The 72,089-nt window shown below is 41.8% G+C and overlaps 3 protein-coding genes across 3 annotated transcripts; 2 read left to right on the forward strand and 1 right to left on the reverse strand.

The window, feature by feature from the left end:
* Positions 1–1,637: 1,637 nt before the first annotated feature.
* GPATCH11 (G-patch domain containing 11) lies at positions 1,638–8,749 on the forward strand. Its single transcript, XM_081997655.1, has 9 exons — positions 1,638–1,705; positions 1,784–2,010; positions 2,887–2,932; positions 3,012–3,128; positions 3,859–3,949; positions 5,102–5,206; positions 5,901–5,982; positions 6,517–6,602; positions 8,655–8,749. The coding sequence occupies exons 1-8, from the start codon at positions 1,659–1,661 to the stop codon at positions 6,570–6,572; spliced, it is 771 nt and encodes a 256-aa protein (XP_081853781.1). The 5' UTR covers positions 1,638–1,658; the 3' UTR covers positions 6,573–6,602; positions 8,655–8,749.
* Positions 8,750–8,890: 141 nt separating this feature from the next.
* EIF2AK2 (eukaryotic translation initiation factor 2 alpha kinase 2) lies at positions 8,891–27,228 on the reverse strand (the record flags this gene model as incomplete). Its single annotated transcript, XM_081998229.1, has 15 exons — positions 8,891–9,010; positions 9,090–9,152; positions 11,058–11,153; positions 11,699–11,824; positions 13,914–14,106; positions 15,797–15,904; positions 17,208–17,327; positions 17,773–17,904; positions 18,078–18,112; positions 18,570–18,654; positions 19,623–19,705; positions 21,416–21,542; positions 23,076–23,245; positions 24,434–24,548; positions 27,125–27,228. The coding sequence occupies 15 exons, from the start codon at positions 27,226–27,228 to the stop codon at positions 8,891–8,893; spliced, it is 1,677 nt and encodes a 558-aa protein (XP_081854355.1).
* Positions 27,229–31,712: 4,484 nt separating this feature from the next.
* NANP (N-acetylneuraminic acid phosphatase) lies at positions 31,713–32,694 on the forward strand (the record flags this gene model as incomplete). The annotated part of the gene is made up of 2 exons (XM_081998296.1): positions 31,713–31,802; positions 31,999–32,694. 2 exons carry the CDS (start codon positions 31,713–31,715, stop codon positions 32,692–32,694), a joined length of 786 nt encoding a protein of 261 aa, XP_081854422.1.
* Positions 32,695–72,089: the final 39,395 nt, after the last annotated feature.

Genomic DNA, 72,089 nt, shown 5'->3' on the forward strand with positions numbered 1-72,089 from the left:
TGCTACAAGAACAATTACACAAACATTCAGCTAACTGAAGGCTCCAGGTCTAACATACAGCTATGCCAGTCAGCAATCCAAAGCTCACCTACATTGACCAAAGGTTTGCTCCAAAACTCAGTGAAAAACGTCTGCCAAGTTCTACTGATTCTGGCAAGGGCTGGCGCTTACCGTGCATGTTACAAGTAATAAACACACCACTATCTCCCACAGGACACAGAGCAAAAGCCTACTACAGTCAACCAGCATCCAGTAAGTTAGGCTGAAGCATTATAGCGATTATAAAACATTCTGATGTACCAGAGTTCCTTTCTATTCTCCATCTATTTCTATAGTCTAAATCAACTATTTAGATCTTCATCATACATGCTCTTCAGTGGACTGAGAAAGCTGAAAAATGGGCAAGTTTCAGAGAAGTGACATCCTCCCGAAGACCTGTATCAGGTGAAAAGGCTTCTGTCTGGGTCCTTCTACCCGTATCGGTTACTTTAATAAGCTGCAGCACCTCTCCCCAGGCATCTTGCCTGGTTCAAGAACGCCGCAAGAAGACATGTTGCAAGACCGCATTACGGAGCTAGCCATGTACCAGCTCCTCAGCAAAGGAACAGTACTGCTCTCCATACACGCTCCCCGCCCCGCAGGCCAAGGCCGCCGCCTCTCGCGGGGCAGCAGCCGGAGGCGGCAGGCAGCGCCGCCGAGCCGAGCCGCGGAGGGGAAGCGCGAACCCACCGGCCTGCTCCGCCGCAGACCCCCGGGCCGGGCCGACACCGTCCGCCCGCCGCCTTTAACGATCACGGCGCGCGCTGCCTCGGGCTCCTACCGTGCGGCGGCTGCGTCCTGCCAGCTCCGGGCTGCGCGAGGCGCGACAGCGCGGCCGCTGCCCCCCGGGGGCGGGGGGGTGGGGGACGCGGTCGCGGACACGCTCCGCCGCACGCGCCCCCTCACCGGCCCCGGCCCGCGTAGCGAGGCGCTCCCCGCCGCGGGGCCATCACCGGCGGCCTTAGCTGCTCCAACCCCGCCCCCCCCCCAGCGCCCTGGCTCGGCTGGCAAGGAAGGAACCGACGTGACGGCGAAGGAGGGGGGAAGACAGGAGCAGCTTAGCCCCCGGCACCGGCCCCGACGCACCTCGGCAACGCAGAGACCGGGGACCGCGCAGCAGGAAGCTGGAGGCGCGCAGGCGCCGGCAGGCGGGGGCGGCCGCGCGCAGGCGCCGCGAGCGGGCTGGGGCCGGGCGGAGCGGAGCCGGGTGAGTTCGTGGGTTCCCTCAGCGCCCGCTCCGCTCCGCCGCGGCTTTGCGGGCGCCTTGGCAGCGAGCGAAGGCCTCCGGGGGTTGAGAGGGGCCGAGGCCGCCCATGGTCGGCGCCAGCGGAACCCGGAAAAGCGCGTTTTGGGCGTGAAGCCTGACGCGGATGCCCCGGGGGGGTGGGCGGCCCGGCCCGGCCCGGCCCGGCCCGGCCCCCCTGGATTCTCGTGTTCCCATGTTTTCGTCCCGTCAGCGTCGTACCCCGTCAGCCTCCGGCCGCGTACTGAGCGCGGCAGACCTGACCGGAGGGTTTTTCTTGCAGGTTCTGCGTTTCAGATAACCCGCAGAGAAATAAAATGCCTGAGAAAGGGTGTTGACAGAGTTTATAGGTCGGAACAGGGCGTGTGTGCTAAACATGGAGGAAGATGAAGAGGAAGACTATATGTCTGATTTATTTATTAAGTAAGTGGATCTTTTTTTCCCCTCTTAGGTACGAGTTTTAAAAAAGTGCTAATATTTGCTGGAATTTTTAACTCTTAGACAGGATGTAAGGCCAGGCTTGCCCATGGTGAGGCGGGTGAAGGAAGCTATTCAGAAAGAAGAAAAGCAAAAACAAGCCAATGAGAAGAACAGACAAAAGAGTATAAAAGAAGAAGAAAAAGAGAGACGTGACTTGGTATTGAAAAGTGCGCTGGGCAATGAAAACAAAGGCTTTGCTTTGCTCCAGAAGATGGGCTACAAGAGCGGACAGGCCCTTGGTAAAAGCGGTAAGCTTGTCACTCTCTGGAGTTGTGTACCTATATTCAGGTGTACCTTTGAATTTTACAGACTGTAGCTGCCACTTCGTTTGTAAACAGGGTCAGTTAAAGCCTCTCTGAGAGCCCTGCGGTTACGGAACTGTGAATGTGTTGTGGCAGAACAAAAGATTAAGCGCAAATCTCCAAAATCTGAAATAAAAATGGTACCCACTATTGAGACATGTGAGGGAAGCAGCAGTACTTACTGCTCAGTAAATGCATTTCCATATATGCACGCCTACAGGACTGCATTAAGGGTGTTTTGATGGTCTTGCAAAGCTACCAGTGTTCCAACAAAAGTCAACCCTCTCTTTGCTGGATTCTGAAGAAGAAATGGTGCACACTGGCCTACCCTTATGAATCTTTAATAGTTGAAGTAAAATCAGTGGAACAAAGCATCAATAACTGCTGTGCCAGTTCAGCATGTCTCTAGGAGACAATCACCAAATGAACTGGCCCAGACAGATTCTTTTTATTCTTCATCTTTGGCAAGTTGTGAGATCCTAGAATAAAAAATGCTACAGGCAGCTGTAACAAAGCAGTCTCCATCACAGATATGTTACACCTGTCAAGTCAACACAATTTTCTTTCAGTTGGGTAGTAGTCTGAAAAAAGTATATAGCAATCCAGCAGACAAGCCAAAAAAGAGTAGTTCCAGTTCAGCTGGGTCATGTGTAATGCAGTAAATGTACATTGATTTGGGATTTTTCATCTTCCAAGCAACAAAATCACAAGAAAATGTATGTATTTAATGACAAAAGCAGCTTGCCTACTTGAATACACTGCACAGATCATAGTTTGAGAAAGATCTGATTTCTTAAATTAACCGATTTTTTTCCTTCACAGGAGAAGGCATTGTTGAACCTATTCCTCTGAACATAAAAACAGGTTTGTGATACTTCCTAATTTACTTATTTGGATATCCAAGCTTCTCAACTGCTTACATTCATCCTTTCAACTTACATAGGCAGAAGTGGGCTTGGTCATGAGGAATTAAAAAAGCGAAAAGCTGAAGAAAAACTGGAAAACTATAGGCAAAAACTCCGTATGAAAACACAAGCAAATGAACAAGCTGCAGATCAGTTCAGGTAAAATGGTGTAACCAATAGTCCAAGCCATGTCTAAACGACGATTCTTTCTATGCTTTAAATTTAGTTATTCTTTTAATGTGTTACTGTTTTTGAATGTTTTGAACAAGAGTAAGTGTTGAAATACAGAGTAATTGTTTCTCAGTTCTAAAGCAAAAGCAGATGAACACTGTAATGCTAAGTGTGCTGCATGATTTATTTTTGTAAATGTTAACAGTGCAAACAGTATACATACTAACTTTTCTTAAGTCATTTGCAGCTTTTTAAATCAGAGAACCATGTCATCTTTTTAAATATAAAATCCACAGATAATCCTGGGCAATGTTGCTATAATGATTTTAAAAATCAGGGGAAATTTGTTTAAGTTTTATTGTTCTTATTCTCTCCTGATTTGCTTGTTACATGTGGAGAAGGAAAGCCTAGGGAAGGCTGTATCTTTTGCAGATGTTTAGTGAACCACTTTCTTGTCATATGAAAACCTGATGAAGAAGCAGTATTCAGTGTAGTGTGATCAATAAAAGCACTGTCTTGAAGGTACAATTCCCAAGAAATATATGTGTCCTCCCACAGAAACAATGTCAGAACGACTTCTTAACTTCAACGTCGTCCTGGCCTGACAGATTTACTAGGGCTAGAATCTTAGATTTTCTATTTTAGAAAAGCAATCAACTATAATGCATCTCACTGTTTATCTACCTGCTTATTTTAACTATCTACTTTTCCTTAACAGAGTAAGATTCAAAAACAAACAAGAAGAACGTAAGATGGAAGGGGACCTCCGAAAAAGCCAGAGGGCCTGCCAGCAACTAGATATGCAAAAAGTGAGACCTCTATTTTTTTGGGTTGGAAGGAAGGCTTATAGGTTAAGAGATACAGGCTACAAAGTAGTGATTCAATTCTTGGAAGTTCTCTAAAGTCGTGGGATAACTAGCCTGAAGTCTTGATGTTTAGCAACACTTCAGTCTGCTTTAAAGTATGTATTTGCACCATTAGGATATTTGAAGGTGTACACCAACCTCATAGTACCTGATGTGAGGACCTGTGTTAATTTGCATCATCAGAGCTCACCTGTTTTTGCTGCTGCATTCTTGTGGTTATTTTTGAGCTCTTTGGATATCTTTCAGTAGCCCATGTCAGGCCATCCTAAATGATGGTGCTGTTTGCCTCAAGTGAGGGAACAACATCATCACAGAATGGAAGGGACTCTGGAGGTCATCTGGTCCAACTGTCCTGCTCAAGCAGGGTCACCTAAAGCTGGCTGCCCAGGACCATGTCCAGACAGCTCTGGAGTATCCCCAAGGATGGGGAATCATCACTGAGGGAATCAGCAGATTCACCATAGAAGCATTTTAACAAAAAATAAACCCAGAACAAAGTACCTTCCACTTTCAAAGGATAACACTGGTAATAGCAGTGAACTACTGTAAATTTTTGCCACTTGAAAACTTCAAGTATTTTTCTTTTCACCATTAACCTGATAGAGGCTAATACCACCCCACGAGTTCTGCTGAGATTGGTTGATACTCCTTAGTCCGCTTCAAACAAAGTCAGCTGAATTAACTTAGATCATCTTTGTTGACTCTTCTTCATTTAACTTTACCTGAGGTGGATGAGGAAGCACTGTGTGATCTCTTGATAAAATAACTTGGGGCAGTATGTCTTCAGCTGATAAAGAAGGGTATCTGTTCACAGCCTTGGTGTGAGATTATGGTGCTGTGTAGCCTTACACGTACTGAACGTAGATGGAGTAGACCTTTATGTTAGCGTGCACTTACTTGTTTTAAAACAAGTGAATAATCCTTCTTGTGGACCGCTGTACTTGGTTTCCCACTACAGCTTTAGTAACTCTTGGTTACACTATACAGGAAAGTTTTAAAACCTAAAATCTCACCTATTAGAAATTATTTTTATCCAGCATTTTAGAGGAAAACCTACAAAGGCAGATAACTCATTTAAATCCTTCATTATTTAAGGATATTGATGTTCCCAAGGAGACTTGGTATTGGCTAGAACCTGAAGAGGAAGACAAAAAGGATGAGGAAGACAAGGAAGATGAATCCACGAGCTCAGACTTAAGTGTAAGCTCTGCAAGTAAATTAATGGCTGGATTCAGAATTAAATTTAATAGTCCCTTAAAAATATGTATGTATGCATGTCATTTTCTAAACTGTAGTGAATGGCCTCTTTGCAATTGTAGAGCAGTGATTGTTGTAGCAGCTACATGATTATTAGGGGTTTAATGTTTTATATTTTTTGCTCATCTTTGGATAAAGTAGCCTAGTAATTAAATTCTAATCATTTTTGTGTCTCAACAAAGATACGCAAGATCACGTATTGGCATGATCAAGGTTATTTGGTTTTGAGTTTTAATCTTGGATGTCTCATCTCATGTCTTAGGCTGAATTTTAGAATCACTAAGTAATTTCTGAAAGTGCTTCACAGATTATCTCAAGATGGACACTGGAAATTCACATTTTTTGAAAACTAGATTACATAGCTGTTGTTAGCCTTATGTGTTTGACTTGCAGAGATTAGGTTTGAAAAATTATACCAAAAATATCACATACTTGAAGTAAGGTAGCTAGGTAATATTTTTAGCGCTCTCTTCAGTGCAGGCTTCTTAGCTGGAAAGAAGGATGAGCAAACAACAGCCATTAACTTTCCAGAGATTGTGAATTCCTGTGTAAACAATCTGTTTTATTAAAGCTAGTAGCTCAAACTGTTTTATGGCACGCGAGCCCCAGATCATTGCATACATGTACATATCTCTAGGTATCAGAAAAGCTACAGATCTTGACTGCCTATTTGAGAGAACACCACTTCTATTGCATTTGGTGTGGAACAACCTATGAAGGTGAGAGCCAAACCTGTCTTGTAAGTGTTTTACTTTACTTATGCAGATAGACTCAAGTAGTACAATAGATACTTTTTCTCTTACTGCAGTCTTTTAAATCTACATAGCAAATTTTCCTTCTAGGCTGATGGTTTTTGCATAAAGCATTTGTAAGTTTTGACTGTAAGCCAATTTGTAAGTGTTTACATGTGTACACACACACAAAAAAACAACCAACCATACTGGCATGTATTTGAATTGGTATTCATATTAATTTTGTTTTGAGAAAACAAAATTCAGGTATTAAAACTAGTACCATAAAAAGCTGCAAAAGCTTGCAGGTGTTTCTGAAACAGAACACTGTCCAGTTTCACTGCACCAAAAACGGTAAAACTTGTGTTCACCGTTTTAAAACAAAGTTTGGAATTACTAACTTGCAAACCTTCTTGAATTCTATTTAATCAGCTTTACATGGATTCTTCAAGTAATTCTAGGAACTTTTTTCCCTCTTCCTCTGAGCTGGAATTACTCGCTTTTTCTCTGCTTATTCTGCAGACTCCAAAGATTTATCTTCAAACTGCCCTGGAGACAGTGCTGCAGATCATGACTAAAGCCTTTCTAAAGGAAGGAGTCCTAGAGAAGTATGTATAATTCATAAAACCTTTTAGAAGGTTCAGAGCTGTGCCATACTGAAGAATTCACTAAGTATGCAGAAGAGTAATTACGTTGATAGGTTAAACTCTCACATTTCTGAAGCATCTTAGGGATTTTCTGCTTGGTGCACAATTTAATAGGTATTAAAACTTCACATTTATAACTGAACTACCATAATTGAGAGGCAGGTTACACCTTCCACAGTCTTTGGTTATGCCCTGCCCAAGTGAACAAGATCAGCTGATAATAAAATTCAGGTTTGAGTAAGGGAATAAATATTGGCTAGTTATTCTGTTGTATAATGTGTTAAACAGGTTTTTTTTCATCTTCACAGAGATGACTAAACATCAGACTTTTTTTTTCCTTACTATCTTAGACCTGGTGGAGAAAAAAATCTTGTGAAACAGTACAGTGATGTTAATTGAACCAATATTCTGTTGTATGTAAAGGTGCATATATTTTGCATAACTAAATAGTATCAGATCATGTTGGTGGTGGCTTTTTTATATGAAAAATACATTTTAATAAACCTTTAATTTTTAGTGAACAGCAGTTGCTATTGTAAACAGTCGCTAATAGAAAGTTAGAAAGTAATAGAAATATTACCAAAAAAGTACCAAAAACTACTGGGACGAGCTCAATATTACTTAACAGTAAGAAGGTAGTGGGTGCTCTATCCAAGAACTGTAAGGGATATTCAGCCAAAGTTTGTTCCATACCAATTTTCATGTTATAAGAGTAGTTTTATGGGTGAAGGGGAAGAGGAACAAGTGGTATTTTGTCTGTGTCGGGATATCATTTCTCCCAGGTCTTGACCAGTGCAAAGAAACACTAATTAATCCAGAATAGTGAAGTACTGTATGTATTTGTGACTCATGATAAGAAAAAAAACCACAACAACTTCAGGCCTTACAAAAGGATGTAAAATCAGATTCTTATTTAGGGACAAATACTTGCAGAAAATCAGCAATAATTTCTGTAAGAATATAAGAATTATTACACATTCATTTATGTTACTCCTTTTAACCAAGCACCCATTTAACATTTCAGAAAAAGCATGCAGTGTTTTATTACACATAGTGCCTACTTTTCTGTTTAGAAATCTCTGCTCATTTGCCTTTATGGAGTTATGTGGGCTCCACAGCAATGAATAGTTTGACAAGATAGAGCTCAAAGACAGACAAGCATCTGAAGGACTAACGTGCCTGTCTTTTCTCCCTGCTCCCCCACCACCACACACACAATTGCTGCAGTCTAGGCAAGTCTGAACTCCTTGAGGTATATAACTAAAGGGTAACAGGCAAACTGCTCTTACCTTCTGTGGGGCTGACAGTAAGGCCATCATTCAGTATTCAGTACGCTTGTTAGGAGTTAGGCATGCCTCAGTATTACAATAAGGGATTAAAACCTAGCAGTATGGGAGAGAATGTTTAAGGTGCTCTCAGCACAGGATTCAAATGATTACTACTGAGGAAACTCTGGAGAATTCTGCTGTCTTAAGAGGACCTGAAGTGTTCCTTTCAGAAAAAAAAAAACTCAAAACCCAAGGTTTTCAAAAGTTTAGAAAAATCTACAGTAGATTTCCTAGAAGCTGAATGCTTAACATTTAAATTCGCAAGGAATTCTTACTTTTAGAAGTAAGTATTTTTAAATTCTAGAGCTGTTCAGCAGCCATGTAGAGATAAGAAAGTTCACCTTAAAAAACCTGAAATTCAGTGAACAATAACCCACACCTATTCCTAGTATCTTTTCTACCAAAATTAGTCTTGGTATTAATGGAAGCATTCTAGTAGTTATTAAAAACATCACTGAACAAATCAGAAAGGTTTGAGTCGCATACCACAAGACAGCACTTCTTCCACAGAAAGCAATAGATAACCTCAACTGATAATGGCTGCAGCAGATGTTAAGAGCCTGCCTACAGGGATTTGACACAGGCCAGTTAGCACCGCATCAATGTAATTTTCTAGGAGACAAGGACTAGGGTCCTGTACTTGTTGTACAGTATAGTTCAGCTCATCCACAGTCTGTGTTTCCAGGTGAAAACCACAAGTGATTCCTCGCAGAAGTACACTGTCCTGGTCTGCAAGCTGATGGGCATGAATGGTGATCTGACCCTTTTGGCTGATGAGCTCCTCAATGGCAGAAAGGCAAAAATACCAAGGAAAAGACATCCTAAGTCTTGCTGTTGCTTCTGACGTTTACTGTTATTTCATCAGTTTCAACAGACAAACTCTGGATTTAAACACAGCCGGAAAGCCTTTTAAAAGGGTATTTACTGACTATGAGTTCTAAGTGAGTTGTTTTTATCAACAGACTTAAAAAACTCAAGTATTTCAGATGCAGAATATCTTCCTGAAGGGTCTCTTGAAAGCATCTTTTTTATTATGGGTGCCTGCAAAAAAATTAAATGTCAATAAATTATTTTTCATGAGTAAATAAACTAACTGAAATGATGTATTAAAATACAATACCTCTGTTAGAAATTGGTCGGTGAAGCTCTTTGAAAGTTTACCTTCTCTAACATCATGCCATACCTGAGATTCATAGAAGAGAACAGTTTCAGTATGTTTTCATTGATTATATTTTGCATCTCACTTTATGACCCATATAATTTATGGAAGTAATTAGGAAAATACAAATCTACAGAAAAGGTAAGGCTTCAAAAAGGAAGTAACTGAGCAGCTTGAAAGGTTTTTTTTTTTCCTATTTAGTTGTACTTTGATTTGGTTTTAGCATCTTCTCATCAACTGTTGTCCCTTTTAAAGCCTAAAAGCTTCACATTCAACAACGTGTTCGTTTCAGCAATCCTCTCATTTCAGAACAATTATCCTTCCTTCCTTAATTTAAAAGTTGTGGGTTTATATCTTCTTGACACATTAAAAATAAAAAATGCAAGATGACTAAATTTCCTACTGTGGATGCTACTATTTGCAAGCCAAGCAGGTGTGCTTCCTCCCTTTTACCTTGCTCAGTACCACACACTTATTTCTATGACAGTGCAGCAAATGCTACATGGAGTTCAAAGCAATGGAGAAGATTTCTCATTAGATGCTTTCAGAAACTATCTCTGGGAAACAACTATTTTTTTTCCAGATTATCTAGCTTTCTGGTTCAACAGAAATGAGCAGTCCACATCATTCATTTTACACTAGTTAAGAGCAAAGTCTGCCTGAAGATGACAGTCATTCTTGCATACTTAGCTATATATCTGGAATCATTAGCTAGTCTTAGGGATGCTACAGCCTGGCTTAGCAAGCCCTTACAACCAGTATCCAGTAAAACAGCTCCCATGAACTTCAAGCTTTCTTCCCCTACGCTTTAGCTGTAGCTTTAGGCCTGTGCCCCTGCCTGCTGGTGATCACCAGCTGAATCGGTTACTTGGCCCATAATCCTCAACTTGGCTTTTCATGGCATTCTTTCAGCAGGGCTTGCCAGCACCACACAACAGTTTATCATGCTCCATTAAGTGAAATTATTTTTTAAGCTGATGGAGCAGCTGAAGACTATCCACATGCCTTCCCCATCTGCCTACAGACACAAGATTTTTATGCTTTAAGGAAACGAGTAAGTGATTGGTCTTGCCCTTTTGACTGTAAACACTGTGGACACATTTGCAGTGTCAGCTCTGAGAAGGAACAAGGTATCTTGGAAAATACTACAAGGTAGCTGAAAATAGCCAAGTTGAGCCTGTGAGTTGAGCAGACCCATGGGTATGGTTTTCCCACACTGGCAAAAGGACCAAGCTAACAGTGTTGCCGAGCTTCTGGGTCCAACCATGTACAGGTATCTTAGGATTACTTCAGATGAGATACTCAGCAGCTATCTGTCTGTCCTACAAATAATACAGGTTTGAGCATATGAGCCATTACACTAATGTGCAAAGTACCAAGAAAAAGCAAGAGAAACATGAAAGATACTTAAGCTCTTTTTGAAAAGGTAACACCAGTTTTCTCTTTGAAGTAAGATCTTTCTCAACGAAAACTACATATTCCAAATCACTTCTGTTTTCATTTTGGAAAACTGCAAGTGTTTTTGCTTGATAGAAACTTTGTTCCTGCTCCACTGTGCAGCAAAGACGAGAAGTGGGTCAGAGACAAAACTCTAAATGAGAAAAACATTCTCTTCAAATACTCTGATCAAACAAAAACATTTATCAGGAGCTTGAAATCTTCTTTGCTAGACATTCTTTAGCATGCTCAGGCTTTAATGTGTATGTATGTCAGTAGGACGTAACTGAAATAAAACCAATAATATTTCTTCAGTTATTACATTTCAACTGAAGTGTGAGGACTTATGGGCCTTACAGAAATTAATGAGGGGAAAATGTAGAGACAGTGCTCTAGATATGCACATTCCTTCTGGCATGCAGTCAGCATGCGATACCAGCAGCAAGGCAGAACAATGACAGACTTTACTTTTTTAATTTAAAGATTACATACCGTAATTTTCTCATGACAAGTGAGTGCCGAAAGAATTTCAAACCAAATTAATCCCAGTGCATAAATATCCACTTCCTTTCCATATCTGTCCCCGAACTACAAAGATTAGAACAAGAACAGTATAGGTATCAAATCCACCTGGACAGCACTTCTTCAGGCAAAATTGAAGTCAGTAGAAATTTCCACCCCAAGGCTACAGGACTGGCCCTACTTGATCTTCTTAAGAGTCGTTAACCCTTTCTCCTACAGACCTATTAAACAGTGACTATGTCACATTGAACACCCCAAAATTAAGACTTCCACAGACCCGTACAGATACGGCAGGCCAGTATCTCTCTCACAAATAATGAGACAAACAGAAGGACTCAAATGCCACAGTTAACAGATGTCCTAAATTCAAACTGAAATACATGGCTGACAGCCTGCTTCTGCAAGAGCATTTCTTCCAGGTTAGCGCAGCAAGATAAAAATCACCACACTTGCAGACAGCTTTCTCTACAATAGAGTCATCTTCATACAGAGTCATATACCAGGGAACTTAAGGCAACTTTGTTTAGCACTGAGATGAGGATTGAGAACATACAATGCTGAGTTTATAATGCAAATTAGTTACAGAGACACTAATATAGCAGGATAATTACCTGTTCTGGTGCCATATACGATTTTGTTCCTCTGTTCTCACTCAGAGTCCCATATGCCACAGAAGTCACAAGACCTAAGTCGCCTATTTTTATTTTATCTTCATGTGATATGAAGATATTCTGAGGCTATATACAGTTTAGGGAAAAAAAAAAAAAACCACAAACCACCATATGACCAAGGTTTATTGTCAAGCATGATCAATCACAGAAAAGCTCCCCATAAGATCTGATAATTGTTCACAGAAGTTAGCATTAAGAAACTGATGGGGTGGGAAACAGAAAAAAGTTCAATTATTTTTTAAAAACACAAACTAAATGCCACAGTAACTGCAACTTTTTTTTTTCCACTAGCTCAGTCACAACTGTATCATGCTTTAATGCTTTTCAAATACATTGTGCCTATAACATTACATATCCAGAAATGGTTTTTGTAGTCTTCAATCCTAGCCCTGGGATTTGATACACTTGGGCATTTAGGCTCACATGGAATTCCACTCAAACCACAGTTTCTCCTAGGCAGAGCAGGATTAGATGTACTAAGGCAATTGCAGAGTTAGGGCTTACTAAAGGCATCTCACAGTATCACTTTTAAGTTTCCATTGAACTTCCCATTTTTAAATTTAACCGAGTCATAAGCAACTAAAAACAGAATTGTATATGCTTGGATGAAGTTCTCCAAAGAGGATAAAGAAACTATATTTCTGAATGTTATTTTAAAAAAAACAAATAGCCTCATGCTATCTTTTATTCAAAGAAGCTCCAGTGGACTGTAAGGCCACTGTCAAGAAAGCCCAGTGCAGTTCTGTTCAAGTTTGACCATGTCCACACCCATTTAATACAGCACAATAATGTAGCACCTGGCTACACTATTTGAAGACTTCATTCATACCAGGCACAAATGGGATTCATCTCAGCTTGAACCTATCCTGCAGCTTTGATTCTGGGACATGGGGATCTCAGATGGCCAAGCACTTAAGTTGACAGCAGATCAAAGCAGGGAGAAAAGTTCCTAAATTCAAATGCAGAGAGACAAGTTAGCAATAGGACTTGGAAGCAGGTTACAGCCAGATGCCATGGATAAGTGACTGGGGCAGCAGGTTCATAGGAACAAGGAAAAGTAGGAGAATGAACTAAGATGAAAAAATAGGGCTGAGGGAGCAAGAAGATACCAAGCACAGAGTGGGCAGAGCTAAGACTTAATGGGCACTTACTAGGCCTTTTTTCCCCAGGTATCTAGGGAAAATAATGAGTGTATATTTGTTGTTCATTCCAGTATTGTAGCCATAAGCCTGATAGAAAAGCTCTAGAAGATATGAACATATCTGTCTGTAAGACAAGATTCTATGAGTGGGCAGTGAACATGATCTGGAACTACACTGTGAATGCAAAAAGCAGAAGATTTCAATCTCTGGCTCAAGAAGTCCATACACTTCAGGTTACTGGAGGTCTTAAGAGGAAGGGAATATGCATCAAGGACAGCATCACTGTATCATCTCTCAACTGTAATATTCTCTAGGTGTTTGGAAATAGCCACTATACGAGGAAAACAGCATCCTAGATCAGCATGTAACGCAACCCTCTACAGCCATTTTTAGGACCACCACCACACTAATGACTTTTTCACAAAGCAAGCAATTTACAGCTCTGTAAGCAACATTGTATCTGGCATATGAAGCCCTGAAGGCTTGCAACTTTGTCATTTATAATCTTTATATTGAAATAAAATCTTGTTATGACAGTGCACTTGTAGAGATGGAAATTCCATCCAAAAAAGTAGCATTCAGAAATTTGTATGCATACATGATGCAGGAGCAACTAGAGCATATGTTATCAAACACAGTGTGTATTAGGATAATTAAACTATCCCTGTACAATATGGCAAGAGCAAACTTCCTAGACTCAACTTTTCACCTTCTTTCTTTTAATTATTTTATCGCCCAAGTAGTTAGTATTTCTTTTTCCACTAGGCAGTCTTGTGACCCAGGAACACATACCCTGAAAATGGCCGTTAACTGATCACTACTGATTTTTTGAACTACTGCATTCTGAGATCCTCCAGTTCACCTTCTGATTTTAGGATGAAGTCCAGCCAGTTGCTGAAAGAAGATTAATCACTAGCACTATCAGAAGAGGCACAGTACTAGAGTACATAATAGACTAAACAAAGACTAGAACAATTTCACTTTCATTTTTTTAAATTACCCGTCCTACTTACTTTGAGGTCCCGATGAATTAACCCTTGAGAATGAATATATTTCACTCCTTCCAGTATTTGTAAAAATTTGTTTTGTGCCATCTCATGATACTTCCGGTCTTGTCTATTCTTTTCAATCCAGTTTTCCAAAGGCCCTTGTTCACATAATTCCATTTGGATGAAAAGACAAAGAATTTCTGTGTCTGACTTCTGCCTGCAAAACAGAATTATATACTGTATTGAAACGGGCAAGATACAACTCCTCGCCAGCCATCAATGATTCTCAGGTCCTCTTCTTGAAAAAAACCTGGGTTTTAATTATCATTATTTTTGGTGTTCACAAAACAAAGCCTACAAGTCCCTTCATTAAAAAAAAAAAAAAAATTATACTATAACAATTTGTACTAAATATAAATAAATAGAACCACAAACCAAAGAATCCCTGCTCAGTTGCTACATACCCCGGAATATTCCTAACATTTTGCTTGCTTGCTTGTTCGTTCACACTGAAAGTTTTCTGAGTGCCCAAATTCTCCTCCCCTCATATCTAGAGGCATGTCCCATACAGGAAGAAACAGCACTGTCCTTGGCTCCCATCTTGCCCTCTAAGAACAGCTGCAAGTCCCTGGCAGGCATTCTCTATTCTGCTCAACACACACAGCATTAGCCCTCCTCTCCTACCCAGAATGATCACAATCTTTCAACCTCTGTCCATTCAGGAAGGTGGTGCGGTGACCATCTTTGACATCACCTGAGTTAGAGACACCCTTCTGAGCTGGAAATGTGGATGAAATATATTCACCCACCTGGCAGCCTCACACTTTCCAGAAGAGTTCCCTCGCCATCAGCCCACAGGACAGGCTGAGGATGGAGGTGGTGAGGGGTAGGACAGTATGAAGAGCAGGAAGCACCACTTTTTCCTACTGGCACTGTGTGATCTGAGTGCCCTGGAAAAAAGCTGCCTGAGACACTGAAGGAGCAAGCATTAAGTGGCTCAGCACTCTCTGTAGCCTTGAGGTCAGGGCACTAAGTGTAATTCCAGGTTGGGACCTCAGCTTTGAGGACTTGTTTTTTTCTTTCTTCTACCCAATAAATCTTCAGTATAAAACACGTAAGTGATACTGAGACTCTAAAACATTAATGGTTGGGGTTTGACACAAGCCTTCTCTTCCCCCCATTTTATTCCTCATTTACTGAGCCCACTGGACAGATATCGTGCCAACCATAATCTTGAACCCATTAATATTTTTATGGCTCTAGGTAAGTGTGGCAACCTGTCTGAAGGGTATGAATTTACAGCTAGTGAAAAAAAAAAACCTTACTACAGAAGCTTTGAAAAGTTAATAACCTAGCTTAGGAGTAAAACTCCCACCACTGTCTTCCCCAAAGTCTTAGTGTTGAAAGGCTACATCTAAGTGAAAGAGCATTTCATTTTGTATTTATGTTCTCAACAACCAAAACTGTTTCAGGCATCACGGTAAAAAAGCTAACTTAAAGAAATAATTAAATCTATGAGAGCTACTGGCAGACAAGTACTTATTCAAAAAAGGAAACTTCAATCAGGAATTGGGCAGCCAACTGCCAGACAATTTTTTAGTTTCTGTTGTTAATTCTAGCTGAGTTCTGTGTTCCTACGCTCCCCTATAGATTCAGCAAGTTCTGTATATTAAAAGATAGCAGAAAGATAAAATTACGTAATGTACCTTCTTCATCAAGGATAAGATATAAATAATTGTATGTAACCTGCTGCTGAAAAGTACTGTGCCTTTTTTCCTAACAGTAAGTATGTGTATGTATTTATATTTGTATAATGACTTATAACCAATCATCAGCCTTTCTTTTTACAACACAAAAATCACTATGGCAAACAAGTTTGTGAGTGAGAACAAATATCTTATAGTTACCTTGAGTCTGGATAAGTTACATGGTCGTACCCCTTCCAGCTACAATAATACCGCACTATGTTTTCATGGTGAAGTCTTGCAAGTTCTTTTACTTCACGCTTTACATTCCTATTGGGGGGGGAACAAACCACACAAAACAAAACCAAATGGCATTTCCCTATAAAAATTAAATACTAAGTTAACTAAAAGACATGATATCAAGTAGCAATATACAGGTAGTTTTACATTCATTTAGAAAAAGAACATAATACTCTTCTTCATATAAGTTCAAAATTGTAGCTACAAGTTCTGTGATTTTTCTTTCATCTACTCAGTTATTCAAAGTGCAAAAATGTTTTAACCATATCAGAAATGAAAGCCCCACTCAAAGCTGAAAAAAAAAGCAGATTGCAATAAGTAATTACATTAGATAGCCAAACACAATGTAGCAAGCACCCATGTTTTCTTTCTATGTTTATGAAGTTTGTTTACATATACAGAAGTCAGTGTAAATACTCAGAGGAACTATTACCAAATGTGGCCTATGCTTGTTGTAACATTGCCTAGTGAGGTAAGCTCAAACACATGGGCAGACCAGCAGTCCTTATTTGAAGATTCTTCAAATAAGATGACTTATTTAACTATAATACAAGTTATTTAAACTATATAAAAAACATAATATAGTTTTAGTATTTAGTATAGTTCTCCGGATTGCAATACAAATGAAAATAACATATATTGGTGAAGAACAAAAGAATTTGAAGGGCAGTTGCACAATGTAAGCAACAAGTATCTCCAACAACTTGCAACTTTTCGAATAGACTACCTGAAAGAAATTCAAGGTTTTTCAGCTGCTGATAAAATACTCCACTAGGTACTGGGTACAGAAAATCACTTTAAAAATAAGATCATCATGCTCTGTTGAGATTTATGAAGGACAAGTAATACTTTGTGAGAATAATGACTATGTTGGTCATATATAAAGCATTTTCCATTACAAACCACAAAATGTATTACTTTTTCTCTCTAATTATAGTTGTTACGCATTACTGATACGTAAATTTTCCATTTAACCTGTGAAAAAGTAATAGCGCTGCTTTCAATATTTTATTAATCGGCAAGTTTTCTTCAAACACATTTTGCAATATTAATAACCAGAGCACTAGTGTGTTCAGGGAAAGTAGAACTTAACAAATCTACTTTTTTACGTCTGCATCTGAAATTGTTCCTATGCATGCAAAAATTAACAAAGCTGCATGCCATCTTCAGCTTCACTTAGAAATAAAGAAAACAGTTTACCAGAAAGAATGGACAATTAATAATGAATATTGCCTAAATGCTCCTAGGATTATAAAAGAGACAAAACAAAGTACTAAAATCTTGATTAAGTTTGTCCTAAAATAAAAACCAGAAGTAAATATACAGTACATACTTTGTGAATTGAACTCGTTTGACTGCATAGGTTCCCTCATCAAGCTTTGCTGTCGCTTTGAAAACATTCCCATAACCACCTTCACCAATAGGCTCGATATCTTTAAAACTCTCAAGAAATCTTAAAAAAAACAAACAAACAAACAAACAAAAAAACCCAACAACTTAAGCATACTTAACATTAAATGTACAAGATCTAAAAATGATCCTGGCAGAGGTAATACATTTTCTACAGGGATCACTCAACACCTATGCAGGTCTAAATCATAGCCTTGAAGATTTAAAAAAACAAGGCAAATGGACCCTTGAAAGCATGTAGGATAATTACCCTCACATCTTCACACAAATGACTTTTGGTTGTAAGCATTATATATCACTGCATGTCAGTTGCTGTACTATATTTGAAATTTCCATTAAAAAATTAATATATCAAATACCAATTTTCTTTGAAAGTTACTTTTACAGCTGTGTTTTCCCACATTCTATGATAAATAAACAAACAAATCTAGACCACTACATACTGTAATTACCATACAGATCTCATGGAAAAAAAAAATGCTTCTTGCCTTTTATTCACAGTGTATGGATTTTCATTCTCCTCACTGGTATTTGTGTCCAAATCTGGCAAACTTTCATCTGAATCTGACATCGTTTTCTCTTCTTTGTTTCTTGCATTATGAAAATTAGCTGCCAATTTTCTTTAACAAGGATAAAAGCAAAACTTATAATGAGCCATTTTTGTAATATGTGACGGGAAAAGAAATGTACCTTCCAACAGCAGAACAGCGGCATTTCTTTGTTAGACACAGAAACACTAAAGTGGTCTGCAATATACTTTACAGTAGATAGCAAGCTAGAAATAAACACGTACCTTCTGGATTTCAGGGCAGAACTTTGTGCGTGTCTCTACATGGAAAGAGAAAAAAAAAAAATCTAACTGAAATATCCTGAATATTTCCCTATACTTATATATAAAATGTGCCTGAGAATCTATCTAGGAATTGTCTATAAATGTGTTCATGCCTCATATAAACAATGTAACAAGAATGAAGCCATATCTTAGCTTAAATTTTTCACATATGCCATGTATGATATCATTCTTCCCACAGAAAAATATGATCTTAGTTTGATCCCCTTTCTTGGAAGTACTGCCCATCTGGTCACCAGTACATAAACTGGGTCCACAGTACAGAAGTAAACGGCTAATGATTAACAGTAAGAAAGTACTGAATATTCTTGGGAAAAATGCACATGTGTTTTCTAGTGATTAGTGGATAAAGGAACAAACTGATGCTACACTCTGACAAGAAGCTTATCCTATTCAGGGTCTAAAATGTAATTATGAGGAAGACCATCTTCATACCTGAGAAGGTGAAGGCTTTTTACACACTGCCATGTCTTTCATTTTTTCTACCAGCTTTGCAGATGAGACTTGAAAGCAATTAGTGCTGTTATTGAAAAATTAATAGACTAGTTTTAGGGCAAAGTAACTCAATCATACATAAAATGATTGCCACAAGAAAAAAAGCAGCATAAAAAATACACAGTTTTTAAAAGCAAAACCTGAAAAAGCATTAATCATCATGACTGATTCAAACTACAAAAGTTTATGCTGGAAAGTTAGTAAAACAATAGCATTCCATAATATACTCCTCTATTTCTATTATATGATATCATATGATATTGCGTGTGTGTGTATATATATATGATAAATGTTCTATTATATCCTTTAATTAAATAGATTAAATCCAGAGGTTTATTGCAATGCAGTGCAGCTGCCTCTAGCATTGTACACATCAGCTTGCTTTACAATTGCACAAAGAACATAAAAGAAGTGTTAGTGGCAATACAGCCATATTCACTGCTGGACACGAAAGGCTTGACCTAGGGTTCCCAAATCACAAATGAAAGTTCATGCATGTCAATTTTCTTTCTCTAAACAAATTTTCCCTTCAGTGGAAAGGAGATTTATGGAGAATAAAAAAGGAAAAAAAAATAGAGAAGAAAGCAGAATGTGGAGCACAGAAAAGTACTGAAATTGAATTCTACTGAATTCACAAGACTATCACAATAGGAAAAATGAGTGTTAAAAATGGCATGAAACAATGTTACTCAGTGAGGTAGGTTAACCCGTTTACATCACAGTATAAATGGTTCTGAAAGAACTACTCATGGCAAAATATAATCATACCAGAAAGCTCTAAAATCATTATAAGCTAACCCGTAAGAACTCACATAAAATTGCACAAGTACAACAAGTTTTGCTCTGAAGTCTAAGAAATATAAGCTCAAATTAAAACGCATTATACTGCAGTAAAGACACTATGACAGATTTTATTTAGAACCAGATCACAGAACCCTCTAAAAGTAGTAAATACATTATGTTATCATATTATTATCAGTGACTCCAACTTACCCCAAGTCAGACAGAGTTGGCACTTGAGAGGAATTACTATGTTCACTAAATGTAGAACTGCCGTTAGATTTTTCACTTCCCATCTGAAAAAAAAGAAAAAATAAGTATGGTTAACAAAAATCACGAAAAAAAAAAAAAACAAACAACACCCTAGTGCAAGAGATGCCATTCAAAGCGGGGGGAGGGAAGATTACAAGGCCCTAAGTGGAAGCTGCGAATGGCACTGAACACTCGAAGCCCTGCAGAAGAAAGGCATCTGCCCAACTCCCACCCAGAAGAGGCAGGGCCCTGTCACAGTGAGCCTTTTCCCACTCGTATCGAGACTATGTAGACACATGTGCAGAAGTGGAGTCTGAGATCTACTAAAAAAAAAAAAATCAGGATAAGAGTAACAGTTATTAAAAGCAAACGTTTTCATTGTTTCTCTATAATATATAGAGAATATATATATATATAAGCCATTTACTTCTGTACATGCAATTGCCTGTGTGGAAAATGAGGTAACTGTAGGCTTTGGTATATGTAATCAGCAGAACTGACAACCTGAGTCTGTACAAAAAGACATTCAATGTCTTCAGCGTGATAACCCTGCAAAACCTGGGTTACTAAATCAGGGTCAACTAAAAAAATTACTCCTAAATACTTCGTAGAGGTTCTTCCCCTTCCCTCTCCAAGTCATAAGAGCATAAATGTAACACTGAAAACAACACCTACAATTGTTACAGACCATAACCAGACAAGATGTAAAAAAACTTGAGGGTTTATGTTTCCATGACAGCCAACAAACAAAGCACTTTTTTATTCAGGAGTACTGGGCCCTTAAGACTTTTTGCTAGTTACATTTTGTTTATTACACAGACACTGCAGGGAATTAATAAAAATTAAAACCACCCCAAATTTAGAGTAATTGCTACAGAGGTTCTGCTTGAGGTAGTAAATTTCAGACTTTCATGAAAATGCAAAGACCCATGAGCTCACCACACAGGAGAATATTAAGGAAGGATCCTAGAGCTATAATAGGCCATTAATTACATGGTCAACTTAAAAACAACAATAAAAGGATCATTTAAAATTTACAGTAAACAGCAAAATAATTTAAAAAAAAGTGCTTAAAGTAAAAAAGATTTCTTTCCCCCCTGTACTGCTTTCCTTCCCTTTAAACTACACTTCATTTAAGTTAGTTCATATGTACTGTTCTGTGCATTTCGGAAGTGGGTTTGGATAACTATTAGAATTGACAATTTTTTGCACGTGTGGAAGTACGATCACCAACATGCCCTCCAGAGGATGGTGTTAGCAACTACTGCACTGGACTCTGCCTTGGAACACTACAGAAGGCAAGTCCTGTTGACTCTCACTCCTGCCTTTCTCACATTTCACAATACATTTTTTGATCTAACAGAAGGCAGTAAGAGATTTATGTTCATAGCCAGTCAGCTCGACTTCTTCACTTCTGTGTGAAGTGTCGAGCTGACAGTGAAGACAACCAGTCCATTATTCAGGATTCAGAAATTTTTAATATATGTACATCCTTGAACGACAACATATCAGACCATATTCTGAAATACACAGAGATATCAACTGTGATTTTTTTTTAATCCAGCAACTGAATATAGAAACTCAACATAAGTTTTACCAACAAAATCGTGTAGCCCAACCAACCCACCAAAATTTGGATTGTTTCACTCAAGGGGAATCCATGGAATATGTTTTTAAATACAGTGAGGAAATATGCTCAAAGATTAAAGATACAAGAATTGAAATCCTATCTTAAGGCTAAATACAGCACATACTGTTAGAACGCCTTCCTTATTTAGCTTCTCATATGCTTGTTTTGCAGCGGCTTGTTTTGCAGCAGCTAGAGAAGTTCCAGTACCAATGCCATACACAAAACCATTAATTGTACAGCTACAAGAAAACCTGTAAAATACAACAAGGAATAAAGTTTTATATCACATATGACAAGTCTTAATTTAATGATTTTGAACACTACAGTCAACAGACATTATAGAATGGAAATCTGAAATAAACATCTTCAGGGCAGTATTTCCAATATACATTTAATCTAATTAATAATGGTAGATCACAGAAGTTGGAAAAGACCTTTAAGATCATCAAGTCCAACCATCAACCCAACACCACCATGCCCACTAAATTATGTCCCAAAATGCCACGTCTACATGTTTTTTGAACACTTCCAGTGACAGTGACTCCACCACCTCCCTGGGCAGCCTGTTCCAATGCCTGACCACACTCTCAGTGAAGAAACTTCTCCTAATATCTAGTCTAAACCTCCCCTGGTGCAACTTGAGGCCATTTCCTCTCGTTCTATCGCTGGTTACTTGGGAGAAGAGACCAACACCCACCTCACCACAACCGCCTTTCAGGTAGTTGTAGAGAGTGATAAGGTCTCCCCTCAGCCTCCTCTTCTCCAGACTAAACAACCCCAGTTCCCTCAGCCGCTCCACATAAGACTTGTGCTCCAGACCTCTCACCAGCTTCGTTGCCCTTCTCTGGACACGCTCCAGCACCTCAACATCCTTCTTGTAGTGAGGGGCTCAAAACTGAACACAGGATTCGAGGTGCGGCCTCACCAGTGCCGAGTACAGGGGCACGATCACTTCCCTACTCCTGCTGGCCACACTATTCCTGATACAGGCCAGGACGCTGTTGGCCTTCTTGGCCACCCAGGGCACACTGCTGGCTCATGTTCAACCAGCTGTCAACCAGCACCCCCAGGTCCTTTTCTGCCGGGCAGCTCTCCAGCCACTCTTCCCCCAGCCTGTAGCGTTGCAAACACTGATTTGATACTAATTTGACATGCCTTCAAGATAACCCATTTTAGAAGAGTGAATATTTAGCACTTTTAAAGGTTGAGCTCCACAAAGCATCAAATCATATGTACCCACAGTCACAAATTATGTGCAGTTTAGGTTTTAAAAGGGCCAGTTTTGCAGGGGAAGAGAGGAGGAGTTTTCCAGCAGATATTATCAACAGAGTTAATACACGTACGTATTCTTTATCATCCCTCAACTGTCATTACCTGGAATGTTTCTACAACTCACTGGCTGCAATACCTACAGCAGGGGACACAAACAGGCTCTCCTTGGCACTTGGTTCCTAGGGGTCTCGAAAATATATGCCAAGAGGTCCACAAAGGTGCCAGAGCTATGACCAAGATAACTGACAATTTGTCAACCTGACTACCATTTTATCATCATGCCATCTCTTCTCCCACCTAAACAAAATCAGTCCTCCTTACCCTCTCCTCCTATGCTGTATCCTCCAACTTCTTAACCACTTTAATGGCCCTCCACTGGATTTTCTCCAGACTACCTCCAATTTTTATTGTATTTCTAAAAATTCATGCAACCCTGCTCAGGGTAACTAATGGTAGTGTTAGTAAGCACAAAGAAGTATTAAAAGCAAGTACGAAGAAAAAGTGCATCTTACATGGGAGCATGGGCGTCTCCAGTACGTTTTTTATTAGGATAATCAACTATTTGCAATGTCTTTTGTGAATAAATGTTTAGTAGGCTGACATAGTCACTGGCTGGTACAAGTAATAAGGTCACTGGACTTGTCATTAATTCTGCAGCCTGTGTATCTGAAGGACTCTCTGGCTGTAAAACAAAAAACAGGTAACTTTATTTAATAAGCTTAAGTTTTTAAGATCAACAGTGTACAGTATCTAGCATAACTGCAAGGTTTGTCAGCATTTCAAAACACTTTTAAGAAATCCCAAGTTTGTATTAACGGAGTCCCTTGTGGCAAAGGACAGCCATACCAACCCAGAATTATTACATTTTAGATCTCCAAAGACAAGTAAATACAGTTTTCCAAGTATTGCACCAAATGTCTTTAACAACCTATCACCATCTCTCCTCGCGCCTCATTTAAGAAAAGACAGGGAACAAGCTGTGAATTGCCTCATTAAAAAGAAAGGGGGAAAAAAAAAAAAAAAGAAAGAATGCTGCCTTCTGAATTTTCTCACAGCCTCACCAGAGCCAAGAAAAGGGCTGGCAGCAGGATGCTGCTGATGCTGCCATTAGCAAGGGCTGCAAATGCTGCTGTGCATGTACAAGAAGGGAACGCAGCATCAATAATAAATATATTATTATATTGCTGCAAACATGCAGCAATTATATTAAAGTAATGATGGTGACACAGTAAAAAGCTTATGGAAACAGGTAAAGAAAGATTTCACTCAAAAGGTGCTAAGAAGCATTCAGAGTTAAGAAGAAAAATAAAGAATGGCTACCACAAAACACATGGCAGAAAATAAAGGAACAAAATTCAAACCTAAACTACATCAAGGAAGGATAAAGAGTGTAGAATCAGCGACACCATAAAGAATAACAAGGAAACAAAGATGAATCAGATCAAGTGAAAGTAAGCAATTTTATGAGCAGAGTGGCAGCAGACACACTGAACAATGACCCGCAAATGTTTTGAAGACATCGAATTACTGAAGAGTTGTCAAGATGAAAAAGGAACTGTCTGCTCTGGATGGACTAAGGCAGCTTAACAAAAAGGCAAATACATTTCCTCATCCTCCTGTAACAGCAGAGGAGGAAACACGCTGGATATTACATACCAACCCTGTAGTAAAACAATAGGGAAAACAGTTCAGTGGTAAAAAGTAGAAAAGCACTGAATAAGGCAGACCAAAGATGACAAATAAATAATTAGAAACTCTTACAAATTAAAGAAAAAGATGATATTTTACTGTCTACTTTTAGAAAGTCATCAACCTTTACTAGCAAAAAAAAAAAAAAAAAGAAAGAAATTAAATACTACAGTTTACTCACCTGGTTCCTAATCATTTCCCAGGTTTTTTTTGCTGCTACTGCTTTTGCTTCCTTCTTATTTTTACCAGTTCCTTTACCATATTCTACATCGTTTATTTTAACCACAACTGTGAACCTGCAATGAAGGAAACTTTTCTAAAACAGTGTTACATTTTGTCTCATGTATACTTAATAACCTTGTCAGATTCAACTTTCTTTTTATTACCTACAAAGCACTGTACGTTAACCGTGGAGGTATTTAAGTGTTCATGTGTTCCTCGTTATGGTTAATTCTTTAGCAGAAATATTTTTTAAGTGTTTCCTTCCTAGTCACAAATGCATGTACTTTATTAGTTCCAACAGTATTTTTAAATGCTTAACTACTTCTTAAAAGCAAAATTATTTAATTTTTTAAAAGCAAAAGAACACGTAAGGTCAACATTGTTACAGGCAAGGTTGTGAAGCCTTAACACCAGGACACATCTCAGCACTGCAAAACTACATGAAGAGGAAAGATTAGCTAATCTTGATTTCATGGATCCAGACATGACATTACACTCACCTTTGATACGCTGCTATACATGCTATTTAGTAAGTGCAAAAAACGCGTCTGGTGCTTCATGAGACATGAATTTAAAGGCAGTCCCGAAAAAACAAACAAAAAAACCCAGTCCTGCCCTTCCACACTCAACCATGGAACCCTTTCCCCTCTGTTGCGCAACTGTGCACGCACCACTTCCCGTACGGCAACTCTGCAAGTCACAACAGGGAACTGATGCAGCTCAGGACTGACTGTACCAGGTCTGGCTGGGATGGAGTTAGCACCATACCAGCTGCTATGAAAAAAACTACATTGTGGGTTTGGGACTAAAACACTGTTGATAACAATGTTTTAGCTGTTGCTGAGCAGTGTTTGCACATAGGAACCAGCATACCAAAAAAAAGCAAGCATGACAGAAACAGCACTCTTTGGGAAAGGGTTTGTTAGCCAACCCATACCTAAGTGCGGAATATTACACACATTCAGCTATGATGTTGCATCCAAAATTTACCATTTTATTTAAGCATCCTGAGGAAATCTGCAGTCTGAGTCTCAATGACCGCTGAAGTTAACTATCCGAGTTGAGGATTATCTGAATGAGTGTTACACGAGTTGGTCCCACACATACAGTCACGCTTATCCACCATGGACTCCAAGGTAACAAGCGCTGCCCAGATTGACAGGTGTAGGCAGGGCTGGCCTGGCTGTCCACACACTGTGTTCCCAGACCGAGAAAGCAAACAGCCACTCAGGACTGAGCCAGCCTGGACTCTCTCAACCTTTTTACACATTCCGCACTGACCCCACCAGACATTGCACTTGGAAGCAGCTACAGCACCAAAACCAGGATAGGATGGGTGGAGATGAGAGGAGGCATCTCTGCATCATGCCTGAAAGAGCTGGAGGAGGCCTTACGAGATGGGACACAGCACAGAATAGTTGGGGAGCCAGCTCAGGACCAGCAGTGGCCAACATGTCCCATTAGCAGGCAGAGCACTGGCAAAGAGCACCACAAGGGCGCCGAAGGAGGCTGACAGCACTCATCGCTCTAGCCAGACACTGTGCATTATACTCCTTGGAACAGCCCAAGTTATCCAGGATTTTCCTAGATACCACTGTCACACCTTACATCACTTACAGATACAGGAGAATGGGTAGAATTATATTAGTGAATGTAGCAGAGCACATAGGAAAAAAAAAAAGAAAAAGGGCATTAAATGGGATAAATGAGTAAATTTTAAATCTGTGTAAATTCTGTTCGTCCCATACTGTGGTCGCACAGCTACATCTACATGCTTCAAAAGCAATACCCATTACTGTGATAAGGGTTACTTTTCTGAATTACATGGGGCACATGGGGAAAAAAATTAAGATAACTGATTAACATTTGAGACCCAGATAATACTTACTTATTCTGGGACTATGGTCAGGTCTAAGAATAAGTCAGCACAAAACAGTGCAGGCTGGCAACATGGAAGACATTAAAAGAAACATACTAATTATCAGCATAACGATTGCCTTCATGCATACTAGCAAAAATTTTAAAAAAATCATGCAAGGAAAAGATCTTGAGTATCTCTGATCTCTGGCAAGGGAAAAAAATAGCAAAAAAAAAAAGCCATATTTGGGTTAAAAAATAAAACATATGCCATCATCTGTAATTATCTCTAAAAGCAAAACACCCTTCTCTTGTAACAGATGTTCAAAATTCAGCTACACATGAAACATGTTGGTACCCAAACAATTAATATACACCCAACCTTTATGGTCAGAAATTAACAAATATCACAAATAATTTCCATGCTTTGTAAAACTAACTAAAAAATCAAAGCACTTAAGCTAGCATAGATCATAAACTGAAATACTTGCTGCAACCCACCCCACCTCCTGAGAGATTTTATGGCAGATGCGTAATATACCATATAGTTACCAGTAACATGGACGTTGCTGTTACTTTCCAAGGAAGGGACATTGACTCTGAAACAAGTTTTCTCCTCCAACTCTACCACATGACATCCTCCTTACCCACTTACCACTCAATTTATGGTTTCAACCAGCTCTCCTGCCACATACACACTTCCAGCAAATTAACTTTTATGATTGAGACCTTTACCCAGTTCACTCATCACACGAAGAGTCCTGATGTTTATTGACACGCATGGTGAACTTACTCAGGATCATGAGATGGGCCAGTCATCTTGACGTCCGCATAAACCAGCGTAAGTTTCTCCTTTTGACAGTAATTGTTAATCTTCTCCATACACTCACGTTCCATGTTGACACAATCTCAAAAACGTTCTGCAAAGCAACACTGAAAGGTATGTCTGTGCTTCCAGGCATAGTGCAGAGACAGCCCCTAGTCCTGGCAGACCTCTGCTGCCATAGAAAAAGAGAAAACTGGTGCCTGTAAAGTTCACAGAAAACTAATTCTAATTTCTAATTCAAGTGGTTGATCTGCAGCTGGTTTTGAAGACTCATTGCCTGGGATAGCAGATTTAAAAAGCAGCACAGAGAATTTAGTGATTAAAGAAGTTGTTTTAGCAGATTTCTTAGCAAGAAAAGGCTGAATCATTCACCGAATCGTGCGGAGGGGGGGGGGGGGGCGGAAGAAATCAGTAACGTCTCTCCAGACAGGATTAGAATCGATTCCTTCAGAAGGGAACCAAGAGGCCTTTTACCTAACGCGTCCTTTCAAAAGGCGATGACGGTCGGGCTCAGAGACACGCACCCAAGACGACGCCGGGTTCGCGGCCGCGGAGCAGCCGGGGTGCGGGCGGCCTACCCCGGCGGGACCGGACGGGTCCCCGGCCCTCCCCGCACCTCCGCCCCCCCTCCCCCCCCGCGTTACCTCCCAGCCGCGGCAGCCGCCCCGGGATCCCCAGGAGCTCCAGCGACACGGCGCGACACGACCCGACACGGCGCGACACGACCCGCCACGGCGCGACACTGCGCAGACACCGCCCCAGTTTCGTTTTCCACAGCACCGCCCGTCCCGGCTAGAAGCGAAACCGAAACGGCGGGAGGCGGGCGTGAGCCCGGCGGCCAGCTCGCCCCCCGGGGAAGCTGCAGGGAGCCAGCGCCGCTTAACCGAGTGCGAACGGGGCCGCAAGGCAAGGCAGCCGCCTCTGGGAGGCGCTTCCCCCGCAGGCAGCAGTAGCCCGCCGGCGCTTTCCCCCCGCCTCGTGGTTGCCGCCGCCTGTGCCAGGCGATACGCGGCAGCTACGGCAAACCCGTACCGATGCCAGAGCGGGTAGTGATGCACCCAGCTCTTCCCAGACGCAGCCAAACACTGCTTTTGGTATCCCTTCTACGGCCATCTCTAAGTTTTTCCCTGAGCCCTTAAACGCCTTCTCTACCCTTCCCATTCTACACCTGCAGAAATTCTTTAATGAGGTCATCAGTAAGCACAAGTCAATCCAAATGAAGCTGTGCCACTAATGTATATTTAAAAAAAAAAATTTAACATACTTTTTTACATGGTGCTTCATCACGTTCCTCCTGTATTGATAAGAGCTGATTTTACAAAGGTGATCTTCCACTTTTTGGAGATCATGCGAAAGTGCACCTATTGAATTAGGAAAGTTAAGGAAAAAGTGTAACTCAAGTGTTTTTCCTCCCAGCCTGCATTGTCTGCGCTCATCAGAGCTGAACCTTGCTAGTCAATCCACTCAGCCTTGCTCAGATCTCTTCAAATCTCTCAGTTCTGTTTTGGTCTCAGACAAGAAGTAAATTTCCCCAACACAAGAGCAATTTCTAATCTCTCATCGTTTAACCCTTCTTTAAACTTAAAAAATGTTCTGGGTATCACTGAACATTAAGGCACTTGGTAAATCTCTTGACTGAGATAAAGAAAAATAAATCAGACACCAAATTGATAATATATTCTGGAGCAGCAGGTAAGAAAATAAGAGCAGGAAAGAAAATAAGTCTCCAAGATTAGTTTTCAGAGGCTGTCTCTAAAGTAGGGAGCAGATGTGTTTCACTGTGCGTGCTCCTGATCACACAGATACATAGACTGTGCTTGGACCGCCACTCCCTGCAAGATCTCTCTCCAGTGGAAACTGGACAGCTGTAGAGGAGAAGCAAAAGAGTTGTAAGCTTCAGGTCTCATCCTTCGGAAACCATGAGGAAATGACTTGGCACCCAGGAAGCGTACCCACACCCCTATGACACTGACACAACCACCAAGGAAACCATTCAGACACCAGTGGGGATGCAGATAAAAACCTCAGAGAGTTGAAAACGCTAAACTTCTAAGTATAATCATCTTGTAGAAAAAAAAGAAAGGACAAACCATGATGAGAGTCACATAACTCACAAATTATTATTTCCATATGTATGGACAAACTAGGTTTGCTTTGAAAGTGCTCAGGACATTCTACCTTGTTAGAAGCCACCTAAAGCAATTCCATAATGCTATGTACTGACTTCACTGAAAGATACCAAAATGGCATTCTTACGTTATCACTTCTAGAATGTGCAATACACCTCATGTTTCAACTTGGCTCCTAGTTCGGTTTCTCATCACTGTTCTTTTCCTGGCTCTGAGCTTCTGTGAGGCATTTCTAGCTCTTTCTGCAGGCTCGCTAGAGGCAACGAGAGAGTAATGCGCATGTATAAAAGCATAAGATTACACACAGATCATGCATGCTGAAATGCTGATAGAAAATGCTGTCATGAGTGGCCTTATTTACTAGCCACAGTGTTCATACAAATACAGCACTACAAATGGCTGTCTGAAGTTAAACAACCTTGCAGTCACTTTTACAAGTATACATGAAAGCACATTTAACAATTGCAGCCCTAATCTGAAGTGAACGTACATTTTCTACACAGTCAGTTGACAAGAAAAACAATAAAAATAAGTTTAAAATATAATTATTAACCACAGTTTAACTGTTTCAATTCTATATCTGAAAGCTTCAAGTAAAGATACATATCTTATAATAATCTTCTAAGACATTTCCATTTATGACCTCTTTGATCAACCGTCAAAGAAAGCACAAAGATTACTTTCATGTAAACATACATTTTCTGAAAGGTACACATTTTATAGGATCCACTGCTCACTGATGGGAACGCAGGGCTGTCTGAAACAGATGTCATCGTCTTAAGCAGAAAAAAATCCTAGAAATTCAGCTGGTTTTAGTCACCCTTCTATGTGATTTCTGAAAAACAGAAATTCGGTAGAGGCATATGAAACCTGCATGCCTAACACTTCTCCCATTTTATCAAATGAAAGTATCACATTTTATTACAAGTCAATTAGAGCAATTTTATTAAAACTCTGCCTATCTCCTTAACTACAGGATCCTAAGCCATGGCTGCTTCTTCTCAGAATCAGTGCCTCTCCTCAAGCACCACCTTCTGTAGTTCTACCTGTCATTCGCCAAGCTCTTTGGCATGACTTTTTTTGTCTTTATGTGTGACCCAACATCTCGTATCAGGCAAGGAGATTGCTATCAAAGGTGCAGTTTTCAGAACTGACAGTGGCCTAAAGCAGGCTTCCAGTTCCTCTAGTAAGATATAGAGTTTCCTCCAGCTTTGTGACTCGTATTTAATTGTCAATGCCTAATCGATGTTAGCAGTATTAACAGAAATCAAATCAACAAAACCTGCTTTCTGGCTGGCAATAAAAAAAAAATATCGTATTCATTAAAACGCGTTATTAAAGAACAACAGGAATACTACTTGAGCAATCAGGCCTGTCGTTAAACTCCACCCTGGGGAAAAATGACCTATTGTGAGGCAGCAGCTAGTACACACAGCTGTAAAACTTGTCCTGCACCGCCTTTCAGGCCCTCATCCCAACGCCTTCCCGACCCATTTCCTCCAGAGAACCTTTGGGATGTCAAATATTCCAAGATCACACCAGCTCCCCAAACACCCCGCTATATGTAGTGGGGTCATCGCCTTTACCACGACGAAACCGTCACTCCGGTGCTGCGTGCGGGACGCTCCGCCCGCTGGGGAGGCTGCGAGGGGACACGCTCCAGGGGGTCACCGCCGAGCCGCTCCCCCGCTCCGTGGGGACGCGCTACCGGTCCCGGGTGGAAACACTGCAGGGAGGGGTGGGTCCTTTCAAGGTAAAGCTGTCCCCTGGCAGCGTTTCAAGAGGCATTTTCAAAGTAGATGCCAGTTCTCGGCTGCCTCACCCAGAAAGCAGTAGGAGGAAACAAATAATTAAAAAAAAAAAACAAACCAAAAACCACAAAACGAAAGGAGCGGCCCCACCGACCGCCACTTTCGGGTCCCCGCGCCTCCACATGCTTCACGCCGCGCTCCCGCTCCCCCCTCGCTCCTCAGATAGGTGCCGCCGGCTCCCTTATCCCTCGCGTACTGTACCGCACCCCGCCCCACGGCCGGCGCGGCAGCAGGCGCGCAGGACACGGCGGCTGGCGGGGCCAGCCCCCATGGGGGCCCGGGGACGCTAGCGGGATCTCCTCACAGCCCCACGCCAGGGCCCTGCGTGAGTCCAAACCCCCCAGTCCCGCCTGCGCGAAACACTCCACAGGCCAGCAGGGGCCGGCGAGCGCCTTTTACAGCAGAGGGGCGGGGCGGCCCCCTCACGGGCGTGACGGAGCGCCGCGCGGCAGGGCGAGGCCCCACCCAGCGGCGGTGAGGGGCGGGGCAGGGTGCTCCAGCCGCCCTCGCCCCGCGGTGACCCGGGGCGGGCGGCTCTAGCGGCGGTTGGGGCGCTCCCCTCCGCCCTCGCGGCTCGGCCGTTAGAGCGGGGCGGCTCTCGCGAGAGGCGGCGCCATGGGGGTGCACGGCGTCAAGGCGGTCTTCTTCGACTTGGACAACACGCTGGTCGACACGGCGGCGGCCGGGCGGCGCGCCATCGAGGAGGTACTGCCCTTATCCCCCACCGCCCTCCGACGCAGGGCCCGGCGGCCGCGGCGCCGCCTGCCCGGCGCTGACGCGCGGCTGGAGGCCCCTCGGGGGGCCGTTAACGGACGCGGCGCGTGGCTGGGAGCGAGAGTGGGCGCGCAGCGCCAGGCTCCGTGCGTGTGGCGCGCTGACGAGGGCCTCGTGTCTGTTAAAGGTGGTAAATGCCCTGCAGTCAAAGCACAACTGCGGCGAGGGAGAAGCCCGTGCCATTTGCGATAAGGTGCAGGCCAAGCTCCTCAAGGAGTGTCACGATCCCGCCACGATGTGCATCACCGACCTGCGGATTTCGCACTGGGAGGAGGCGATCCAAGAAACGATCGGGGGGCAGGCGAACCGAAACCTGGCCGCCGAGTGCTATTTCCTGTGGAAAACGACCCGCCTGCAGCACCTCACCCTGGCCGAGGACACGCGGGGCATGCTCACCGAGCTGCGGAAAAGGGTCCGCTTGCTGCTTTTGACTAACGGCGACAAACAGACGCAGAGGGAGAAGATCGAAGCGTGCGCCTGTCAGCCCTACTTCGATGCCATCGTTGTGGGAGGAGAGCAGAAAGAAGAGAAACCGGCGCCATCCATATTTCATTACTGTTGTGATCTGCTGGGGGTGCAGCCCACAGAGTGTGTTATGGTTGGTGACTCTCTAGATACAGATATTCAAGGAGGCCTGAATGCTGGCTTGAAAGCAACTGTTTGGTTAAACAAAGCAATGACAACCCCAGTAAATATCTCCCCATTACCTCATTATATTATTTCTTCTGTTCTGGATCTTCCAGCAGTTTTACAGAAGATGGAGCACAAAATTAATGCTAAGTTAGGAACTGACCATATGGCTAGTAGTAATGAAGCACACTGATGGTTCCAGCATACAATCAGAAATGTGCTAAGCTGTTAGGTGGCTTACGCTCTTGTTAAAATTTTGACCCTAGGATTCTGAGCTCCTGTATGGTATGCCTTCTTAAACAGCAGGTGTATGAGTAAGAGCAACAGTTGTCAGTGAAAAAGGATAGAAACAAAGAATTAGATTCAAAGATGCAAGTGCAGTTAATTTGAAAAAACTGCCTCTGGAAATTATCTTGACAGACTGTGGCTAAAGTCTATCTGTCTCTGACCTAAGTTGCCAGTCTCTTGTTTTTACAGTAGAAACAAAAATGTGAATGTTTTGATCTTTCACATGCTTTGCTGACTTGTAAGTTTAGCAGAAGCTTCAGCTCAGACCTTGTTTGTAGTGTGTAAAAAGAACATAAAAAAGGGTGTGGCACAATCTAGTAAATCTTCACAGTTGATCTGCAGTTTATCTCAGGAACTGGAGTGAATTTTGCTGTTTCTAAAACCAGAATTTATTATGTACCAGACCATTAGAAAATGTTCTACCTTTGATCTTTTTTCAAGTGTTCAAGTTTTAGAATTATTTTATCAGACTTTGCAGTGACTTTTCTTTTATAGAATCTGTATCTCTTGCCAAAAGTACTTAAATGTACGTTAAAAATTTGCATTTGTATAGGGGACCATTTATCATAGGGACTTGATGGCTAAGTTCTTACTTTATACTATCTTGGTGCTTATGCAGATATGCAGGATATTTTCAGTGGTCTTACTGTACTGTCAAACTCTTTAAAAGCTAATATTATTGTTCTGTCTGATTTTATTGGTGAATTTTGATCAGACTTTCTGGAGAAACTGTTCTTGGTCTTGCTCAGGTGTATGACTACTCAAACTCAACTGCAGGATCAGTGCTTTTTTTGACTTTTAATGGCACTGTTATACAAGCCCTCCTTACTCCATTTTCTGCGTGTATTTCGTGTGATTTACTCGGGAGGAAAGATGACCTAGTTGTTTGTAAATGGTTTTCATGACTCTCTTCCAGGAAATTTGAAAACCATGTCATACGTATTACAGTACTGTGTACAACTTTATAATGTCTATGTGCTGTTTCCGCTAGATGGAAGAGATGACTCTTTAAAATACTAAGATTTCTCTTTCCCAGATCATTGTCTTAATAATTTAATTTTTCTGTATTTCATATTCTTATTGTATAATGGGAAAGTGTTCACGTATTAAATGGAAATGTAAGCACTTCTTGGAAAACCTGCATTTTTCAAAACCTGTTTGCATTGTATACACTGGGCTGACTATCTGACCATGTATGAGCAAGCACATTTTCTGTTTTAGGATATGGCCATGACAAATCTTTTGGGAACAGGGATACTGAGACACTGGCAGAAGAGCATCTGGCATGTGGGCAGCAATAAAAGATCAGCAAAAAGTACAGAAACCTACCAGGAAATGGGTGTGTAGAAGGAATCCTATATACAAGAAAGGTTCCTTTGTTTAACTTGACATGAATTTAAGTTAATGTAGTTAAGTCCTGAATAGGGTAACAGATTCCATTTAGAAGAGGCTGTTACTGATCTGGGTTAAATTATTTGCCAAAGAGTTTAGGTTGCATCAAAATATGTTGCTCCTGTGTTAAGGGGAAAAAAAAGGATTAAAGTTTGAACCCCTTTCAGCCAGTTGTCCCTTAAAATAGGTAAAGCAGTCCAGGTTCTTCACGTTATCTAGCCAAGACCTTTGAGACATTAGGATCAATGAAGAGAACTCAGGCAGGCCCCACCTGTACCTTTGCAGAAATGGGCGTATGCGAACAATGATGCAATTACAGCAGTATACTGAGTTGCCACGTGTAACATGACCCAGTGGGACTGACTTGACACACCGTTATTAGTGAAGAAAGAGGCCTAAGTTTAAGATTTTATTTTTCTTTCGGAAGAGCATGAAAACAGTCACTGTGGTTTAGCTGATGAGCTACACGTTACTAGTAACATTCCTTATAACCAAGGACCAAGAGAAAAATAATAAAGGTCATTGGGCTTATAAGTAATATTGTGTAAAAATAGAAATGTACGCAAAAGGTTAGATGGATCCCTGAAAAGATAATGCATTTGAAGTAATCTCTTTTTAACTGTCTGATACAAAAGCAACAACTTAAAACAGCACCCCAAAGGAGCTGCAGTATAACTTTGCATTGTTTGCACACAGCATCAGGTTAATAGAACTTAGGTCAGAATGAGGTTTCTGATACAGCTCAAGGTTTAAAATAACAAGTGACGATTCACAATTCTTTCTGTGGTCTTGGAGGATATATACACACTTTTAATACAAGTCGAGGCTCATATTCTCTTGCTTCTGCATCGTTCTGAAATGGGATGCCGAGCCTGCTTGTTGTGTAAGAGTCTCTTGTTTTAGAAGAGACTGCTCTTTGTTTTGCATGTGGCCAGTCGTTTCCTTAAACCTATGAATCCGTGAAAAAGCCTCCGTAACTGAACACTCAGGTGATAGTGCGGCCTGTAGAGGCCACACCCAAGTATATGTTTTCCATTGCTGAGTTCTGTCGCGACTGGGATGTGACTACCAGTGTCCAGATAGGGCAGTAGTGTTACGATGCTTCTGCAAAATAAGAAGAAACAACCAAAGGGATTTCTCTGTCCAGGGGTTGTCTTAGAAGCAGTTACCCAGTAAGCTGTGTCAGGTATCTGGAGTATCTCTAAATACTCAAGATGCTTTTCTTGGATGGAGCTCTTACAGAAAACCTACTGAAAAATAATTATATTTAAGGAAATTGAAAAATAAATGTAGTGATGGGATAATTTTCACATCACAAGAAGGAATAGATTAATAAGACAGTCTATATTCAGTTTCCAGTTGAGTTCTGGTTTTGTTTAATGTTATGCTCTATTAGCAAAGCTGTCTAGTTTAACGTATATTGCCAAAACACACTAAATAAAAAGAGAAAAAGAAATTCCATCTATATTTTTAAAAACCTTTTTTTTTTTCAGATAAATACTACCTCCTGAGGTTAATCTACAGTAACTTTGATTTTAGTGAAATGAACTGAAACAATATTTTAATACCAACTGTATTTTAATTCTTGATTTAAAATAACCCATGTACTAGTCTAATAAAAGTATTTTGTTTATAAAACATTTCTTTTAATGCTCTGTGTTACTGTGGATAACTGTGTTTGTGACCAGGTTTACAACAAAGGGAAAGAGTTCTGTTTGTTTTTTGAAATAGCACAGAATCATGCTTCAAAATCTGTGGCCTCATGTTTAGGTGTGGTGACTGTGTGTAGTTTCCATTATTTCAAACAGAGGCTGAAACATATTTATGTATTTATGAAACTTCTTGACCGGACTGTGTATGTTGACCTCCTCACTAATTCCAGTTCACTGCTAGTTGAACCTGACTCGCCAAGCCGAATGCCAGCTCAGGTGTGCCTGCATGTCCTAGTGTCATGGCACTGGCTGCTGCAGCAGCGTAAGAACAGGCTGCAAACCAAGTAAGATAAATAAACATCGTAATCTCACATGCCCAGGGGACCGGCTGCAGCAGGTTGTGGCTGCACAAAGCCATAGCTGAGCTATCGCTGCACGCACCCCTGTGTGACTTAGGGGAGAGCGGAGGTTGCTCACCTTGTACCTCTCTCGGCTGCAGAAAAGCAAGCTGTCCCCTGATGGTTTTCCACTGGGTAATGGAACAAATTGTGCATCTTCTGGGCCTGCGGACATAGATGGAGAGAGGTGGGGAGGTACTTAAAGGTACTCTAGATGAGGGTGGGGTGTTAAACTGAGGCAAGGGGGACTCGGCTTCTAACGCGTGGGCTTGGCTGTGCTGGCGAGCTGCCTGAAGTGTCACAGATCTGCACGCCATGGCTTCTCTTCTTGCTGAGGGAGCTTTGTGGAAGGCATTAAGCTGGACAGTGACAGCCTCAGAAATGAGGACGTTTTCTTAACGCACTTGAAAACTTTAACACAAAGTTAAGAGTCCTTAGAAGGTGGCCAGAATGTTTTATATGGGAGATAAGTACCTTTCATGGGAATACTGAGTTAATGCAAAGAGATAAGATGTTTGGATGGGGTAACAACTAAAGGTTTTCATATTTCCTGAAATACAGACAAAGGACAACTTCCTGTGCACCAGCTAACCTGAACCAGTTCTATTTGTCTTTTACTCTGAAGCTTCTGTTACTTGACAACACCAGTAATAGGGCTTTGAACACAATTGAAGTAGTCTGATCCATCAGAGCAATTTTGCCAGTTCACAGATGTAGTGATTCTTTTTTCAACTTAAGCTCTAAAATGTGGGGATTTTTACTCCTAGGTTATCTTGAGGCCTTTAAACAAAATTTAAAATCCTACCTTAATTCTATACTAACAAAACTCATCATCTGGAAATCATCTGAACGCGTTGAGAAGTACAACAAATAGAAAAGCAATGTATCTCTGCTGCATGTAGCTGTATACTGTTCTTTTGTGCACAGCTTTTACTATCAGCCTTGCAGTGGGATTGTCTCCATTATAACTCGCTTTCTAGATCACGCAGTGCACATACAAGAGACATAACAATACAGAGATGATGTCAGCTGTGTCTAACGCAAAAACTGCAACTTTCTGCCTGTGTTGCAAGGGACCTAGGCACAGAGAATCACATTGCCTGCCCCAATATAGCATATTTTGACCTTTTATTCCATCTACTAAAAAGAAGGTTGCATGAGAGCCACCTGCTGAACAGTCCTCAGATGCCAGAAGAAAGATGCATTTTAAAAAACATGAAATGAAATTATGGTGCTAATACATGAAATTTTAGTCCTTTAGAAGTGCAAGCCATGTTTCTGAAGTCAACACCTAACCAAAGACCAGATGGTAACTTTTGCATAGGGTCTAATTTAACATAGGAGAATGTTGCTGTTTACATCAGTGGAACTTCACAAGTTTAAGTAAGATTTGTATACACATTCCTGTAAGATGATCTGCAAGTGATGACTTCTTTTCCCTTCTCCCTCAGCAAATTTATCTCCGTCATCTATTTGTTTGGTCGCATTTCCATATCTTGCTGAATCACAACGGTATCTAGCATTTGGGACAAAGTTTGCCCAGGATTGCAATAAAAAGTAATGGAAGAGAGCCAGCTTTTGTAGCAAGGTCATGTTAAGTACATACATTTAGTACCAGCTCCTTGGCAGCTGTGTGCTGCAAGCATGTGTTTGGGCTGTGTTTGCTTTAAACGGTCTTTCCTCCAGAGAAACTTCCATTCATATCACACAGACTAGGCAAATTTGTCAATCTGTTAAAAAAAAAAAAAAAAAAGAGGTAAAAATCTGGAGGAAAAAAAAGCACCTCAAAAAATCCTCTGTTAGTCACCTGTAGATACCAAGGTTTATAAGGCAAGTTTCAAATACCAAATCTGAGATACTTTTCTCCAAGTTTCAAAACAAATATTGATGATCAGTTGGCTTAAGAAGTGAATGCTGTGAGGAAAACAAAACACTACTCATTTCAGCAGTTTTCCAGGATCTGTTCAGGCATTTGTCACTGGCTATAAACATTTGATTCTTCTGTCAACTATATTCAAAAATAACTTTGTCACACCAAGAGAATCCAATATCTTTATATTTTGGATGTAACATATTACTAGACAACATAGAAGAAACTACATTTTAATATACATTTTCTTTAATATAGTTAATGTATTAATGCACATTTTTGTTAGGTCATTTTTTGTATTTTGCCCTGGAAATGTTTATTTTGCTACACCATCAATACTGCAAAATTGCAATAAAATACAGGATCATTAAGGTACGGAGATATATCTGAGTATATATGACTGTGGTCATTGAAGAGCTATGCTTAAACCAAGGACTTACTTAGGAAATATTTTTTGTACTTCTCAATGATTCTAGGAAGTCACTTAGAATAGTTATGGCTCGGTTTCCCCATCTGCTCAATGAGCATCCCAGAAATGAAGATGCAAAAGTGAAGTGGAAAGCATTTCAACTTATCTTGCTTTCTAGTCAAAGTCCAGCCTGGCGAGCATCAGATGAGCACATTTTTATTTACTGCTGGTGTTGCTGAGTCTGCTCCATGGTCCTGCATTCAGGTAGGTGTGGGAAGACCATTTTCACGAGGCAGGCAGTGGCCAGCCTAACAGAAAGGTCCAACTGGAAGTGAAATCATTACGTGTCAAAACACATCAACTATTCATATATATATATGTTTTATTTGTTCTTTTGCTGTGCAAGTATTAAGAATCTCAGTAAATTCTTCTCTTTTATTCTTTTAATGAATTAGGCCAGCAAGTATCCTCAAAGTTACTGTGCTGTTTTCATGAGAGCACTAACGTGTTGTAGGTCTGGCTGTTTGATAAAGTCGGGCTTAACTGTTTTCATTTGTGCTACTGGTTGGGTGGTCTTAATGGGCTGTTAATGGTGTGGCCTATTAAATCTCACCGGGGTTAGGATTTATCAGGAAGTCTGCAGTGGATGGACTGACAGCCTTTGTTTTCCAAACTGTTGATGCCTTCCATTGTGTTTTGTTTCAGACATTTAAATGAGAAGGGTCCTGAATGTTCTAAGTCCTTTTTTTCCTTTTAGGAAGAAAATGCATAAATGATACAAACAGCTCGTTTATTTTTCTTTCAGTAAATGTAACTGGGTGAAAATACTTTTTTGCTTCCATCCCTCTCATCTGAAAGTATTTTAAAAGGTACCTAATAACTTGATGTCTAAACTACTTTGATATATTTGTTATCTTTATCCTGTTCCTTTGTGAAAGGATAAAACATGTCTGTTTTAAAAACTGCTACTGCTACAGCGAGAGGTTCACCTTAATGTTGTATTATTATAGTTTTACACTGTAGTTCTGTACTGTATCTCAAAATGAAGACAAGCCCCTACTTTAGAGATATTTTACTTTGATATAGATTTACCTAGTTAACAATTTTTTTTGTTTTATTTTGAGTACTGTGCCCCCTGTTTAACCAAGTTCTGTCCATCCAAGCCACTTCCCGTTTGTTTTTCTCTCATGTCTGTAGAGCAGCAGTGTTTGTGCATATTTGCAGGGTGAGCAGCACGCAACAGATATATGCAAAATGCAGAGAAAAAAAACCTTTGGCTTCTAATAGCCTTTCTGTTAGGATTTGCATTCCCAACATTTTACAGGACTTGGCAGTTTTTAGGTTGACTTAATAGCCTTCTCTGCAGCTGTCACCAGTGAATGATGAGCAAAGAAGATGCTTTTGAATACTGCATAATCATTTTATAATATGCTGCCAGGAAGAATTGTAATTGGCCTGGATTCTCCACTTTAGTGTCACAGTACAACTGCTCAGGTATCAGCAGGTTTGTGCTGGCATAAAACGTTTTAAGGATATTAAAAAATAGACCTCAGTGCTTTTCTATTTCCGTTTTCTATTACGAAGGACCAGTTCTGTATTTGGAGTTGTACGCCCTTGTTCTATAACGGGGTTTGATTAAGAAAACAGCTTTTTTTTCTGTGTCGCTGAGTGCTAAAGCAATGTCCTTAAGGAGTCACAGTGCTGCTAATAAGCTGTCCTTTCCACATTAAAAGATGCAAATGTATTTTAGGATAATTTTGGGTGGCTAATTTATGAGTGAAGAAAGCGAAAATTAAAGTTGAATAATAGGATGATTTCTTGATTACAAGGAGTTAGGCTCTGGAGTAGGGTTGAAAAGAAACTCCTATCATTTGGGTATTTAAAAATATACCCAGTTTATTATACTCACAGTTGCTCACCTAGGTTTCTTAAAATTCATCAGTATTTTCATATAATATAAATTTTAAAAGAAATCAATAACGAGAATAATGCAATTAGTAGTCTGCTGGAGACTTCATTTTCATTTTCAGTGTTTCCTCAGCAGGTGGCATTACAGGTTTGTTAGATGTAGACAGAAGCACAGGTTTCAGGTTGGTTTGTTTTCCTGGTCTCCTTATTTTTGTCTTCATCACTGTTTTAAAAATAAGACATACCTGGTACCCATAAATGAGATAAGGACACTCTTCATTTCAGACTACCCTCCGGACATCATAAATTATGATGAAATCCTATTTTATTAGGCATTGTAAACATCCATGGCAAAATAGCCTTGCTTAGAAGAGGTTTTGATCTAGGCAGGTAAGTATTATCTTCATTTTAAGCATGAGGATCTGTGGCGTATTTTGCAAATGGCACAACAGTCAGTTGGAAAAGAGCATGACTAAGAGGATCAGCAATAGCTGATGTCATAACATCATGGTGCCAAACAAAATCCAGCCTTCTAAGGTACTGGTGCACTGTGCTTGAGCTGAATTTGATTTATATATCATGTAGGTATTGGATTTATTTAAGAAAAAGGAACCTTTTTTCCTGCAGCTGATGCTGCAGTGGCATCTTTATGATTTCAAAATTCTCCTGATGAACTCCTCTTTCTATGATCAGACAATACACTAGCACCCGACTTCTGTGACCTCAGCTAAAGGATTACTCTAAGCTGTTACCTGCTACTACATCGTATTTTTCTCACTCTGGAGTTCTCGGCTGCATCCCCAGAGAGGCAATTCAGGCCACGGTTGTAAAGTCAGCACCCTCGCTCCTATTCGGGCACCCGAAAACCTGGGCTGATTTCCCTTCACAGCCCCGGTGACACTGTGTTTAGCATCAGCCCCCGGCTACAGACTTGAATTTTGGCGCTCGGCGGCGGCGGCGGGTCCCCGCGTGAGGGAGCCTTGAGCACAGGCAGGGATTTCTGCGGCGTTTTGCCGCGGTGCTCAGCAGGCGGCAGCGGAGGATCAGGTTTTGGCAGAACCAGCCCACGGGCTACAGTGGGCCTGTACAGTGCATAGTGTATGTATATACACAGAGTACACCGTATAGCCCTGTACAGCCGCAGTAGCCCATCAAAGGGTATCTCCACCCCAGTAACCGCATTGACCCTAAGAGCATGGAGGAGCTGAGCGATGCCTGCAGTGGGCTTCTGCATTTCCGAAACGTGTACCACAGCGCGTAGGACTCGCCCGGTGTGCTGCAGGCAGCGTGCTCTCGGCACTCGTCGGACGTACGGTGTGTCGGCAGGACGACTGCCCACCCCGCGTGCTGCTGTCGAGCCATCGGCCAGCTCCAGGGCTGCCAGCTCAGCAGCAGCATGGGCTGGATCTGCTGCTACTGCTGCAGTCAGCCAGAGTGGAAAAATGTATAAAAATCCCCCATTTTTGTCCTGACAGAATTTACAAGATGACAAAGAGAACATGCCCAAAGAGATAAAGGGTGCTCTCACTCTGAGGTGCAGAAATAACTGCTGTCTCCGTCTTAGCAGAGAGGGAACAAGACTCAGAAAGCCAGAGTGACTGGCTGAGAGTCACACAGCAAGCCCGGGGTGGAGACAGGGCTCACAACCGATACGTCTGGCCCTGGATGTTGGCCTTGGCCATTGAACATGAGGCAAAGCCTCCTCTGAGGCTCTCCGAGGCCAAGGGCAGCAGCGAGGAGGCAGGGTCTGTCCATGTAATGAGAATGAATGGCGTAGCGTTGGAGTGGTTCAGAATGTTCACTCGCACTCAGCAGCTCATCTCACCCGAGAGCGTGGCTGTGCAGGAGGAGTATTGCTACAGGGAAGCACCTCTGGCAAGTAATTGTGAATTAGGGCACACACTCAAAAAACCCCCATTTCTGCACTGGCTGCCTATCTTCTTCTAAACGAACGTTTTTGGACTCTCAGTAGGCCTAGTGTTAGAGGGGGTCTTTCTCCATGTGAAGTAATATTACCAGGTATCTGCACAGAGAAAATGCCCTTAAACAACCCCCAAGACTTTTCCTTGATGCTTAGGAAGCTGCATTGCCTAAGCACCTGCCTGTTTGACACACACACCAAATGTGTGGAATGCAATGATTTTAAAGGACCTTTGTGCCTTACTCAGGCCAGAAAGCCACAAAATACCAAAACTTTGATGCTAAAAGTCTGGAAGAGTCAGTGTAAATGGTCAATGCAGCTTTGGCCGCTGAGACTGTAACAGGCTGTGTCACAAGACTGATTGGGAATTATGTGCCTCATGCTGTATTTGCTCCCTCCTTTTCCTTTTCCTGCCCATCCAGCTCCTCCTTCTTGTTCCATCCACTTTTCAGGACATGTTTGTTAAGCTCCCTTGGGTGAGCAACCTTATGACAAGTTTCTACAGTGCCTAGCACAAAATAAGCCCAGGAGGTTGGCCAGTGCATCATGCCCAAAGTAATCACAGCTAATAATTTGGCTTAATGAATAAAATCTCTTTGTTATAGGATGAAAAGCAGACCTCCTGAAAGCTTCAGTGCTTTTCCATGCACCAAAGACAGCAAATTTAGAAGGTAAAAAGGCCAAAATTTAACATGCTTGCAGATTTCCACAGGTCATACCAGAGGAATAACTGATATTTGTCCTGTTCTTACTTGCTGCTCTTTGGCTCGCACTCCAGTCGTGCTTTCACTGGGGTGGATAGAGAACTCCGTTAAGAGCAAAGCACATATGACTAAGGTAAGCGGTCAAAAAGTCTGGCCTGCTGCTTGTGAAGTAACTGCTATCACATGTCCTTGGCAAACATTTTAGCTAATGTCTGTTACTTCGCTGTAGCAAAGCGAACCAGGGGTGATGTCCTCTCCTACAGATCAAAGCCAGTGGGAATTCCCTTTGAGCAAAAGTAGCAGCTGTTACCTGCGAGAGGCTGAGGGATCATGTTTACCTGGAATTTCCCAAGACAAACCCCATAGCTGCTGGCAGGTATTTGTCAGCACGCGGCAGTCTGGCGTGCAGAAAACGAACGTGGTATGTAGAGTAGCGAGCGCTTTAACCTGACCACTGCTGGGAGGAAAATGGAGAAATCCTGGGCAGTGACACCCCAGGATCTCTGCAGATGAGCACAAGGTAAGTGGGAATTACGTCAATATCGGGAAACGGGTATACACAAATAACTCAAGTACTTTCTCGGGACACACTACGTGTTAAATCCAGAATTCATTCCCACAGGATGTTGTGACTGCCAAAGTATAAATGGCTTCAGAAAGATTAAATCCATTCGTGGAGGATGCATCCAAAAGAATATGCTGAACAGAATGGTCTGGATGCAGCTTAAACTTCTGGAAGTCTCTACCACACCGATGCCCAGCAGCTAAAACTGCTTACCAGGGAAAGGAGCATCCTAGAAAATGCCTCACTTCCTATCCTCCTCCTCAGTCATCTACCGCTTGCCACCCCTGCAGACAGCACACTAGACCGACATCCTTCTGAGCTGGCTTCAGACAGATATGCTCATACAGTATTTTCCCCTAAAAAATCTCCAGAAAATATCCCTGGAATTAAGGTAAATTATATTCAAATTGCATATAGCTTGCATCTCTCAGTTAGAAAAGATTATGGTATGAGGCTTCTTGCACTTTGCAAACAAATACCTCGGAAAACCAGGCAAAAGGAGCAGGTACGTCAGATACAATCACTGTGCCCACTGGCACCTACCACCTTCATTACGTTCCAGCTTCCAACTGGCACCTGGTGGAAAGTGTTTTCAAATACGCTTTTGGGACCTGCATAGTTCACCCAGCACATGAAATCTTCATAACAGTTACTTAAAATATCCCATGGAACTATGTGTCCCAACGAAAATAGCTGAGGTAAGTCAGACATACAGAAAGAACCCGCGCACCCCTACCTTACTACAAAACTGCAATGCACATCCCTGACTGCGAATAAAATACAGCCCTCTGCTTCTCTGTGTGGGGGTACTTCCTTCAACCAGTACTCACTGAGTTACAAACATCATGACCGCTTTCCTTATGTTCTTTTAAGTGGCATTTGTTATGTTTAGTATACAAGGTACTGCTGGGGATCGGAGCCAGAAATAAGAATTTTTAAAATATTGCTTTAAAATTTTACATTTCTGTAAGTGGATACTAAAATTTTACCTCTCTCAATGTTACATTACTGGATTTTACAGTTTTTGATGTGAAATTTGCCCTGGGAAGAAGCTCTGAGTAAAGCTACGCACTGCACAAGTTTCAGTCTAAAACCATCTCACAACGGAAGGGGAGCCCCTGTGAGCCTACAAAAATTTCAACATGTGCAAGCGCCGTCGGTCTGCTCTCAGGTTTAAAGTTAGATTTGTGCCTTAGTACCCAGCAGAGCCTGGGTGACTTGTATATGTGAAAAGCACACGCAACTGCAGATGCCTCCCTCACTCCGTTCATCAATACAGTTCTGATCATCTTCGTCTATATTTTAAACACTCACATAAACATTTTTGCCCCCCCCATTCTCCTCCAGTACCTCCAAATATTTTTGCACTGAGGTTTTCCAACAGCTTCTTCCTAGACAGGCTAGCCAGCTTTCCTGCGTTGTGTATTTCTTAGGGCTAAATTGTATCAGAAGTCTTCCGTATCAATCCTTCAGAAAATAATGCACAAACCAACAGAAAACGGCACTTATGCATTAGATCTGTCATTATAATACTAGTTGATCATATAGCAAGCGATCCCTCATCTTAACGAACAGCACTAGATATATTTGTATGTAATATATTCAGCATAAACCACAAATAGATAATATCATTTTGATGAATAAACAGAAGAGCTATTCTTTTTAGCATCAAGTATCGGCAAGTGTGTTTCTCCGTCTCTGTTTGGTGTGAGACTACGTGCCAGAAGTTCTCTGGAAATATTTACACTTTCACATATATTCTATTTTTCATTATTTGGGTGCTGTAGCCATCTCAAAATTAGGTTCTGCAGACCCCTGTCAAAGCTTACTAGTCTAATTTCACGTTACTTGAGACACAATGATTCATCATCAATGGCTTAAAAAGCTTTTTGCGCACACACAAAAATCAGTTCCTTGCCACTGCCAGGCTAAACAAACTGTGGCCTCTTTCCAGCAAAAAAGAAAGGAACTCCTTATTTGAACCCAAGATGTTGTTGTAAGTTTATCTTAATGAGGTGGTTACAGTCTTCAGCACTCGTTTTTTAATTATTTGGAGGAATCCTCTCAGACCCAGTGGAATGGCATGGTAGGATATTAATCTGGGCTAGAAAAATCCAATTATCAGAAACAAGCAGGCAGCATTCCTAAACAACATCCATTACATTCTGCAGGATCCCAGTTTTAATTAAAACAAACAAAGCTCTGGTGTTCTGTGTACAAAGAAGGACTCCAAACTTTACAGTCTGGTTCAGGCTCAGCTGCCAGTTCTGTCTTCCTTTGGCTTTATCTATATTCAAAGTCATACCAATTTAACTCCCAAGCAGTTTTTAATCACAGTTAATGAAATAGATGCTAACCGCTGCAGAAATGCACTTAATTTGATTTAAATAAGGTTTATATCAGCCTAGTTAATTGAGTTTATCACCACCTTCAACTGGTATATAGAACACTTAAAACTGAATAAAGAGTGTCTTCAGACTATATGCCTAAATTTAAATTATACAGCCAACCAGCATAATTCTGAAGGTAAATGTTACCTATGTTAGGGAAACCCAGTCTTGGGAGAGGGCTTAGGCAGCCACAGTCGCCATGGAAAGACCCAAAGGGGAACTCCACAAATCACCAGCTTGGGGCTGGGGAACATCGGAGTGTAGTTTGCTCTGAGAGCAGCTCTTTGCGCTGTGAAACCATAGCTGGACAGGAATTTAATGTGCTGTTAATGTACTCAGGATGATATTTCAGTGAGTAACAAATAAATGAGCTGCATTCTGTATTAAAAGGACTGGATAAAACAATAAATGAAAACGATGTGCCATGATAGCATAGCCGCAAAGACTGTTGTTTTCAAAAGCCGAGAGGCATTTCTGTTTTATACACCAGAAATAAAAATGAAGATATGTGCACATTCGGTTATACCTGGTCCTAAGGAGATATGGTGCCTACCCAAAGGAGCAGGAGTTCTAAATAAACAAATTGTGTAAGGCAAAATTCAGTGACTTATAAAAGAATAGTTCTTAAGTGATGAACTGGCCCTACTGGTAACAGGATACCTTTTTCTGGTGAATACGTTCTGCTAAAATAGCAAAATAACTTTTTTATCCCAGATGCAAGCAAAACCCATATTTTGAGGTCTTAAACTAAATGGCTTGATCTCTCACAACATGTTGGTAAAGTATCATCCAACTCAGCTAAACAGATCCAGCCACAAGGAAGCAGAGACCTTTTTAATAAGGATGTCTATTTAAAAATAACTTTAATGCTGTGGGTCATGAAAACCTAATCTGTTTTTTAAGAAAATTATAATCTGATATTATTAACAAGCTTTTTGCCCTTGCCTGTTCAACCACAAAGCAATCCCAAATGTTTTTGCCTGTATTTGGAATTCCCCCTTTATCAGCATCTCTGCGCACTCCTTTAAATAACCCACTGTCATTGCAGCCAAGACATTATTTGTTATTTTAAAGATCCAGCAGATAGGACAAAAATACTACTGTAATACATTAAAACACCAGATAATTGTGGTGAAAGAAGCTGCACAAATGAACAGCAGAGAGGTTTCATTTAGTGAATTCAGTGTGACCAGAGAAAGCCCCACTACTCACAGCAGCTAGCAGTGCTACCTCCCCATATCCCAAGTCACAGCTGAAGCAGCTCCTGTTTTAATTCGGGGCTCTAAATTACCCACATTGCATGTGTTTTCATCTGCTGCTGGGCTTCAGATGAGGACAAAACAGCTAGTTCCATTGGTGACAAAGCCCGAACATTTTTCTCTGGAGACTAGCAACAGAGCATATTAGTTAGCTAACTAATTAGTTAGCTAGCTATATTTATTAGTAGATGCTAAAAGGCATCATTCAGACTCGTCCCTCACCAGGCTGAAAAGAGCACACCGCTTCCTAGATCCCTCACGCGCGCCAAGAGGAGGGGGCCCTGAGCTCTACATCCCAAGATGGGGTGTAGATTTACAGGACTTCTAATTCCTCCACAGGAACTGAAAGCTGCATTTACCATTCCTCTTTCTTGGCAGTGTTAAACTTTACCACTGTAAAGCAGAAGAACAGTCGGCTAAGTCCACTCCCCTGTCCCGACAGCTGTCAATACCAGGTGTTTCAGAGAACGACGTAGGAGCAGGCTCAGCAGTTCCCACCATGCTGGAGAGCGCTGGGTGGCGAGCGCGATGACGTGGGAGGACGCAGACCCCTTATACACACAGACAATTTATTTCAGCTCTCTGTAATACTTATTTTTGTTATGTAAGTACCTGATTTGATTTTGGATTTTACTAATTCCCTCTCTTGATTCTATTCTTAGAGTTCCTTATCAAACTTTACAAAGACGCATTTGAGTATTTCCTGTACATGTGCACTGTGAAAGTAATGATCAAACGAATATTTTTAAACACCTTCATGTCATTATTCTTTTAGGACAAGATGCTGAACTGACATCTAAACCATATTTGGCTGCATGTATCTGTAGTATTTCACCTTGCATACACCTCCTCTTCAAACTCTAAGTATTATTGTCATCTCTGCTTTTATTTCAGATGAAAGGCTCTTAATTTCCCTTACTATTTTCATGATTCTTTTTTTTCCACCTGTCTTATGTTCTAATTGAGATTCTCATTATTGAACTCCCTATTCCCAGTCCTGTTTCTTGATTTTTTCCTAGTTCTATTTTTGAAAAGTCCTGAAAAAAAAGTCTCTGAAATATCTAATTACATGAAAGTGAGGATAATGCAGAGACTATTACACTCCGGTGTGATTTACCTGGCTTGGAGAAGTTAGCATTTTCTGAGAATATACTTTGAAGCGGCTAAGTTTCATGGGAAAATTGAAAGAACTTAATTACATTGGAGTACAATACTATGTTGCCACCCTTACCATCATATTTAATAGCACAAAAAGGTTTAATAGTTTCTGTCTTAGAAATTATTGAAGTATTGCATCACTTTTAGATCTGAGAGATTTTTTTTAATATCTTGTTTATAAAAAAAATGCAATCTCAATTCCAACAGTTTGGAGAAGACTTGAGAATGCTGATTATGTCTGGGAAACATTTTAGAAAATTTGTTTTCCAAAGAAAACTCTGAAGCTGAATTTGATTCAATTATCTTTAAAAAGCAAGAGATGCTGAACCAACATATTTCATTGATTGTGAAGGCAACTGTGCTTTTATTTTCCCTGCCCAGCCAAAGAATTTAGAAATGAGTCATTCACACATTTCTAGTCTCTCTCCTCCAGTCTAGTAAACACTTAATTTAATAAAAACTACATTAAGACAACAAAAAACAAGTGAGTAGTTCCTAGACTATGGACTGAGGATGATTCAGGAAGACATGGAAAGTGGTTCCCACATCGCTCTTTTCGATAAAAGCGTGCTGGTAAAGTGGTTCCTCTCTTTCATTCCCACAATGTTTTTGTGGGGTGACAGTGGCCATTAATCCAAACAATCCCTGGGAATCCCTGAGCCCCCTGAAAATGCCTTTTCCACCAAAAGGAGAAGTTTTCACCCCGACGTTATCACCAGGGTGCTCCTTGCACTCCTGAGGCTGGCATGACTTCCCTGGTAGTGGGAAAGATCGCCATAAAGATGATGAAAGATCACCATGCCCACCTGAAGAGTTGGACTGAGTGGTCTCCTGTGAAGGGGACACCCTGTGTCTGGACCTTTTCATCCTAGGAAGGCAGTACTACTTTTCTGTTGTTGTTGTTATTTCATTCACGCATACCCATGCTTATGTCTGCTGCAGGAGGAAGAGCCCACAGGAGGGGAGCCCATGCAGAAGAGCTGAGGTCTCTCCCCCATCCCCCTGCCCCTCATGGTCACCCTCTCCCCAGGGCCGACACGTCACAGGGAGTCAGTGCCTACTCCTGAGCTTGCACCCAAATTTCAGGGAACCCCAAAACCTTCCCTCCACAAGGGCTTTGTTTTGGAGGCAGGGACGAGGCTTCCTTGGCCACAGGCACTCAGACAATAAGGCTGGCTAATGCGCAGGCTGTATATTTAATTTCCCATGGGAGTGTTGCTGCTGGGGGAGCATTGTACAGGCAGATATGGCAGAGCTATTGCCAAGGCTTATTTCATTTAATTGCGGTGCCTCATTACTGACAAACATCCATTCCAGTCCATGAAAGTTGTAGGATATTTTATAGAGTGCCTCATGGCTCCCATTTATGTTCTCCTGAGTTTGATCTCGCTAGGTATTTGAACTAAATGCCATCAGACACCAACAAATGCTTATTATATATAATAAAGAAGGAAGACCAAGCAGGAGGTGGGAAATTTCTGAAATAGCGCCTTAGCTGAAACATGAACTAATCAGGGAAACAGGAACAGTAATGTGCGCAAAGTATATGTACGTGGACAGATACAAGAATTAAACATAATTTATTTTTACAACTGGCTACATCAAAGCTGGGTTTTGTTGAAACGCTTCGGCTTTGCCAGGCTGCTGCATGCTCACAGCGGTCTTTTTCTTTGTCAAATGCTGCTTCTCACAAAGGGATCGTGCCACTGGGTGAAACTTAAAAATTAAAGGTAGGAGAACTCTTGCAAAGAGCACACTGTCATGGCTCTTATTGCATAGTCCCCAGTAGGGAATGGTAATGACAGACTATCGCTGCCATGCTCGTTACTTCCATACCTTTGAGGTATGGTTACGCAGTTAACAGTGTCATTGTTCAAAAATATTTTGGAGTAAAATGCATACCTGTAATTTTGAACTCACTTTACCTTTCCCTATGGGCCTTGCGAGGCAATGAAAATCCCGAGTTCTGCTTTGCGTGATGGAGGTAAACACAACACACACAGCGGCGTGGTAAAAAAATAAAACCATAGGTATAGCCAACTTGTATCCTACAGGTGAGACAAAAAGGTCTTATGTCAGAAGTACTGTTAGTGGAGACAAAAATAAATATTGGGAGAGGCGTCTTGGATTTACCGAAGTGTCATTAAAAGCAAGAGACTGGAATACAAACAGCAGTGCCATGAGTGTCCCTAGCAAATTGCCTGTGTGTGAGCTAACGAAGTAGCCTGTATGTTTTAATGCCATTAATAGGGGCGGACAGTGGAGCAGTAATTTGGGGAACAGGGTTAAGCTGAACGGGGAGAGGAGAAACCTTTTTGTGCAAGTTGGGATTTCAGGACAGTACTTGGGACGTCACATGCATCTTGCTGAAAGATACGTGTGAACTGGCTCGGCTGTAGAGCGAGGCAGGTTAAACCAGCCGAAGGCTACTGGGCAGGATGTGCCACAGACCCAGCGAGGCTGGAGGAGAGGGGAGGAAGCAGCGCGGGGCCAGAAGCGGGCACTGCCCACAGCCGCGCGCAAGCCCGCGGCACCGAGCTGCGCCCTGCCTGGGTGCACACGCCCGCGGCTGCCGGCGAGGGGACACCGTGGCGCCTGGGAGAGCCCGGGATGCCTAGGAAAGCGAGCGACCGGTCTGGATCAGCTATCAGAGCGGAGGGAAGGAGTAGGACCTCGCTGGTGTTGGCGAGCACAGCTGAAAGCGGGGAGAGGAGGTGACAAGGAAGCCCCCGAGCTACAAAGTCTCCTGGAGCCCTTCTGCTGGAGCTGGTTCTCACCCGTGTGCCCTGCGCTGCCACTCCTTCCGCCTCAGGGCAGGGGAACGGGAAAGCTATTTCCACGTTCGGACATTGGACATTGGACTCGGATGGTAAGACAGAGCCCTGCGTGCTGTGTCACTAGGATGGAGACGTGAGAACAACCTCTGCTTCCAGAGGGTTGTGCTGAATGCGCGGAGAAGCTCTGTGACTCCTGGCACCGCTCTCGCGCAGTTGTTCTGCGGCACATACCTCACGCCCCCGCACCTCTCAGGCTATCTCGCAGTGGGTGTAAAACACCTACTTAGCCGATGGCAACTAGTGTCTTTCTTCTCACGCACCATTTTAATATCCTGACAGCCCACCTTGCGCCAGATCTTCCGGCTCTCTCCACTTACGAGGTGGGCGACCAGACGATGTCAGCTCACCCTTGTGTGTCATCCCACCGAGAGCATGTAACAGGCAGCTGCTTTCCTCCTCGCACACCCTGGGCTCGCTGCCTGCACGAGAGCCAAATATTCCTCCAGCCAGAGGAAGCAACGCCTAATTTTCCATAGGCAATTCTCCTGCAGTGACACGGGACCACCATTAGAGAAGTGCCGTTACAGCACACGTTGACTTCGGGAAGCAGGAGTGACCCACGGGCAAGCCGGCGCTGCAGGACGCGGACGCAGAAGCCGAACCTTCTAAGGGGGACCCGGCATGTGCAGCGGAGAGTGCATAGCACACAGGTAGGTGCCGTCATGCTAGCAGCTACTTCAAAGCTTTCGAAAGATTGAAAATATTCCGCGCTTTGTGCTCCTTATCACCGCTGTCACCATGTTGGCAAAATAGGGCTTTTCACCTCAGGAGGCAGGGTGCTCGGGAAGAATTTACTCGGGGTAAATTCATGGGATGGGCAGGAACTGAGCTAGATTACAACAATGTCTCTGGTGCTGTGCAATTCTGAAAAATGAGTGTCCGGAGAACAGCAGGAGCAGCATCAACAACAGGTATTTAAACACCAAAAGGCAGACCTCACCCACTCCTGTGCGTGCACCGGTGTGCATGACTGTGTAAAACGAACCGCAGCGTTTGGGTTTTGCCTTTAAGGGAAGCCACTGAGGTATTTCAGGGATCATTTCATGTCTGTCTTAGTTTTACAGAGGTGCAGGTATGGCCATGAACCCACCTGAGCAGCCATTTGCCTTCCACTAGCCCCTGGCATGGGGACAGGGCTACTCTCCTCTCCTGTAGCTTTTTAAAGCATCTCTCTAGTCACGCCTCTCCCCCTTCCCTGCTTTCTTCTTGTCTTTTTATCCTGCCTCTGCTCTTCTTTCTTATAACCAACCTGCCTTTCCCTCTCACCCTACCCCATCTTTCCTCTCCCTTTCCTCACGCTGCCTCCTCCCTTCACAGTCTCCTCTCCCACTCTTGCTCCAGATGCCACTGCCAGGCTCAGCCCGAGCTGGGGGTGAAGGATTGGGGTCAGGCTGCCGATGCTGAGCCAGGCCACATGCTGCCATCCTAAGACCGCCGCCATCCCGCTGCCAGCGCCGGTGGCACCAGCTGCTGCGCTGAGGAAACGGCGGCACCGACATCCCACATTGCCCACAGCCACACCTCTCCCGAGCCCGAGGAGGAGAGCAGAAAGCACCTTGTTCTTGCTACCAGCCCGCAGCTGCGTATTTGTCTTTCAAAATAAATAGCAAAGGCTGTCCAAGCCCCAGGGCCCATCACCGGTGGTCCAGGGCATCAGGAGAGGCACTGCTGTGCTCCCGAGCACTTCGCGGTTTGTGGCATTGGTAGATGAATTGTATGTCCGCCACCCCAGGGCACGGGGTGCAGCTGGAGACGGGTACCTTTCCTTTTGTCCTGGGGGACCTGAGGCATGAAGGGCACTGGGAGGAGTCGCTGCTCCTCTCAGGCAGCACCAGGGAGTGAACCTGCCCCGCGCCTGCCGGCAGCATCGCCCTGCAGCCAGCAGGCACCCACCCAGGGTGCCCGGCAGCTCGTGCATCCCTTTCCTGAAAGTCAGAGCTGGGTGTTCGCCTCACCCCTCCCCTGGCGTGCCGGCAAACCTCAGTGTGGGCTCTGCCCTGGGAAACCTGTCGCTCGCAGTCAGCAAAAAGCATTTGGCTACATAAACAAGGCGCCCCGCTCTCCGAGTCATTGGCTCCACCGGCTTTAGGAGCTGAGTAAGCCGTTAGTTTCTCCCAGAAATATCACTTTCCCTTGGTAGCCTTCCAGGGTAATGTTGCCAAAGCCTTCCTGGACAGGTACAGGTAACACCCTTTCTCTTTTATCTTGATTTTAAGTTCCCAGGCCAAGCTGTGAGCCGGGGATGGCTCCCTGGGTGTGATACCACTGTCAGCAGGACCAAAGCTTCCACAGACTCTCTTTCCACCCCCAAAGCCTAGCTCTAATCCTCAGCAAAGAGCTGCAGTCTGATTTACAGCACATTTTCTCATCTCTAAACAGTTGGAACGCCAAGTCCTTCTGCAAATCTCACACCGTTGCAAACCAATGATGCAAATGAAATAACGGTGCTAACTTAGGGCAAACAAGCACCAAGAGCACAAGACCATTTTTTCCTCAAAAGCACTTGTCCTCATCACTGATGGGGCAGGTTTTAAGAATCCTGGTCTTTTTTAAAAAGTCACATATAAAAATATGGGAAAGCACCCACAAAACACATAGTGCTGTGTTAAGATGACACATTCTTAGTGGTCTTAAAATGCTGATATTATTCTCTTAATGAATGCCCCCAAACAATTCTTCAGCTTGTCTTGGCCCTAGATAAGACAGGCACAATGGGAAAACTTGATTCATTTTCTTGTTCCACGTTTGATCAGTATCTGACAATTTGGCTTCCTAAATCCTTTTGCTTCACTCATCACAGTCCTTCCCCTCCCCAGTTCTTCCCATTAACACCTTCTTGTTACAGCTCAGGGCTGACCTTGGCTTTTGAAAGCAAAGGCAGGACTCTTATGATCAGGCCTTTACCAATAGATGAGAAAAGAAATACTGTCAGTCTTCAAACACTCCTTCTAAGGAAACATCACCGTTTCCCAGCAAAAATAGACCACAGTCACATGTGGGCCAAACCACATGGTTTCCACTACGGTCTGTGGGAATTAATTTTCCCAAATATCTTCACTGATCCTGGTTCTGTGATAACCGAATTTCATTTAATTTTCATGGATATGAGGATTTGCCCCAAGTGGCTTGCAAGAACTTGCAAAATAAATTCATTCAGTATAAGAAGGTGGGGCAAATACCTATATTCTAAGTCCAGTTCTTTGCATGAAGTTTCATCCCATATATCAGCCCAAACCTGCCATGAGACTTTGTTACATAAATGACATTTAAGAGCATGAGTGTTAACGGGAAAGTTACAGTTAGCTAGAGTACTGTAGCTGCAGTCAGCCCATTCACTTTCTCACCAAAAGAACCCAAAGCATGCTTTAAACAGACATATCGCTGTTTCCTCATATCACATATTTAATTAGAACAGATAAATTAAATTACTTCCTTTGCCTGTACGACATAAAAAACCCTGTATAATTACAGAAGAGAAGGACATCCTGCAGGGCATTTTGTGGCATTATAACTGTGCTGATTCACCTGATCTTGAGCCAAGCTCCACTTTAATCTTCCAAGTCTTGTTTTAGTTTGAGGAACAGCCAAACACACCCAGTTGGGCAGTATAGATTAGGTTTCCCATTATTCAGTAAAAAAGAGAAATACAGAGTAAGTTACTTTTCTGACATAGGGTTGTTTTTTTCCAATAGTAAACTACTGTGATGCATAAGATCCATAAGGGTTTAATGAAAAAAAAGAGAGGAGGGAAGACCACTAGGCAATTTCTTTTATGCATGTTATTAGTTAACAAGCAAGGAAATTTTATTTGTGTCAGGGACCGCTGTTGCTCTAGTTGCCACAGAGTGTCCCTATAGCCCTCAATACAAAGTAGTCCTGATCTACAGTAGCACAGATAATAATGATACTAGGAATAGGGACAATGATGATGATGATGAGTCTAATAATAACTTTCAACTATGACTGCAAATAGAATCTGAACCTATATTGACCAGCAGACTTGATCCTGGTTTCAAATCTCCATCACCAGCCCAGACACAAGACCCACAGAGACCAAGTCACGGTGTAGCAGGCTTTCTGGTACAACATGAGCTGTGGACTCTTGGTCAGCAGCTGAGATCTTTGGTTTCCATCTGTGCCTGAGCAATGTTCTGTCCCTGGCAGAAACATCCAGCTTTGGTGTGGGGACTCTGAGTGCTGGAGACTTTCTCACCTCCTGCCATTTCAGCAGCTAATTGCGCCCAGTGCTAAACTGGGCTGACTTCAACTTTGCGAAACTAAATCTTGTTCTGCCTTTACCTGTGAGACTAGAGAGCCCCATAGTTTCAGGTATCCTCCCGACTGCGTACACACCCAGACCTGACTGAATTACTTCTTCGCTTTCTCTCCAATTAGTTAAATGGACTGTGCCCATCAGCCTCCCGTTCCCCAAACCACTGCTCTCTCCCCAGCTCTTTGCAGCCAGCCCCAGCCCGAGGGCAGCCACTGATGGGAGGGGGAGCTGCCATGTCTGTCCCCTCCTGTCCCATCCCGCACTCCTGACACTGAAGTGCTCAGCACCACGTAGCCCCCACAGGAGTCTCCTTGGGAACGGGCACCCTTGACATGGACACCCATCGGTACAAGCCTCCTGAGGACCCACAGAAGTGATATAGGCTCCCTGGTCCGGGCTTTCCTGGTACCTGGTTGCTCCTATTGCACCAAGGGAGCCAGAACACACGTCTTTCCTGTGGCCTCCCTGAGCTGTTAATTCCTATTCCCCTAATTTTTGGTGCCATCTGCAACTGCGTCTTCAGTCAACCAGCAGCTTGTGTTTCTTCCACATCGCTGGTGAATTCCAGCCAGCCTTTTCATGTGATTTGTTCCTCATGAAACACATTTTACCAATGTCCCCTGTGGGATGGTAATTCCCCACTAACACTTTGCGATCCCTTCAGGTCTGTTAATTCAGCAGATGACTTCTTGACTACTGTTTTTTAGGCATTGACTGCAACAGGAACAGAGTAAATACACCAGGGCCAAATCCAACTTTGATTTCTTAAGAGCAGACTCCCTTTACCCCAAAACATTTTTTTCCTTTTAACTGGAAATTGCGTCTTGGAATCCAGTCTTTAGCTGGAAATCTTCTTCAGCAGAAAAGAGTGTACACGTGAGTGCTGTGGGGTTGTCAGGTTCCTGCTGTACTTGTGTGGACCAGCCTTGTGGATGTCCTTGTTGTGTGTCCTATGAAGAAGTTTGGGGCGGCCTGGGGGTGGTCAGCCCCCCAGGGCAGAGTAGGCAGGCCCAGGTGCTTTAGAGGTCAGCCACATTGGCCTTTGCATGCAGTCTTTTTATCTATTTTCTATAACTCTTACATCCAGAAACTATCCTGAGTCTTCAAAGGATCAGTCCTATGGTTTTGCTTCTTATTTTAGTAAAGTTCACACCAAAAGAGTATTTTTTTCCCGGTCACATGCAAGTGTCAACCCTAGCAGAAAGGCAGATAGACCTTCTGTGAAATTCAGAAGGAAATCCTGGTTGAACAAACCAATCAGAACTATCAAAAAGAGTAATCAACAAGAAAGTTATTGTATTTATGGATGACATTGCTTTTCCCTGATTAAAGGAAGGGACAGACTAGAAATTACTGGAGTTTATTAAATCTTCTTCTTATCCTGTATATTCAGACTGGTGAACACTGAAGAGAACTGCTGTCTTGATTTATGCCAGGGGACTGGTTAGCTTCCAGTCTCACTCCCAGGACCAAGATGAGCACTGACTTTCTAGTCAATGTAGTCACTTCTACTCTCTAGCATTTTAGAGGTCCAATGAAGAAAGTGAAATACAGCTCCCCTGGGAAATGGAGGTGAACGACATGCACCATATCCTGCGATTTCAGGATTGGCAAGTAGTGAAGGCTCCCTTAGCTTCTGCCCAGCACCTCCTCAGTGAAGTCTGGCTAACGACATAATTATACTATAGCACAGGCATAGAGGATGCAGTGTACAAAGAATGAATACATAGCAAACATGAGAGTATTTGGTGATAATGCCATAGCTGGCAGACAAAGAAAGACAACAAGAAGCCATAACCAAACCAGAAGCCTCTCAGTCCTGGGAGCAAATGAACAGTCAACAGTGAATGAATAATCACTTGGTTATGTAAAACCCACATTTCTGCAAGTTTCATACCTGAAGACCCACAGTCAATATCCTCATTTCCTCACAAGTCACCAATGACAAGAACAACTTTTTCCTCTGCCCATGACCTTAGTTTGAGATACATAGTTGCAACCATTTCAGTGTTCCTAAACCTGTAATGAATCAAAAGCCAACATCACAGACAGGAATACATCCTGTAACGCCTGCTTGTTGAAGAGATAAAGAAACCACTTTCTTTGCCAGTATCCCATGCATGTCGGAACTTAGTAATAATGCGTTTTGATCTACCAGCCTGCTATGCTGACATACTGAAACAAAAAGTGCCTCCCCTCAGCCAAACCACATATCTTGGCAGTCTACATCCTGAAAGACAACAAAGACGTAGTCTAAAAACTTGGCAACTCTCCTGGCACGCTACACCTTAGGCTTAGCAAGTCAGTCACGCTATGCTGGCTCTGGTTTTACCATAATGCAATAACACAATGGGAAATTCCAGAGTTTTGGTCCTCAGTACATCATCTCTGCTGGCCTTCAGAAGCAAGGTAACTCCTTGAGCTAGGAAGTCATGCTCTTTCCTGTAATCCCCTCCTGGTGAATGAGAGGTGTTAAATGGAGAAAAATACTTAGTGTTTACTGTAACTCCCTTTCTCTTCTTTGCCTGTTTGCTATGGTAGGTGTTTTCTAAGACCTGAATGAATCATGAACACCATGAACACAACACTTGCACACCTCTTTTTAAACATTAACCAAAAAATTAAGATACTGGATACCAGATTCAGCCGGTGGCCCTGGAGGCAGATTAACAGAGGTCTCTACCCTTGGTGAAAAGACGCTGCACTAGCATGCTTCTAGTGAAATACTAGGCAGGAGGAGAGAAAAGAAGAGAAAATGGGGAAAACTTTGGGGTTTTAGGAGGGGCTTGCACAATTTCCAAATAGGAGGCAGTCATCAAATATTATTTCTTAGGGATGGACTGTGATACCCAAATTTAAAAGTCATTGTGCTAATTATATAGAAGGGGAACTAGTCACCTCTGGGGTTAGCTTTATTAATTCTAACACGATGCTGAAAGCACCAGAGCTGTGTTGATCTGTGCCACTTCAGGATCTGGCCTTATTCTGCAGGACAATGCCTGTGAAAACATTAAATCAGCTTTTGAAGGCTTGAGGAAACATAAAGAATCTACTGCAAAACTCTTATAACACAGTGAATCTCACTTCTCTGGGCTAAAGCTAGTGCATAAACAGTGTACTGGGGCAAAGTATGGTGCCGGTTAATACTAGCAGATGCAAAAATCAGTTGTTTCACTGGAGATGAAAAAAAAAAAAAAATAAAATTTCAAGGCAGATCAAGGAACCATCAGAAAGCAAACCTGATGTCTACACCAGGCACAACAGCAGAAAAGTCCTGAAGAGCACAGTTAATAGGCACATAGATAAATACAGTATATTGATGAAAAGCTGTAGGGTTTCTGCAAAGTGTAGTCATATGTCACAAATCTACTAGAGTTATCTGAAGGCAACAAGCATGAAAACAAACCAGATCTCACTGATATTGTCTAACTGGATTTCTAAAAGGCATTTGAAGCTGGTCATTCATGGGAGGGTCTTAAAAAAAATTAAACTGATCCAGAAAATGAGAGAAAGAGAGACTTCTCAAATGGATAGTGTCTGTTAAAAGTTAAGGAATAACAGTGGGAATAACGTGGTGGTTATAAAGATATTTGTCTTCTCTTCTCACAGTGTTTTCTCCCACACTCAGACTATAGGCAAATCTTCCTTCTTTAACCTGAAAATTGGGATCAGTCATCCACTGTTTTTTTAATTTATTTTTCCCTTTGAAAAACAAGATTTTTTTCATAACTTGAGCAGATAGTACTGTAGATGTTTTCCCTTCTCAGTGACACTTCAGAGGGAAACACTGGCACCTCTGAAAATGGGAGGCAGTGAGAGAGTTCATTCTGTTGGCAGAAGATCAAACTACTGCCTGTCTTTGGCAAGGACTTGGCAAACAGTAAAGCAGTGATCCTACCCTCAATACCAGCAAGAGTTGTCGAACAAGCGACTATACAATCAGTTTGTGAATACTTAGAAGACATCAACAAGACTAAAAGCCATTAGCATGGGTATCTGAAGAACAGAATCTCTGGCTTGGTGGATAAATTGGAAGCATTAGATACAGATACTTCTTGACTTCAGTAAGGTAGCATCACATGATACTCACAAAAGCAAGTTAATGTACATTGGTATAAACATAATGCACCCAGCTGGTTGAAAAAACACTTTGAAGGAGCACTTCTTAACAGTTTGGTGTCTACTTTTATGTGTGTTCCTGCAAGGGCCTTTCCTAAGCAGAGTTGTAATCAATATTCCAGTGAACAGTTTGTCCTCGTTTCTGCTAAACCACGACAAGCTTAAAGGACAGAGAAGAGTGAGCTAAAAGGTGACACATCATGCTGGAAGGTTTTTAAAGCATTTTGGAGAATAGGACTAAAATTCAAACTAAACACGAGGAATCAGAAAGAGTAAAACCCAAACAAGGATGACAGTCACTAACGGCAGTGCACAGTGCAATACTTGGGAAAGAAAAAATCGAACACACAAGTAAGTACTTAGTCAAAATGAGAGGTTGGGATTGAGGCTGATTCTAAACTGAATATGAAGCAATAATTTAAAGCTGTTAATTCATCTCAGCTGTACTAATCGCAGCATCATACATATCTCACAGGAGATAATGATAACTTTCTTCTTTTTGCTAGAAGAGACCTCAGATGGCACATTGTGTTTGGTTGTAGAAGATGTGGAGAAACTGGAGAGACACAGTCTGGATTACAAGACACTGAAGTATTGATTATGAGAGAAGACTGGTCTTGCTTACCCTAAACGCAGGCAGGTTTGGGGAGGGCGATGAGATAGTAATCTTCTGATGGATTGCTCTAAAAGTTATTTGAGAGAGGATTGTGATGAATTCCTCTCCACAACCACTCAGAGAAAATAAGAAGAAATTATCTTAATTTGCAGCAAAGAAGATTTAATTTGGATGTTGGAAAAAAACCCAACATTTTTGATTGGAGTACTGAGCTAGCAGAATAGACTCATTAGGGATGTTGGAAGTATTCAGAAACCCACTGGAAAAACTCTTTCAGGGAATGCCTACATGCAGTTCATCCTCTCTCAGTGAAAGGACTTGACATAGACCTTCTCTAAGGGCTCTTCCAAACATCGTCTTCTGAGTCTGCAATTTCATTTTAAAGTAGTGGATCCTTGTTTCTGAAGTTACATGTATTTGTTCACCTCTTTTTATTCACACTGAGATTGAGTCAACTTTATATACAGAAATAGCTGACCCATACGTTGCATGAGTCACTAATTTTTATATGACATATTTGCTGTTCTCAGGTCAGACAAATGACATACAGACCTTACATGCTTTACCAATATTTTTTCTACCATCCACCAGTAAATGAGGAAATGAGTATGAAAGGTGATGATTCCACAGTACCTGGTGTCCATGCAGTGATACTGCCTACAGGCTATAACTGACAATCCACCAAATGAGTACAGCCCGTGTGAATCAGATCTGTTACGAGGCATTTAGTACATTTGCAGTTCCATGTACCCCCATAAAATCACATCTTGGTTGCCAAGAAAATGTCTCTAAGCTCTAAAGACTTTTTTTTCCAACTATGTGGGGGGAAACAATAGTCTGACAAAAATTAATTCATACATGTGAAGTTCTGCTCAATATTTTGTGACAACTGGTAAGAAACCTCTTGATATACTGTGTGGCATCTGTATAGAACAGAATATGCTGCATACAAATAGGAAACAGATGTCTTCTAAGTGAAAGGATAAATTCTAAATCTAGTCATTACATATTGACTTTTTCTCTTCCCCCACAGAAATATGTTCTTTAGGTTTTAATTTTCTTTTGTAAACTGTACTATTTTCATTACTGATCGCTACAGAATATTTTATGAAAGTCAGAGGTTTGGTTTTTGTTTCCCAAAGTACATGTAAAGTTCGTGTTCAGTGAAAATATAACCTTACTGTATTAAAAAACCTTCTGAAGATAGCACATTTTCCTGCCCTAATGACCATCCCTACACAGGCTGTATGTCAGCTACTACCATCAATATTTATCCACACAACACAGACTTTGTTTTTCTTCACAGGCCAGGCTTCAGAGAAGAGACACAGAGGCAGTACCTGTAGTATCTGTCTGTCCTGTGTTAGGTCTCATGACAAGGACAACACCAGCTCATTCATAGATGGGACCCCTAAACTTTGGCGACAGTTAGGTGCCATCCAGAGAATACAGTACTGCCTTTACATGGTATATACGCTAATGGAAAGAATCAAAAAACTCCGAAGATTAAAGAAAAACGTTTTAAAGTGTCTATCAGACACAAATAGACATGAGTGTCAGAATAAGAGGATGCTGAAACAAAAGAAGGGCATAAAACTAGGGTAATAATAAAAGTACCAGTAATGTATGGTAAGTTCATTTCGTTCATTTCTTGCCTGGTAGTCCTAGGGCAGGAATCTGTCACCAAAGAGAAGTATTAATAATGTCAGTCAGGCATGGCCTAATACCTCTTTGTCTGATTTAATGTGCTATAGGAGACAGAGACAGCTGGAATCCCTTGCAATTCTCAGCTGAGCACTAAGGAAACCTATCTGGTTTTCATCCAGATGTGTTCAGATGTGAAATTTATGAGTTTAAGTGGAACACATCTGAAACTCAATGTTTTTTTCATGATATAAAGGCTTCAGACTAATTTTGGCTAGACTTGCCGTTTGGAGATTTTGTATTAATCCCAGTCTGTAAACCAGAGCAACATTAGTGGGTGTGAACCTGGAAGAACCATCCAAGCAGAAAATAGTTTTCATGAAAACCCAAACCATCGCATTTTGAGCAGCTCTGATTTATTTAAACAATATCTGGCTTAAGAGATTAGGCAGGTGGCTAAAAACCTGCTGGTTTTATGCCCCCTTGTCTGCAGCCACTTTCCAAAGGAGAGGAATTATGTCTGAATTTCAGTTTCATCATGCACCCTCCAACACACAGGCTACCAGCCAATTCAGCAGGTGGGCAAATAGACCCTTGCCCATTAAGTCTACAGAGATGTGCCATTCATGCCAAGTCCTGAATTAGCCCAATGATAAAATGGTGATTGTCTTTATGGATTAGCTTTGTGCCATTTTTTTCACTTGAAAATGTCTGAAATAATTTGAATGAGTTAGGACATTCTGCCTCTGAATAGAACATATTTTAAGAAATGCACAGTGTGAGAATCTGCTATGCATCCTACAGACACAGAGAAAGCACTCAAAAAGGGGAGAAGAAGAGCAAAGATGTCTTTGACCTGTCCTTATACCCTCTGGATGCAGCATTGCTCCAGCAGTCCAAGTAAATCCTCACAGGCACTGCAAGGTGCCCTAAATCCCCCTCTTGCAAAGAGCAGCATTTCTGGACAGGAGTGCCACCACGTGATTTTACCGCCTTCCAAAGCCAGCCCTGCTTCTGGCACACTTCCCATGGCCAGGTTTTGGAGTGCTCATTAGGCGACCCCTCTTAAGTCCTGACATGCAGTGTCATACCTCTTCATTTTCAAAGCTATTAGATCCCTTTTATAAATTTCTGTCCCCCCCAAACAAAGCACAAACCCATACATTCTTCAGTCTCTGCCTAATACTAATGTGAAAGCGAGTACTTTGGTCCACTTCACATAACTGTAGTGCAAAGTGATGTTCATACCTTATCAGATGATTGGAGTAAAATGGGTGTTGTCTTTCTGGACAGCCAACAATGGCAGAAATGTATCCACATGATAATCTGATTATGTTTATCATAGTGGAGAAAGTATTCAATTCTGTGCTTACTTCTATTTAAACTTACATTCTTCATGAAAGATACTAGAAAAGAGTTTTATTTAACATCTGTACTAATAACAATGAGAACTGAGAAATAGTACACTGGGAGCAGAGATAAGAAATGTGAAGAAAGTAAATCAATAGGTTTACTCTCTCTCTCAAGTTTAAATATTTACATTTGTGGGATTAACACCTAATTGACATGACTAAGAAAAATGTTGGCTTTCTGTTGGGAGAATACCATTCATATACATGGTTCATGAAATGAAGAAATCTGGGAATATGTGGTGTTGGAAGAGATGTGAAAAAAGAGGACTGGTGTAGGGTCCAAGCTGAATATGAAATTGCTGTCAAGCAGCCACAGTGGGGGAACCTTGTAGCAGAGCAGATGACAGATACTCCTACGTTTTGCCGAACTCACAGAGGGGGCTGTAGCCTGGGCAGAAAGTAACATTTCATTTCTGCAGTGATTGCAAGTTTATAGTCCTATTTAGTCTGTTTAAATGTGGTAGGTTCCTGATTATACTACATTATTATGCTTCAGCCAGGTGGTTGTCAACTCTGATCCTGTAATGGCAACTTTTCTTAACCTGGATATACCTCACACAAGATGACCATCCCCAGCTGCTCCCTTTTAGCTAGAAAAGCCTCACAGAAGCCTGATGCTGCAGCTACAGACTTGTCCTGGTGACTTGTCATATAAGTACAGCTTTGCAAATAAATGTATTCAAACACTCATATACTAGCTATGATGATTTTTGTTCTCTAAACTTGATTTCCAGGGGCAAGTCTTTAAGTCGGCTGGGGCTGGATGAGTGGGAGAGGACCACCATGGGGTCTCCTGGTTGGCAGTGCAGATAAGAGGTGGGGAGCCAGGGCACCACTCCCCTCATCTCCTCACTGTGTCTGCGCTTGTTCTTTGCCATGCTGAAAAACTTTTTACAACAAATGGTGCCAGTGATACAGTAATATATCTGGGCCTTGGATGGATGCAGGAATACATAAATAAGCAAAGAAATGACAAAGGGTAAATGAAAAAGCAAACGGGACTTCAGTGGCTGTACTTGTTTTGCTTGGATCTTCTTTGGATTGTTTGCTTTCTCTCTCTGAAATTATTTGGGTTAACTGGTGACTCCATGGTGTTTATTACTTTAATTACCAATGAACCATGCAGATGAAATTTACTGAATAATAAAGCTGTAGACAGATGTACTCTGCAGATCATCATGCACAACTGTAAATTTGGGAAAAGAACAAGACCTTACTTACCACATTTAATTGGGCACAGACCAGAAAGACTCAGGAATTTATAACTAATGTTTTCATCCATTAAAAAAAAAGATGTTTCTGATTTGTAAATGGTTAGCTTAATTCAATTTAAATCATGTCAGCAGGAGCACCTTGGAGTCGTCATTGCTTCCAGAGCTTGACTTAATTCAGGGATGTCCAGAGGAGGGAAGAGCAGAAGTCAGGAGGAGTGCAGAATGAAGCACACTGCAAATAATTAAAAGATATAGGGAACTGAGTGCATTGGATAAAAGACATCGATTCATGTTTTCTTGTAGCCAGTGGCCAGTGTGGGAAGCACACTAGAAGCACAGGAAATAAGAATTCTTCTTCAGCACCAAATGGGTTGTAAAAGGCAAGTGAAACTGCCAAAGGTCCTAGAGACACAGGCAACTGCTGCCTGTCTTCCAGTTACAGGAGAGGTTGCTTGACATGACCACCTCTTTGCTGTACCTAGTTTTTACAAAGTATAAAGACTCCTGTGAGGAACAAACTTTGAACTAGTCATCAGCAGAACTCATTTGTCTTCTCCCCTTCTACAAGCGGCATCAGCTCTGCTTCTGTAAGAGGAAAGCAGAGCAGTAATGACACACAGGCATGAGTGGCAATCCCAGGGTGCAAACAACTTTGGAGCTGCAAAGCCTTCTTCAGGGGCAGCTAGCAGAGGGAGAAAGGGGGAGTGTGGATAACGTATGGGAAAGGTCTGTGCCAAGTGACCCCACACTCCAAATTTCTTTATTTTAAAATGATTTTTTTTACTCCCAATAAAAATCCCTTAGGTGCTGGCATTTTCTAGACAGAAATTATTCTCTTTGTGCTGTATTTAGAGTATAATACCAGTTACAGGCCTATTTGACTGTCCATAGGAAGCCTTTGCATTGGCTTCATTGCTCTTTGGTTATTCTCTGTATTCTCACCCCATTGTCAGCTTCTTGCTGATAAATATGTGATAGAAATAATTTTTGATACTTGTGGTGTGGCAAAATGGGAAAGTAAATATCTAAGAAAGCAGTGCTCCTGACAGCAGGCAGCCTTTTTTGAAATTATATATTCTATGATTTTGAAGCGGTATCTTACAGTGCTTCTAACTAGTAAGTGGACATCCTAGCTAACGAGACTGTTTTCACCAGCCAAAAACATTGTGTCATTAATGGAGTTACGTAACGGCAATAACCCTAAACACGAAGAACTAAAAACCTCCCTTCATCCAATACCCTACATGACACCAAACACAGAATCAGGCTTCTTTCCCCTTGGCACAGGACTGGCACAAATACTCTGTTTTTCACAGCCACCTTTAAACCCCAACAAGCAGAGCTCAGGAAATACTGCAGGGGATTGCTTCTCAGCTCACTTAGGTATTGCCCTTCTGCCAGCCACGGTTCGTTGGGTCTTGCTGGACGTCCTCGCCTGCAGAGCTGCCCGGCATCATTATGCACCAAAAAAGCAACAAAGGGAGCCAAAGGATACGGGACCCACGGCTCGGGCTGAGAGGGGCTGGCAAAGAGTGAGGAAAAGTCAGGCTTCAGTAACTTTTAATGACAGCTCTTGTTAGGGTTAAAAAAACAACTCAGCCATCGTGCTATGATTCAAACTGAAGGGGAGCCCATCACCCTTGCTGCTACAGGTCGCAGCACTGCTAAGGAGGTTGTTATCCTCAAAATTAATCATTCGGAGCTACTGCAACAGGCATGCGATGCCAAGCCGAGATACAAAACTCACTGCTGCCTGCCTGATTGGAGACTGATTGCTGCCACTTCTGCCATCTCATCCTGCTCACAGGATACTGCCTTGCCTATCAAATTACATTTTTATTCCACGTGGGGAAAAAGCAAGTTGTTTCAGCAAAGTCTGTCTTTGTCCCCTTCCCAAGCCCCCTAATCAACCCCTGAAGTTATACACTGACTGGTGCAGATGGACACTTCAAATAGCACTAGCTGGAAAAAGTCCTTTAATTGTCTCATTTCTTTGGGTAACAGGAAAGAAGGTTTAATATTTTAGAAAGCTGTTGATGCTTCTTTTCTTCTGAGCAGTATTTATTGACTATGATTGGTGCTACGATAGCTCCTGAAAGCCCCAGTGGAGACATGGGCCCTGGGATGATATGGGCTCTAGGTGAGATACAGCTACACACCCTGAGAGTTTACAGTCTAAAATAAGAAGACAAACCACTCAGATGTTATTGCAGACAAAGAAACTCACACATCATGAAATTAAACAGTCCCAGTAGGAGAAAGATTTGCTTGGGTCTGTGAATAAAATTGGCAGAAATTCATCTCCCCGAGAATATCAGTGTAAAATGTGAGCTTAGAACAACATCAATTACTGTCTATTTAATAATTTAAATTACATGTATTTCATGTGTGCCTCATTTAAAATCAGAATAGCCCATCTATTTCAATGGTCAGGTGTCTTCTGTACTGGCTGGATTTCTACTGTACTACTAGTAATGTTCACTATGAGTTTTACTATTTAATTCCTTCCGAATTCCTGTTTCTTGGGCACTACCATTCCGTAAAACAGCTCTTTGTAGCAGTTATCTTGAACTTACAACTGGTTCACATTGAGAATTCAGAGGTATTACATGACTGTTATTTTAATGTCATTTGTGTATTCAGTTGCACAGAATTATGAAATGTAATTATGGGAAAGGGTTTAGAGAATTTATGTACAAGACATTTCACAGTCATTAGCAACCTCAGCAAAGCCCTCTTGGACCAACACAGGAAGGCAGAGAGAAATGTTCCTATTTTTCTAGTGCTCTGGAATGTTTTCCCATTTGTTGATTCTAGAAATATTTTTCAAGTGAAACCTAGCTCCAGGCGCATGGGAGATCACACTAGACTTACATCCATACACTGCAGAGGAAAAAAAAATGATCCTGCACCATAAATCATGATCCATTTCATTTCAATATGCAATCACATGACAGAACACTGGGGAAAATGGAAATGTAATGGTATTGCAGCTGCACAGGGGCACACCAGTACGAGGACAAACCCAAGACAATACTGAGTTCAGGAGTTCAGATCCAGCATAGGGTTATAAAAACTGAATTACAACCTTTGCTGGACTCAAATCCTTAGAGCAACTCCCCCTGCCACACACACACGGTATCTTGTGTCCTACAGCAGAAAAAATGGGGTGCTTAGACATGACAGGCTTCAAGCCTGAATATTTCTGCCCCTTCCTCGCTATTTTCAGTAACTTCTCAGAAGAATCATGAACTTGCTCTTTCCCTCCTAATTATGGGAGTTGCAAAAGACACAGCACACCAGGTTTCCAATAATTTTCAGTCCTCTTTTTTTAGCATAATGGAAATGTCATGGCAATAGCATGATGCATTCACATATAATAATAGTTCTGTTTGCAGGAATAAAAAATTCCACAAAATGAACATACTTTTCAGTGTGCGTAGGGTAAAAAGATTTTTGCTCATCATGTTTGGATGGAAGCACCATTCCTAACCCAAAAGAGCTGCCAGGCTGGCTGGGAAATCAGGGAAGAGAGAAGAGCTGTGGAGAACATGCAGGGTCAAGCACCTCCTGCAAACTTACCCACCTTCGTTGGCCAGCAAACCAACTGTCTTAAAAACACCACCTCAGCCAGGGTAAGGCTTCGTACAGGTTTTCACACCACTATGTGTGTCTGTAGGAAATGGAGCACCCTGGGGTCTGATGCCCACCCTCTTCTCCCCCCACACTCAACGGTTCAGAGCAGGCGGACCCATGATGGGAATCTTCCCTGCGTTTTGTTTTAATCTCCATTCCTGGGTTACTTCGCTGCTTTAATTCAGAGCAGAGTCCACAGTGGGAAGGTGTGGGGAGCAGACAATGGTGCCCTATGGATCTCCTGGGAGGGCTTCCACTTGCCACAACTGAAACCACAGAGATTTTTGTGGACTGCAGCAACGGAACAGACCCAAAGGGAAAGGCAAAGGGAGTCAGTGAAGGAATTTAGCAAAACGGTGTTTTTGTTGCTGTGGCTTGCTGCTGGGCTCCTTTCTGATGGTGATCCAAGGAAACTGCCAGAAGGTTGAAGGACATGTACTGAAGGGGTTTATTGGCTTGTGTGGCCCTGGAAAGACCTAGCTGGTGCTGTATGCAGCACCTCTCTAATTTGTTTTTGTTTGCTATTTTCCTGAAGAGGGAAGGTACACTTTTGCATCTGAGAACCTAAAATTAGGCTCTTAAATCTGAATGTAAGCCCTTAAATAAAGGTTGCCAAAGATTTTAGTGGGATTTGGGAGTGCCTGGGCTATTACTGAATTCCAAACTGCAGGTGACATCTCACTGCAGTATGACAATGTATTTTTAACACAACGGATTTCATAGCAACCATGAACTCCATCACAACCCAGGGGAATGAGCCAGATCCATAATATCCACCAGACCTCTGTCCCACAGGAGAGTTACATCTCATCATGATTTAGCAAAAGCAATCGGACAAAAGAGTTCCTGAAATAAAGTCACTGAAATCTGCTTTCTTCAGCACACCTTACACAATCTTTTTCCCCTCAAATTTATCTTTCTTTTCTCATCTTCAGGAATCACTAGAATTATAGCTCCCCCCTTTTAACCATGGCCATTTCTCATGATCTTATGCCATTCCAGCATTGTTTCACTACAAGCAAAATCCCTTGTGTATTCCCTTCTCTTCCTTGCCTAGATTTTCCTACAACACTTCTATACTTACACAGTCAACTACAACAAACTAAGAAAAGCACTTGGAAAACCTGTTTCTTTCCAGTAGGGAAGGAAATAACTTTTGCTACTCTTTCAGTTCTGTTGGCAGCTACAGTGACAGCATCCACATAGGAGCTTGGGTAGATATGTTTTGCTGATGGCTTTTTGCATTGCCAATGATTTCCACTGAGACGACCCTAGAAAAAACAAAAATCATATTCCTGTCCCCCTATCTTTCTCAAACAATATCTGAGAGTAGAAAAGAACACTCATTTGTCTTTTTTTAAATGATATTTTAATTACTCATGTCATGCCTCAGTAAAATGGCTAGTCTTTTGTTAAAATGGGGCTTAATTGCGTTACGGAGCCTTCATGGGACCCTCGCACATAAAGCGCTTTTCTTCAGACTTTCAAGACCTAAATTTGCAGTTGGCTCCTGACCAGCGCACTCGAGCAGATAGGCACGTAGGTAGCGGGCAGACCCCGTGTTGATGAAGTAATCATAGTTGACTGCCTTGCCTGTGCTATTCCACAAATATGCCCGCAAACAAAAATTGGATATGCATGTTGGTTTTCATTTTGAATTCATTCAAAAAAAAAAAAAAGCCCTTGGTATGTCAGAAAGCATGGAGACACCTTCACGGACTGTTGGCTACGCCTCGGCAAAGCTTTACAACAGTCTGTTAGACAAAAAAGAGACTGATGCAGACACCTTAATAAGCATCCCATCTGTGAGGTCATCGGGATATTTCAAACAACTTTCAGCTCTCATTAGTTTAGCAGTTTCCACAAGCATGTCCTTATCTTTTGTAACTTTTGCAGCCAAACTTCCTGGGAAAGCCTCTGAGCTGGGTGACATTCTTACCCATGGGTCAGTCTGCAGTAATGAGACACCAATTTATGTGTCCTTTGCACTCTCGGGCAGTATATGTTTATATTAACCTTTCATGTTGTGAATTTTTTCCTTTATCCGTGTAATTCTCTGGCTTCTACCATGCAAATCTCATTATTCCTAATAGGCTGCAATTAGGATCTCCTAGCTGTTGATCACAGTCATTCGGAACAGCGAAAGGCATTTTCCAAATATATTAATGATGGAATGTGTAACAGAGACTATGCCTGAGAAGTAATAGTGAATAATGGAGCTGCAGGCTAATGGGAATCCTTATCAAGTTTCTGGTTTTGTACCTTCAATTAACACAGAAGGTATAGCATAGTCTCTTGCTTCACATAAAACACGTTATGCGTGATGTTGCATGGAAATGAGATTTACAATTTTTCAAGTCTGCTAGGCCTGAATGAGTAAATGGGTGTTTATTACAATTTCTTACAGTTTTGTGCACTTGAAAGAGATAAAGCAGGTTCATCAGCACTTGCCCACATGCTAGGTCTTTATCGCACTAATGAGTACCCCTTTAAAGAGGATGTGGTAATGCTATTTTCTTTCCTAAGAACTCTCATGTCTGTATTCAGAAATTGTTGGACTGAAACATGCTTCTTCTTAAGGTGCAAGAGGGTAATATCCACAGTCTTTATTCAGATCTTTCTTTCTGTTTTCTCAGTTTTTCATGAAGGATGTGAGTGGAAAAGAACTGGTGAACCACTGGTACCAAATGGATCCAGTATCATGAAATAAAAAGAGATGTCAAAGAATATTTATCTGCAGGGCCTTAAAAAATAAAACCAAAACTTTTGAATAGGATGCAAAAAGCAAGGACAGCTCCAGGAGTGAGCCAAAAGTGTGTGTGCATGTGCATGGTTGGAGGAGTGTCTGCTCAAATCAAGACAAAGGGACAAATATGATTTGGGGAAGCAAGTGAAAAATGAAGGCTGAGCAGAAGACATTGCAGTATTTCAGGAGTGGGATAGTCAACAACTGGACTGAAGTTCTGGTGGGAAGGCTGAAGTAGCAGTCAAATAGAGAAGAGACAAAAAAAGGCCTAGATGGGAGAGTTACAAATGGGGATTAAATCGTCAAAGTCTACAATGATCTGAAAAGCCCGAGGCTGAGCAGGGCAATGGTGAAGGTTAGGAAGGACAGAGTACGATGGGAGAGACTGATTTCACATTTGAAGGCACAAAGCTATATTCTGATCACATTTTGTATTCCATCTGTCTTCCTTTTGGTCTGCTGTAAATTGAACATAAGGTTTATTCCTTCCATTATTAACCTTCCTTTTCCAACACTGTGTGTCAGCTCACTTGATGCATACAATAATGATCTTTTCAAAGCTAATACGAAATGTTTATGAAGCCCTAGATGACCTGAGTAAGGAGAAGAAAACTGTCTGGTCCAGACTATGTCAGATATCCACTGCCTGCCTGGGCTCCTCTGCCTTCCCATAGATTCCCACCAAAATTAATAAAACCTGGAAAAAGTCTGTTAGGAAGCACCATCCAGATCATATTCATGTCACCAGGAAAAGCTTTGAGTTTAGATGTAACTGGTTCTGTGGGTTTGATAACCATTTGTCTCATTTCCTTCTTGATGTCTACCTAACATACCAATTTTATTCCGCATTGCCTATTCGCAGTTTACAGTAGACACTAGCAATGGCTTTTCTGTTGGTATTTTCCATAATCGCCCTTTCACAGAGAGGTTTTTTTGGGACCACACAAACGATCCACTCTCCCAGGCAGGCTGGCTTCTAGGTTTCTCCCTTAACTCTTCTTGTACTTCCTTACAAGTCTTAGAAAATACAATTTTTAAACACAACAACCATCACACACTTAATGAAATTTATCTGTATTTTCCTGTTGTTTTTCATCTTTAGAACTTGTGTGCTCAGATGGAGTCAGTATGGTTTTCCTTTCAGTGATCCATAAAATAGGAGTAGCTTATGCACATT

This window comes from Phaethon aethereus (genome assembly GCF_964289735.1).
Source record: "Phaethon aethereus genome assembly, chromosome: 3".
In the NCBI taxonomy this organism is placed as follows: domain Eukaryota; kingdom Metazoa; phylum Chordata; class Aves; order Phaethontiformes; family Phaethontidae; genus Phaethon; species Phaethon aethereus.

Coding starts and splice junctions, on each gene's coding strand:
- GPATCH11 (XM_081997655.1), top strand. CDS start 1,659: ATGGAGGAAGATGAAGAGGAAGACTATATGTCTGATTTATTTATTAA. Junction 1,706..1,783: donor ATGTCTGATTTATTTATTAA/GTAAGTGGATCT, acceptor TTTAACTCTTAG/ACAGGATGTAAGGCCAGGCT. Junction 5,983..6,516: donor GTGTGGAACAACCTATGAAG/GTGAGAGCCAAA, acceptor CTTATTCTGCAG/ACTCCAAAGATTTATCTTCA.